This window comes from Chenopodium album, chromosome 2 (genome assembly GCF_948465745.1).
Source record: "Chenopodium album chromosome 2, dcCheAlbu1.1, whole genome shotgun sequence".
Lineage (NCBI taxonomy): Eukaryota > Viridiplantae > Streptophyta > Magnoliopsida > Caryophyllales > Amaranthaceae > Chenopodium > Chenopodium album.
The window spans coordinates 67,835,969-67,908,057 of NC_137835.1; the positions used below are offsets into that span (position 1 = coordinate 67,835,969).

The 72,089-nt window shown below is 37.0% G+C and overlaps 2 long non-coding RNA genes across 3 annotated transcripts; one reads left to right on the top strand and one right to left on the bottom strand.

Annotated features, from left to right (window-relative positions):
- Window positions 1–3,063: 3,063 nt before the first annotated feature.
- Window positions 3,064–50,854, top strand: LOC145586700 (uncharacterized). The gene is made up of 3 exons (XR_014101007.1): window positions 3,064–3,969; window positions 4,110–4,219; window positions 50,741–50,854. It is a non-coding gene; the product is annotated as an uncharacterized LOC145586700 (long non-coding RNA).
- On the bottom strand, window positions 47,287–49,766 carry LOC145586691 (uncharacterized). Of its 2 annotated transcripts, XR_014101004.1 has the most exons (3): window positions 48,570–49,766; window positions 48,390–48,435; window positions 47,287–47,745 (listed from the first exon to the last, which is right to left on the bottom strand). It is a non-coding gene; the product is annotated as an uncharacterized LOC145586691 (long non-coding RNA). The 2 variants fall into 2 exon arrangements; XR_014101003.1 differs by having other exon boundaries at window positions 48,390–49,766.
- Window positions 50,855–72,089: the final 21,235 nt, after the last annotated feature.

Sequence of the window (72,089 nt, forward strand, 5' to 3'; positions counted from 1 at the left end):
CTATAGTACTCAAAATAGAAACAAAGACCAACATCCCTAAACTAGATGAGGCAAATCCAAAGACTCCCATATGCTCATTCATGACTCCACCTGAAAATAGTCAACATTGCTTAACATTACGGTTAACAAGGCGAACCAAAACAAATAGGAACACTAGTAGAATAATGCAATTAGCCAGAACCGGATTACCCCACCGCTTTTAAATCGGTTGCTATTTGAGCGATGGCAGTTCAAGGTTTTTTTTTTTTGCCACTAGTTCAAAACCGGAGGAAAAAGTGCAAAATAGCACCGGTTAACCAGTGGCAATACTAGGTTATTAGCACCGGTTAACCGGTGGCAATATTGTCCCAAATAATAAAAAAACAAATTTCATTTTTTGCACTTAAAAATCAGGATACACTTAAATATTATAATAATATACAGAAATTACCTAATTTACATAAATTAAATCTGCAGAATTACATACATAAATTACATAAATATACAGAATCTGCAAAATTACATACATAAATTACATAAATATACATAATATACATAAATTAAATAAAAAAAACCACCCACAACTCACGACCCACCCACAACCCACGACCCACCACCCCCTACCACCACCACCGTCACCTTACACCAACAGCTTCAACCCCAGCCCTCACCTCACATAACCAAACCCTGACCGAACCCACAACCAAACCAAAACCCTACCCAATGCCACACCCACCACGATAGCAACCACAACAACAACCGAAACCCTACCCACCGCTTGTACCACCACGACAGTGGAAACAAAAAAACAAACAAATTTTTTTAAAAAAAAAAACAAAAAAATACCTTAATAACCGAAATTGGTTTGAATTCCATCTTGAATTTGGTTTAATAAGGCCAAATTCAACCATGAAAAGTCTAGATCTAGAGTTTTCATCGTCAAATTAATCCTTAAAAACCATTCATTTTTTAACACCACCAACCAACGAAATCGCCGATAATAAAGAGAAGAGGAAATGGAACAAACCGCTGGCGATGAAGAGATGAAGGGAAAGAAGAGGAGGGCGACGAGGAGAGAGAGAGAAGGGTGAGACGAGCAGGAGAAAGGGGAGAGAAAGGGTGAGACGAGCTGGAGAGAGAGAGAGATCAAGAGAGAGAGAGAGCAGGAGAGAGGGGAGAGTAGGAGAGAGAAGGAGGAGAGGGGAGAGAGGAGAGAGGCTGTAGATAGGGAAGAGTTAAGGTTAGGGTTTATAAAGAGGGGATGTTTTTTTTTAATAAAGCCACTGGTTCAAAACCGGTGGGATTAATATTTTCCCCACCAGTTTGGTTTGAACCGGTGGCAATACCCTTCCCTCAAAATCCCACCCATTTTCCCCATTTTTTCCCCATCGATTTTTAAAAACTGGTGGCCATTGGTCGGTGCCAATCTCTATTTTTCTACTAGTGGAAATACGGATTAGTAAAATGTGTTTAAGTACGATAGTGCTAGATAATGTAAACTTAATTTATTTGCAAACACGCTTTTAAAACCAATTCCAATAATTAATCCAATAAATTCCAAAACTCGTGATAGATTCAAAACCAATTCTCAAATATAATTCCAATAACTCAATAATTCAATAGTAGTGATTAATAAAATCAAATCTTTTCAAAAACCCAATTTCCTCTCTAAGTGTGCACAACCCCCAAGCTAGTCTCCTACTATTTCAAGGCTAATCTCAAGGAAAGACTAGGTCATACAAAGTTCATATTCAATAAATCCGCATAGTGGAATTAATATAATAATCATGCTTGTAAAGCTTTTATAAATAATTCAATAATTCTCATAAAATTCCTCTTTAAATAAAACCAACCTTTATAATTGAATAACTCAAAAACTCCTTTTGTATTTAATTCAATAAGCTTTTAAAATCAAACCTTTATAAAAACTCTTTAAAACAATCCAACATATTTTTAAAGCCAAATTCCTTTAAATATTATAAATGATTTAAAACCATTCAAAACATGATATTAAAATCAATCCTTTAAAAATAAATTTATTAAAACAAATTTTAAAATCATTTCCTCCGACCATACTTTATTTCATAAATCATAATTCAAATCAATTTAATTCAATCACCAATAAAATCCAAAACCCTTATAAAAGCCAAATTGGGGTGAGGAATTTTTACTTTTAGCAATTCCTTATGAACATTGTGTGGACGATTTTACTCCTCCTCTTTTTTTTTCTGTTCTTAATGAACATTGTCCTTCCCTTTTTGCCCTTCAATCCATATAACCCTTGGGTTGACCAATCTTTGATTTTTAACTTTTCCTTGTGAACAGAGTCGTTCCTCTTTTCCTCATCACTTTTCAATCTCTCTCTCCTCAGTCTTTACCTCAGATTTTGATCAGTTTTGCAATTTGGTTCTTTTGTCTCCTCAAGGTGAGTTCTTTGATTTCCCCTAAACTAACAAATTGTATTTCTTAGTAAAATTTTGATCTGTTTCAATAATTTTCGCTTTTGATTTTCTACTTATGGATTTGTTGTATCTTTCAATTTTCATTTTTGATTTTCGTTTTTGAATGGTAGCTACGTGACTTCTCTAATGGAAGCGGCTTCTGACCTCAGTTCTTCCGCCGTCGATCGTAGTTTTCCAACGAACTCTTACTCTGACCTTAGTAATCGAGCTTAGCTTTCTGTTTCTCCCTCCTGGTTTGTTATCTCGCAGCTCATTTATCTCTCATTTAACATTTATTAATTTGGTAATTATAGTAGTTTTGATTGAACATGATTTGGATATTGTGTGAAATTCAGAGGGTTTTTTTTTTTTATGTTTTTTATTTTGTTGATTTTTTTTTTTTGGTTTGTAGTAAGATGACGAGACTTCTTTAATGGAAGAAAGAGGGTTTTAATTCTCCTCCCTTTTATGAATTGGAATTTTTTTTTGGGTACATAGCTTTAAAATTCTTTTGGTTTTTCTGGTGTAAGTTATCGATGTTGCTCACCTAATGCTCTCTCAACTACCGTATTTTCTCCCATTCAAGAAGTGCAAGTTCTTGATGGTTCGACGCGCCTGTCGACTCGTGAGCTAACACCTAGGGCATAAATTGAAGAAAATGAAGAGAAATGAATCATAATTTTTGACCTCAGAGAAGGTCGGCCACGGCAGTTATCACTAGCTCCTGCGACGCCAGTTGGGATCGGCGACCTCCTAGCACCGGGGAAAGCCCTACTTCTCTATTTCCTTCATTTATCCTCAAAAAAATCATCAATCAAGGTGGTTCTTCTTCTCCAAATTTCTGCTGTAATCTTTGTTCAGTCTCATTACTTATGCCTCCCTTTTTTTGTCATTATGAAATTGTATTTTAATTGACCAAATACCCTTTTTTCCCGGGTTTGCTTTGTTGGTGATCTTATTGTTTGTGGAGTGTTCTTTGATACCGTATTAAGGTTAGATCTACTTGATTTTTTTATAGTTTTTTGTTTGCCAAATCATCAGAGAAGCAGAAAGGTTAAGAATTGTTTTCTTGAATGATTTAGCAAATTATGGCTATGAGGTTTGTAATTTTATTTATTTATTGAATTTTTTTTTGAAGAAATGGGGTTTGTAAACTTTGCAGAATGGTTTATGTGGTTTTCCCTCTTTACAAAAAACAAAACATTTGAGAGTTCGATTTCACATTGTTGTTAAATTGATGTTAGCATAGTCAATTTAGGGTTCTACATTCAACTATTGTTTGATATTGGTACTTTCCCATCCCATTTTTTTATTCCCTACCTTCTTTTTCTGTATAATTACCATTGGATTTCTCATTATGAAGTCTGCCTAGAAAATGATGTTGGGGTGTTGAGGTTTGTACTTAATACTCTGTACAAACTACAAAATATGAAATTGGGTCAATAAAGACACATCCTTCATAGATTTCAATCATTTTATCCCAAATGCCATCTCTCTAGGTCGAAGAAGCTGTCTGTAAGAATATCAAACTATTGAAGCTTGTGAAAAGGTTTGTGACGTTACTCACTCTTCTCTTGGTCCTAATGGTATCCCTCTATTTTTTTACCTGGTTTAAGACGGAGTTGTTGTTTCTTTTTTGAAATTTGATATTTTTGCTGTTTTATTGACTGTTTTTTCGATTATTTTAAGCTTTGTAGATGAACAGATTAACAGGGAAGATGAAGAACTTGAATTGGAACTGAATTGATAAGTAAAGTGACATTTTCCGCTCTTTAGGACCTTTGAAAGAGCAGCATCAAGTGAGTTTCACGCTCCTCCAAGGCCTTTAGTTTCCGGTATCTTACTTGTTTATCTATGTTTAATCCATTTCTCATGTTTACTTGGGTGAATTCAAATTTTGGGTTTTGTTTATTTATGCAATTAGATTGAAATCATGTTTATGGATAGGTATTTTTGGATATGCAGATCGGGTATGTCAATCTGAAGATTTCGGATTATGATTGTTGAATCAATTTTTAGGGTTTTAGCTTTTTGTCCTTATATGTGCTTCTAACAAACATATACTTGACCCAAGGGATGTTGTTTGGGGGATTAAGCTCTTTCATTTTACTTTATGATGTTCTAACTATCATAAAAGTGTGCCCTGACTATAGGGAATATTTCAAGCATTACCCCAAACTTGAACCCCACTGTGATCATACACTAAAGCATGGTGGCGTCCAAAGGGAAGGAAGATAGAGCAAAGGAGTCGCCAACAAGTTTTAGGAACTTGTAAACCGTTCAAAGGGTGAAGGTTACACCCCTTAACGATCCAAAAGATCGTTAACTCCAAAAGGTCTAGAACCAAGACTGGAAGTTCGGGGATGAAGGTACAAATCCAATTTAAAAGAGAAAGAACCTGCCCTAATAATATGCCTCTACTTTATTCTTCTCGTATTCATGTGCGCTTTCTGACTAACATGCAATCAATAGGTTAATCCTAAACCTGTTTAATCTATGTTGGTTGAATATTAATGCACAAATAAAACTTTTAATGGCGATCACTTGAATTATAATCATATTATCCCTAAACAAGATTATTAATTATCTTATTAAGCGTGATTATAAGTATAAATTCCCTTTAAACATGCATAAAAGGCGTGATCAAGCAATAACAATAATAAAAATCAAGCAACATAATAACAACAATAACCATAATAATAATTATTATAATCATGTTCATAAACCACTAGTAGAAAAATACAAAAAGGCACCGCTCAATGGCCACCGGTTTTCGAAAACCGGTGGGGTAAAAAATGGGCGGGATTAGGCATATTTATATTGCCACCGGTTCAAACCAAACCGGTGGCATAAATGTTAAAGGCCACCGGTTTTGAACCACCGGTGGAAATTCTTTTTATAAAAAACCCGGTCATATTTTATTTTTCATATATAAACCCCTTTTATTTCCCAAACCCTAGCCTTTTCTTCTTCTCTCTCCTCTTCCTCTCTTCTCTGATCTCGTCCCCTCCCTCATCTTCTCTCTCTTCTCTCATTCTCTGATCTCTTCTCTCTCTTTTCTCTCTTTTGCGACGAGGTGAGGGGTCTATTTCTTCACCGGCGCCGCATCTTTGCAGTGGTGGTGGATCTCTTCACGAAGGTATGTGCTCTTCGCCTCTTCGATTTGAAATATAGGGTTTCTGATTTTTATTTAACTTTTTTTTTGTGATTTTTATGTTGCGATGAGGTCGATGAACATGGTGAACATGTTGTTCTCGAGTCCGCCAAGGTTATGATGGTTACGGTGGTCGCGATCCATCTCTCTATCTCTTCTCGAGTCCTCTGCTTTAGATCTTGGTTATTGGTTTGTATTTACTTTCCTTTTTTTGATTGTTCATTAGATTTATTTTTTAATTGCTAGGGTTTTTTTTGTCTGTAAATGCTTGTTTAATTTTCTTAGTGATGGATATTTGGTTGCATGAATGTAAGGGTTTGCGTGATTGTATTGTGTATAATGTTGGAGGTGATTACTGCACAAAATTTGGCTGCCCAGATTGATGTTTGTTTGATGGCTACTGTTTATACTAATAAAAACAACATTAATCGGTGTAAAATTAGGGTATTATTTGATTGTGGTTATTTTGGATGTAATAATGATGATGATTTTGCTACTTGATACTCTGATCAAGTTGAAAAAAGATTGTGAGGTAAGGATTGTTTTTACATTTTAAAGATATAGCACTATATGATAAGATCTAGGAAAATTCAAAATGTTTTGGTGTGATTGAACATGAGTTGAGATTAGGGATTTTGAAAAGCTGTAATTAAACTTGACATTTAAATAACAAAAACTGATGCGTGAATGTATATTGAGGGAGTTACCTTTTCTAAGTTTAATTTACGATAGATTGATTTTCAGTGAAATTGGTTTTTATTTGATGAAGCAGAAAAATGTGAAGCTATTTTTAATACTGCTATAGCTTAAATCAGTTCAATTCTGTGCTAGTTGCTGTACCCGAGCTGAAACTCAGGTGTCTTAGAAGCAGGACTCCTGTGATTGTTAATTTCTGATGAAAAAGAAATGCTTGGTGTTGTCTTGTGTTTTCTTTTGAATGTAATGTGTTTAATTTACTAATTTTTTTGAGTTGATTTATATTCATCAACTTTTGTGTTTCATTGCAGTGATATGGATTCAACAATGCTGGCTTGCATTGCGTTCTCCTGCCCCAATCTGGAAACCATGGAGATCTCTATGTCAGAGTCATCAATTAACCGTATATCTGGGTATATAAACCCTTTTCCTGTTTGATTTAGTCCATTTTGGTCTAAAAAATTCTTGTATAGGAAACCATGTTAGTTTAACTTTTCAGTTTGTGGCTCTAGTATCACTTGTTTGTGAAATGAGCTCCCCATTTTGCTCTCTATATCTTTGTGATATTGGATGATTGAACATTAGAAGATGAATTTGAATACTTGACATCTTAATTTAGGAAATTGTGCAAATATGTTTTAAAAGGATAGATGAGTTCAAACTCTTCTAGTAGACAGGAAACTTATGTAATGCAGTGAACTCTTTATGTGGCTGTCTATTTGAAATGACTTTGCAAGGCTGATTATTGTTTGTGGTGGTCTGAGCAACTTAACTGGTAGTTGATAGCTTACTCTCAGGCAGACTAGCTGCTAACTCATTGTTTCAATGTTGAGAGGATTTTATGCATTGGAATCCATTTACTTGTTGGTTTGGCTTTAGTACTTTTTTCTTTCACAAGATAATTCTTGCCAAATTTCCGCATAAATGTATTAAATTGAGCCAAGTTTTACTCCTAGGAATGTCTAACCCTTCTTTGTGGTTTTATTTTCTTGAATTAAAGCTGAACTGAAATTCTGTAATTGATTTCCTGTCTATGATTTTCTTGACTTTTTGTATTAACCCTGTTTCTGGTAGGCAGTCATCTAGAGATGTGTAAATTCGATGTATTCAGCGATGATAGGCACCCAACAGCCTTGCGTTGTTGGTCCAATAAACTTGTTACTATATATGTAAACTTATGCATGATCCTTTGGTAATAAACTAATAATTTACCTGTGTTTTAAATAACCTTTCCTGTAATTTAATCATTACAAATTCTGTGCTTTAGATCTGCATTAGCCATTAGCTGAGAATTGAACTAATGAATTATCTTTGTTTGGGATATAATCTTTCACTGTGACTGGGAGAGAGCCTGAGTAAATTAAATTAGCTATTGATGTAGGAAAATTTCTCAACTCCTAAGGCTAGAGAAATCTTGTTGTTGATGAAATCTGTAACTTGTCTGTGGTATATGCTGAATTCAAATCTCAGCGGCTGTTGCTTGTTGGCAACGTTTCGAGCATTAGAATTTAGATTAGGTGTAATGTAGGTGTAAAGTTACTAGATTTAAGCTTTCTTTTTGCTGCACTTAGTGTGTAAGATTAACTCTGTCGACGCAGTTTTAGTGTTGGTACATTTGTTTTGTGATGATATAGGGTTGCTTGTTAACACACTCCAGTTTGATGGCTCTTCTGATGTGTAATCTGCTTATTGAATTTGCTGCTTTATTTAGTAAAGTACGGACTAGTATCATAAATTTCAATACTTTAAGAGGGGTTAATAAATTTCAATACTTTAAGAGGGGTCAATATCAAATCTCTTTGGTGTTGTCTTCTTGATTTTCTTTGAGACACTTATAGCTTGAGCGAATTTGGTTAACATATTGTGAATATTGGTTTGTTTCTTTTCTTTATGTTAGGATTATTAATTCTATTTTTAAAGAAAGAGGAATTAAGGTTACAAATACCCCTACTGTTTTGATTGATGATGTTGCGGATTTGTCGACTGGGCTTAGCTTGCTGTATTGCTTTGCTTTGGTGTTAATTCTATGATTGTTGGGTTATTAATTCTATGATTGTGTTGAAGTGGGATTGATTTGCTTTGGTGTAATTTGAGTAGAAAGGAACTAATTTCAAAGTGGATTTTGAAATAGGTTTTCGATTATATTATTTGGGGGTGGTAATTTGAGTAGAAAGGGAGCCAATATCACATTGAATTGTTATGCTTGGTGTAATTTGGCTCTCTTGAAATTGAATTAGTATTGCTCTGCTTGTTTTCTTTGATTAATACACACATCGAGATCTCTTATCTTTGTTTGTTGATGCAGGTGGTTGTTGGAAGATGTTATCTATATGCAAGGCTGCTGCTGCCTCCCCAAGGCTCGCTGCTGCAGTTGCTGCCTCGCCACGTGTTACATTGGTGATTTTGTGTGACTTGTATTTAACAGTGACTTGTATTTTTTTTTTTTTTGGACCAAAATTGTAATATTCCAGCCTTATTTTAATGAAAATATGTAAGTTTATATATATGTTAGTGTTTATATATCAATTTAATAGAAAAAAATGCAAAAAAATTTTTTTTTTTTAATTTTTTTTTGCCATTATTGGCACTGGTTTTGAACAGAACCGGTGCCAAAAATCCCTTTAAAAAAAGCGGGAATGGGTTTTTGCCACCGGTTAACCGGTGGCCATAATAAATATTACCACCGGTTAACCGGTGGCAATAATCATTTTTGCCACCGGTTTTGAACCGGTGGCCTTTCTTGAGGTTATTGCCACCCCCCAAATGACCACCGGTTCAAAACCGGTGGCTTAGGGGGGTTTTGAACCGGTGGCTAAGTGGTTTTTTCGCCTAGTGAACATAACCATAATCAAATCAACGCTAAAGCATAATAATAGCAAGATCCTAGGCATGATACTAACAAGATTAATAACAAACCCTAGCATGTCACTAAACAATAAAGATCAAAGCTTTAGCCCTAACATGATACTAAACATGATATTAGGAAAGAAAATAGGAAGCATTCTTTTAATCATACTTGATATTAGAAACTTAATTATTACCCTAAACATGATACTAGGAAGCATCCTAACATGATACTAGGAAAAGCATCCTAACATGACACTAGGAATCAAAATAACAACCTAAGCATGATTTCTGTATCAAAAATATCAATTGAGCAATTAAAGCACTTACTCGGATGCCTCGTATCTCTTTCTAATAACAAAATACACACGTTAGTAACTTCAAGGAAAATAATAAAACAAACAATTAAATTAAATAATTGAAATAGAGATTTGAGAACAAACCCTTAGAAATATCAAACCTTTCACGTCTAGGGTGAAGACAACTTCGAACTTGGCTAGGTGTGTCTAGTGCTAATGTATGAGGAATTTTTAGAGAGGGAAGGTTGAGAAAAAGAATAGAGAGAGAAGGAAAGCTTCTAGCTTTTTAGAGAGAGAAGGAATTAAACAATTCTGGTTAAGAGTTGATTATTGAAAACGGAGGTCCAAGGACCCTATTTATAATAAAATAGTCCGGAATTGATAAAAAAAAAACAGAGTTCGAAAAGGAATAAAACACGCTTCTGTTGCCAGGCGACAGGCTTTGTCTCCAAGCGACAAACCTGTCGTTTGGCGATGTAAGACAGTTTTAGTGGATTTTATTTTTATCACATCTTTTGATCCAGAAGTCCAAATAAGTCATATAATATGTCGTTGGAAATCTCTTGAAGTCTAATTTCCAACCCAATTAGAATCCGATTAAAATCTTTTGTAGATAACAAGATATGGCCGAAATAGTGGAAGGGTGTCAGTTTTGGATAGAGTTTCGTATCTCATTCATATCTTTTTCATTATAGCTCGGAATTAATATTATAATATATCATTGGTAAGATAATTTCAATATCTATCCTATCATATAAGATTTGGATAAATATTATGAGGCACGAAAATAAATTCTGAATCTATTCCATTTCGTACAAAACAAGAATTCTCAAATGAGTAGTTTTATTCAATTTCAAACTCTTTGAAACATAATTATCAATCCTTACTCCATTAGGATTTAAGAGAACCTTATAGAGTATTCTAGATTACTATAATCAATCCTAATATCTTTAGGAATGTGTAGGCGTCATTTGAAGTGCGCCTACGGTAAAGCATGTTATGAATATGCTTGGCACTCTTAGGAAGTGGGAATTGACATAATACGATTAGGGACAAATAAAGTAAGGAGTCGCCAACAAGTTTTTAAGGAACTTGTAAACCGTTCACGGATCATAAAAGGCAACCACGATTAAAGGACAACGATAGGCAACAACGATTAACCCGTGAAGGTTACACCCCATTCATAATCCATGAGATTACTAACTCCATATGGTTCGGAACCATGAAAGGAGGATCGAGGATGATGGTACGAAGTGAGTCATGGAGTCACATTTGCCCGTATTGGCCTCTACTCGATTCTTATAGCGAAAAGCATTCCTGCGATCTCAAAGGCATACAAACAGAAATTCAATTTGCTCCAAACTATTATTAAGCTAAATTGGTTGAATATTAATGCAACATATAATTCTAAAATATTAGTGATCACTTGAATTAATAACAAGATTAAAAAGGATCCTAAACCGGTTGTCCAAATTATCTTATTAGGAGTGATTTTCAATTACATATTTCCTTTAAACATGCAATATGGAGATCAATAAATATAATAAAATAAACATTAATATTGTAAGGAATTTAATAATAAAATCTAACAATGTAAAGTCGTTAGAAAAATAATAGAAATAAAAGGAACATAATTCTTACTTTGATTCTGTTTGCTTGTAACTATAAAATAATGAACGAGTTAGTAACTTTAAGGAAATAAAAATAAAATGATAATTAAATTAAATGAAATTAAATACAATTGATTTGGGGCCAAACCCTCAAACAGTTCTACCTTTCACGCCTTGGCTTAAGGACAGAACCACGAGTAAAGTATGGACTCCTTGGAGAGCTTGAAGAAGGAATTTTGAAAGAAAAAGGGTAGGCTAGTGTTTAGGCTAGAGCATAGAGGAGAGAAGAATAGAGAATTAATTGATGCCCCGTACATCAGAAATGAGGGGGTATTTATAGAAAAATGTGCTGAGGGGACACACGGAACCCTAAAAAGATAAAAACCCTAAAAAAATGCACCGCGACACGGCAGAGGGCACCGTGACACGGTGTCTGGCACCGTCAGACGGGACAAGTTCCCGTGACATGGTGGTTAGCTGTGTGACACAGGTTATATTTAGGGTTTGGGGAATAAAACGCGTGAAGGGTTTACGCGAAAAGGACACGGAACATCCCCGTGTCACAGCAGGGGCACCGTGTCATGGGGAATCCCACCGTCAGACGGGGAATATTCCCGTGACACGGTGGACTTCTCCCGTGACGCGGGAACCTGTAGTCCATTTTTCCGTCTAAATTCATTTTAACCCTAATTTCGTTCAACATTTTTAAGTGCCGATTGATAATTTCGGGCCATTTCTGATTTATTATTATTATTTGGGCTAAAATAAATAATAAAATAAAAAGGTTTGGGCTGAAATTAAAAAAAAAAAAAGAACTATGCTTTGACTAAACATCAAGATTGATCCATGGACTATTCAAAAAATTGAATTTAATTAAATACGATTTTTTAAGCACTCTCGGGATTAAATACTGAACCCGACCAATAGTGGCGGTGAAAGGTTGTTCATTATCGGGTTTGGTTTTGGGGAGACATTTTTAGGTGTCTACAGAAGCCCCCAGTTTGACTGAGTTTGTAGAAACGTCAGTTTCAAAAACGATAGTCAAAGTAGTCGATAGGGATGGAGAATAATTTAAGCCGTTCTCACTCTGCATACGCCGATACCTGCAAAAAAATGTTAGTTTCACAGATAAAAGAGTAAAGGGATAGAATACATATCTGGCACTAGTGTATCGGAGACAAATGAGTTTGGCAGCTTCCTATGCTTGAAGGAATCCACTGGATGACGTTCGTTGAAATGCTTTCCATGCCTGAGGAAAGCCGACTGATGAATTTGGTAGCTTTCTAAGCCTGAAGAAACCTATTGGATGATACTTTCCATGCCCGAGGAAAGTCGACGGATGATTTTGGTGTTTTTCTATGCTTGAAGAATTCCACCGATAATGCTTTCCATGCTTGAGGATAGCCGACTTGGCGGTTTTCTATACTTGAAGATAAATCCACCGATAACGCTTTCCATGCTTGAGGAAAGCCGACTTGGCGGTTTTCTATACTTGAAGAAAAATCCACCGATGATGTTTTCCATGCTTGAGGAAAACCGACAACTGATATAATCGCTGAAATTTGCAAGTGTATGATGGTTTGATTATCCCCGAACGTGGGCCGCAGATGATTTACCTTCGAGTCGACTATCCAACTATATTAGGTGTTTAAAATGTCAAAAATGCAACCCTGATCCTTGTTAGGGCAAATCGGTAATTTTGGTACCCTTTAAATACCAATTAAAATTTTCTGCGCAATTTCGGTGAGAAAATAACTGACCAAAAGTTGCGGAAAATCGTTCCAACTTGGTTAAAGATGCTAAAATATCTGACATAAGGTTGAAAGGAGCGTGCAGGACAAACAAAAAGGCACCGCGTCACGGGGATGAATCCCGCGACACGGTGGATTGCCCCGTCTGACGGTGGAAATCCCCGTGACGCGGGACACCCTTTTTTTATTTATTTATATTTTTGCTGAAATTGTCAACGTGCCACGATAATAACACCGTCCCACGCGCGTGAATGTCGTTACGTGGTAACGGGAATCGTGGCACGGGAACGAGGTACATTTTTTGTCTTTAAATTCGAGCTTCTGCTTCCCATTTTCGCCATTTTTGTTCTCAAATATGTTCTCACCTTTTCTTCTCTTTTTTTTTTTAAATTTCGGCGTCCCCGGCCACCGTGCCACGAAGCCCAGCACCGGCGCACTGTCAGAAACCACCGTGACACGGATCCGGTCACCGTGACACGATTTCTGGGCTCTTTTTTTTTGCCGTTGCTGCTGCTGCCAGAGCTCTACTGCTGCTGCCGGAGCTCCGCCAGCGTTCCATATTCACTGTGACACGGACTTTGGCCACCGTGTCACGGCTGCTGTTCATCGTGCCGCAGCGGTTGCGCTGCTGCCTTCACGGTTTTTCGAGCTTTTGGAGCTCAAATCTTGACCAATTTTTCTCCAATTTTTTGCTACTTTCCTCTTTTTTTATTCTTCACAAGGATCCATGTAAGTTTCCTTTTATTTTTGTCTTAAATCATGTTGTAGATTCCATATTTGGTTGAAACCCTAAAAAATCAAATTGGGGGGTTTTAATTTTGAGCTTCCATGTCAAAATTCTTGCTATGAATTGAATTGTATATGGATGTATGTGTGTTTGTGAGAAATTTGAGACTAAGTTTGTGTATTTTGGTGAGAAATTGAGCAAATCACTAGTTTTGGTACTACTTGTGTGAAATGGTGTTCTTGTTGTTCATGTTGTTCTTTTGCACTTGAAATGATGATATATTGGTAGTAGATTTTGTAAAATATGCCATGATGTGCCAATTTATCGTTCTTGTGCAATTTTGAAACATGTTTTGTTTTGTGTATGTACTACATTGTCATGGAGAACATAGTATCATGCAATTAGGAGAACATAGTATTAGTTCGTCTAGAGAAACTAAATACTAGAAATAATTCCATTATTTTGCTAATTTTTAGCCTTAAGGTAAAAATTTTGCGCATAATAGAAAATGCCATTTGTTAAGTCGCTTTTGAATAAATAACTAAATAACTTAGGAAATGATGCTAAGCATTTAGATTTTTATTTTTGTAATAGCATGCCTAGACAACAGGATTGCGATCTTTCTACTCGTGGCCGGCGTCAGGCTTTTCGGGAGGACGCTCCCATAGTTCCTGAGGGCATGAACGACGATGCCCTGGAGATCGAGCCTCGCCTTTCTTCGAGTAGGGGCAGGTGGGTTCCACCTCTGTGGTCGTCAGATGAGTTGGTTTTCTGCCGTGAGAACCACGTTTCTCACCATCCACTTGCCGGCATAGTTGATGGCACGCTTCGCCATCATGGTTCCGGAGCTGGAGATTTGATTCCTCGCCTTTATGGGATTGTCACAAGGGATCCTATTACGAACGCCTTGTGGGAATCTTCTAGTTTAGTAGATTTTTATTCGGCGGTCGTAGGGTTTCGCAGCCCCCGGGGTTGTGGCCCAACAGTCGTTCGCGCGTTGTTGGAGTATTTTTGGGATACTACCAACACTTTTCACTTTGCTTTGGGGGAGATGACAGTGACCCCTTTGGAAACATGATCAGTGGTCTACGCTTCACCGACCGGGTCGTACAGGAGATATTTGACCTTTCTTAGGGGGCAGCTGAGGTAGCTGTTTTGTTAGGTCCGATCGTTCAGCACATCAGGACTCAGCCGGTGCCTCGAGGTGGTTCTAAGAGCGGGCGATCAGAGTTGGCTTCTGTTCTGGCCCGTGGCTTTGACATGGATGAGACATCACCTGAAAAGCGAGTGCGGATCTTCATTTTGATTCTCATTTCCATGACTCTTTCTCCTTATAGGAGTTCGCGTGCGCTCGTTTGCTACCTTCCTTCTTTGGTCAGCATTAGAGAGATAGGATCCTATAGTTGGGCCAGCCTGGTATATGCCGATCTTCTCTTGTCGCTACGTCATGGCTGTAGGCAGCTGAATGACCAGGCCCCTGTCACTGTCTACGGTTTATGGAGAGTCGTAAAGGTGACGATCTTTCCTCTTCTTGTTTTGTTTTAATCTGTTTGACTCATGTGCTCAGAGATCACTTTTCATTGCAGCTATGGTTCTATGAGTACTTTTCGGGATTGGCCCCTCGACGGCGTTGAGGAGCGGTCCATGACTTCCCTGTCGGAGCTAGCTGGCGTGACCGAGGCGAGTCACGAGTGGAGTCTGTCCCTACGCCACGCGGGCTGCTACGCCGAGGCACCTCTTATGTTGGTGTAAGAATTAATTTTGTAGCCTGTTATTCTCTACTTTGACGTTATTTTCGGCGTTTCATTGCAACTTTTTATGGTTTTCAGGTTGCTATCGATATCTAGTATCGGCCTTGGGCTGGGATGACTAATCTTCGCGAGGCCTTGCAGCTTTCGGCGTACCGCACTGTTTTTTTGGTACTGGACGCTTTGTCTGGTATCTTGGGGAGTGTGTTGTTCGTCAGCACAGTGGTGATCGCTTTGTGGTGCCCTTGTCTCCACCGGAGTCGATGCTGGACTCACGCATGCTTAGGGAGTTGATAAACAGGGGAGAGCGCTACACTTTTCCTTGGCAGGAGCTTGTGCGTATGGAGGGCGATTATGCGCAGGACTTGCTTCCCTCTTTAGCTCCTCCACCCCGTCTATCCGAGGTATGATTTCTTTTGAGAATTTTGTCGCTAGTCTCTGTTTAAATCATCGAATAACCTGATTATTCGATCATATTTTCAGACGATTGTTCATCGTGTGGGGAAGATTGAGGTCCCGCCTCAATCCGTCTGCTACCCGGGGCCGATCGGTATTGCTGAGGATCATATTGCTCAGATGGTTTTAGACAGGCGTAGGAGTCTTTGCCTGAAGTAATTGAACCGGTAAGCTTTTTGACACATTATTCATCTTTTTTAATACCGCTTGTTATTGATTTTTCTTTGCTTTGTTCTCAGCCTACTGACCTGGAGATGATGGAATTCATGAAGATGGTTGACGCTTTGAAGTACTGCATCATCAAGCTTCGGCTTGGTGCGAGTTGTCGGGGCGGTTCTGGCGATGTTCTTGAGGTATGTTCACTTTTTTCATTTTTACCATTTGTTCTATTTTTCACCATTGACATCTTCTGATTTTGTGTTTTTCAGGAGCGACGGAGGTCCCGCTCGCGCTCGAGACATAGAGGCTCGGACAAGGGGGAGCCTAGTTGTGGCAGACGATCTCTTGAGGTTCGTCGGCATTCTCAGTCTCAGCGGGAGCCTCAGCTTTCTCAGCCGTTACAGGAGGCTCAGTGGCAGTAGCCTCAGTCTTCCCAGCCATTCCAGCACTTTCAGGGTCAGTGGCAGCGACATTCATTTTCACAGCCTGAGTTCAGGCTAGTCATCACTCCTGTGGATCAGGGTCTATACTCAGTTCCATCGTCTGGAGCGCTTCCTCCACCGGCGCCTTGCTTGTTTTCAGTTCCAGTGTCTGGAACGATGCCTCCACCGACGTTTCCTACCTCTTGGAGTCAGTCTACGCAGTTTGCCAGTTGGACGGATCCTGCTTTGAGTTTGACTGCTACTGGAGTTACAGGGACTAGTAGGGATACTACTCCTTGTACCCGGATGATGACGGGACTCTTTGGGTCACCGCTCCCGTATTCACAAGCTGAAGATGACACTGATCCTCACTCTTCTAGTTCTACAGATTTTTAACCGAGGGTCTTTATTTTGTACTTTGGTTGATGACACTTGACGGTGCTTATGCATCATGACTCACTTTGTACATTATTCACAGTTTATGCATTTATTAGTGTGTATTAGTGTCTGCTTGAGACTCATTGTGTATGATTGTGTATTTATTAATGACGCGAAAAAAAAAGACGTAAGTGGAGGGTACCGACCTTCCCCAAAAGAAAAAAGAAATAAAAAAGGGCCAAGTTTTACAACTCCTCCAAAATGCTAAAAATAAGCATGGAAATGGGACAAATTTTACAGTTTCCCCAAAAGAAAAAGGAAAATAAAGATAGAAAAATAATTATAATAGAAATAAAAATAAAGTAATAATAAATAATAGAAATAAAATAAAATGATAAATAATAGAAATAAGAATAAAGTAATAATAAAATAAAATAATAAAGATAAATAAAATATAAAAAAAAAGATGGAGAATTTTATTAGGAATGAAACTCTCGAAAAACAGAATTAAAAGATAAACAATGAAGATAAAACAATAAAAATCCGGAAAAGCATAGTTAAAGGATAAAAAATAAAAACGCGTGGGCACCGCGACACAGCATTGTAAACCGTGTCACGGCAAAAGCTGCCGTGTCGCGGCATAAATTCCCGTGTCATGGTGCGCATATTCTGCAACAGTGTGGTTTACGCGTATAGAAAGATAGATTTTTGAGTATTTTCAAGCGTTTTTGCTATAAAATAGGACCGGTATATTCGTGATATGCATAACTACGAAACATAAAATAATTAGAATTTCATATTTCAGTAATAATGTCTCATAATTTTGATAATACATTACGCGACTGGTCTTATTCTTTGACCAATGCTGACAAAAGAGAGTTGGAATTGTTTCATGTCAGAGGCTTGCTAGCCTTGAGACATGTAGCGATTGAACATGATTTTCTTAGGGCAGCTTTAGACTATTGGAGTCCAGAAACACATTGTTTTAAATTTGATTACGATGAAATCTGTCCCCTGCCGGAGGAATTCGGTGCCATCTTTGGGTTTCCTGCCAGAAATCTTATTGCCATGCCTACCCTATGTGAGTATTATTACCAAGACTTTGAACACAATCTGAATCTAACAGATCCAGATTTAAATAGAATTGTGTGTGGTAATGAGGTAGACTTAGAAAAACTTGCAAATTTGTATTTCAATCGCCCTGTCTCTGAGTCTTATCATGTATACCATAGAAGGGCTTATATTTTTTGCATGTTTAGCAAGCTTTTATTTGCAAACGGTAGGGTAGGACATACTTGTCTAACGTCTGTGCTTAAACATGTTGAATCCGGGAGATCTCCTATGCCTACGTGCCTTGGAGAAACATTGCGCGGCCTTAACGAAGCAAAAGCTGACCGGAAAGCCGTCAGGAAGGGGTCTCTAGTACTGCTGCAGGTAAAAAAGCTCTCTGAGTAGCCCTCGTGACACAAAATAGGCACCGTGTCACGGTGAAACCTGCCGTGTCATGGCGGATTTCGGCAAAAAAAAAATTATTTTGCAGATTTGGTTGATGGAGCGTTTAGAACTTTTTGAAGCCCCCGACGATATTGAAAAATATGGTCCCAACGATCTAGTCCGCAGGAAGAAGAGTTACCCTACGAACATGTCATATGAAGATTGGGAGAATTTCTTTGCAAAGAGAGAATTTTCCATTCGGTGGGTGGTGCCTTGGTGGAGGCTTACTAGGATGGTTGACACGAATGATACTCCGTATTGTCACGTTCCTAGTATTTCAAGGCTGAATTTTTATTCTCCTTCTCAATTGATGCGACAATATGGACTTGAACAAGTAGTTCCACGCTATAACAATAGTCCTTGTGAAGTATCGTTGCATGAAAGTAACATTCACAATTACGAGGCTTATTGGATTGGAAGACCTTTGTGGACCGTTTCTGCAAGTAACCAAGCTCCTCCTCCCTTATCTAGTGCATACAAGGCATGGTTGAATCCTAGAAGTAGAAGGGATCGAATTGGATCATGCAACTTTGATGTGAAGGGCCGTCTTGGAATTAAGAAAGCGCCTCCTAAAGATCGTCTAGATCCGAGAACACAAGGAATTGAGTTTAAGACTCCTATAATGCCTTAAAAGAAGAATTATGTGAAAGGAAAGGGTAAGGAGAATATGCTATAGAGAGAAGCAATCAAAGAATTCTAAGAAAGGTGAAAGGGGTTAAAGTTCGACTAGGGGTGTGACGGTTCGGGCTACAAAAGACACATTAATGGAGAAGGCCGACCTAGTTGAAAAAGAGAAGGAGGTTCGTAAAGTGAAGAAGGATTAGATCAGTATTGCTTTGCTCATATGATTTATAATTTTTATTTTTTAAAATAAGGCGCATGATGCCAATAATTGTAGTCACATTTATTTCAACAATAATAGCATATTTATTTTTACCTTAAATAAAAATTACAATGACTGTTTTTATTTTATATATCCGAGTCAAGAAGTCGGACGCAATGGAAGAATAACCAACATCGAACAGAATTCGCAAAGTCTGCGCCACGAAACAATTCGCAAAGTCCACCGTGCCACGGTGGAAACTGCCGTAACACGGTGGAGTTTCCCGTAGCGCGACATTTTTTTTGTTGGACTTCCACCGTGCCACGGTGGAAACTACCGTGACACGGTGGAACTCCCCATGGCGCGGCAATTTTTTTTTTTTTTGCTGCAATTCCACCGTGGGACGGTGGAGCTCCCCGTGCCCTGGTGGACCCTAGATGCTGAACTTGGCAAATATTCTTGATTTTAGCTCCATTTTGTCGTGGCGCAATGCTGAACTGGCGCGTGTACTTGATCGACGGAGGAAGGATTTTATTTTTTTTAAAGTGGTCGTTTTGAGCGCAGGGAAATTATGTCGTTGACTAACCTCCTCACGGCCAAACAAAATTTATTATAATCCTAAACTAACCCCTAAACAAGTCTAGTGGTAAGTTCGGAGTCGAACCACAAGGAACGGTAATGTTGGATTGTTCTCGATCTAATGCTTAAGCTACGCCGAAGTCGGTTTATGGATAGTGGACACTACAACTACACTAACACACATATAAAGATCAAGATATTACAAAGTCTACTAGGGGCAAAGATCCACTTTGAACAATTAACAAGTTAATGGGAATCGATTTGATAATCAATCATGCAAAGAAAGAATTAAAATGGGAATTAATTACCATCAAGAGCAATCTCTCAAATTCCTAGCCTAGATCCCTCATTGACTAGGTGCATAGAAGAAATTTACCCAAAATGCAATCAAATATATAAATTCTAATTCACAATCCCTTGTCAAACTAGAACTAACATGCAATTAAGTTTGCTATCTTGGGAGATCAATCCAATCTAAAACAAACAACATGCCATCATCAATTCAATCAATTTAATCACACAATTATCATCAAATTTATCTCAAATAACTCAATTAACCATAACAAAGCTTCACTCAACACCTAGTAGAAGGAAATCTACTCAAACATGATTAACAAAAATAAAGCATAAAGAGAGAAGAGAGTAAGAAATGCTCATTGATATAAAATGGAGATCTTCAAATCATCCAATTCCTCCTTTGATTATCCAAAATCCATGAAAACCATTGTTTCTGTCACTTTCTCTCTCCAAAATTTGAGAGTTTCTCTCTCTAAAAACCTAAAACTACTGAAAATATGAATTTCTCCCCCTAACATGAGCAAAAAAAATCTATTTATAACCCTTACTAAATTGCCTAGGAAGCTCCGCAAAAAGTCGAGCAGCGCGTAGAGGAGCGGGCGTGCAGGAGGTGGAGCGCCCGCTGCAAGTCCAGGAGCGGGCGTGCAGAAGGTCGGAGCGCCCGCTCCAAATCTGGAAGAAACAATCTGTTTTTTTTATTTTGGATTTCCTGTGAGGAGCGGGCGTGCAGATTTTGGAGCGCCCGCTCCTGGTGGTGGAGCGCCTGCTCCAAGAACCGGAGCGCCCGCTCCTCTCGGACTGGGCAAACTGCTTAGCTTCAAATGAGCATATCTCCCACGTTTTACATCGGAATTGAGAATATGACCTGTCGTTGGAAAGCTCTCGAGATAAGCTTTCATCTCCAATTAGAATCGCCCCAAAATGTTTTGTAGATCAAAAGATATAGGCGTTTGAAGTATGATCTTTGCAAATCAAGTGCACATTTCTTCATTACTTGTTCTTTTATGTTTTATATTTCTTCAATCTTGAGAAATGAACTTATCCAAGTGTTCCTAAACATAAGAGTAAACCAATAAAGTTTAATCTAATGTCATAAGCCACCAAAATATGCAAGAAAAGCCAAAATTGAGCAATAACGACATTTCACACACAAACATGACAAATGTAGTAAAACGCTATTAAAACCAAGTAAAAAGATAGAAAAACTATAAAAAAAAAACTAACTAAAAAACTCCTAAAAATAGCGACAAAAATGTCACTTATCAGTCGGGCCCCCTTGAGGGGTTGCCTACGTATCCTTAAAAAGGAATCAGACCAAACGTAGTTCTATTGGGTCATGAACCCATGCAACTAGGCATAGAATTTCTTGAGTTGATCCAAGTTGGTAAAATTGTGGAAACCGTTACCGTCCATGTCTACAAATTGTGCCGCTCCGCTAGACAAGATGGATTTAACAATGTACGGACCTGACCAATTTGGTCTGAATTTTCCTCTTGGATCCAACACATTTTTGCGAAGTGCCTTAAGCACCAAGTCACCTTCCTTGATGTTCCTAGTCTTGACTTTTTTATTGAAATGTCGCGCCATACACTGTTTGTAGGTTTGGACATGATGCAAAGCTGCCAAGCGTTTTTCGTCAAGTAAGACTAGTTCATCATATCTTGCTCTAATCCAGTCGACTTCATCTAGTTGGATTTCCAACGCGATTCAAAGAGAAGGGATTTCGAACTCTATTGGTTGTACAGCTTCCACTCCATAGACCAAAGAGAAAGGGGTAGCCCCCATTAATGTACGAACAGAGGTTTGATAACCCCAAAGGGCGAAATGTAGCTTACTTGGCCAATCTTTGTAATTTTCCGCCATCTTTTTTATGATAGTTTTCACATTTTTGTTGGCTGATTCGACCGCACCATTTGTTTGTGGTCTGTAGGGTGATGATCTGTGATGCTTGATATGATATTTCTTTAATAGTTCTGCGCACTCGGCTTGGAAATGCGTCCCATTATCACTGATCATCTCATGAGGTACCCCATAGCGGCATATGATATTTTTCTTAATGAATTGAGCTACATGTTTTGCTGTTAACTTAGCGTGTGAGGCAGCTTCAACCCATTTGGTGAAATAGTCGATTGCTACGAGGATGAATTCATGCCCCCCTTGTCCTGGTGGTGTTATCTTTCCAATGATGTCGATACCCCAAGTTGAGAAAGGCCATGGAGAAGTATATGTGTAGAGAAGTGAAGGTGGAACGTGCTATAAATTTGCATAGACTTGACATTTCATACATTTCTTAACGTATTCGTGACAATCTCTCTCCAAAGTAGTCCAATAATAACCTTGTCGTTGAATCTTCTGGACTAACATCTTAGCATTCATATGTGTTCCACATATGCTGGCATGAAGGTTTTCCATGGTTTTGTGTGCTTCTTTCTTGGCTATGCATAAGAGATTTCTCCCTAGCGCAGTCCTCTAGTGGAGTTCTCCTCTGATGAGCATTGCCTGTGAGGCCAGGAGCCTCAAAGCACGGCGTGCCCTTTTATAAATATTAGGAGGGTATTTTCCCTTCGTCACATAATTAAGGATATCTGTATACCATGCTTCTTCATCTTCTTCTTATGTTTCTTGTTCATCATCAAGTGCGTGAACATAAGCCGGCTCATCTTCTTTCTATGGTCAACGACATTCTGATTGTGTCCGTTGGAATTCGCACCATTGATGCTAATTTAGCCAGTGCGTCGGCAAACTGGTTTTCTTCTCCGGGTAAGTACGTATATTCCACTTCATCTAGTTGCTCCGTGAGAGTTTCTAGATGAGCTTGATACATAGCGAGACTTTCACTTCTCACCTTCCATCTCTTGGAGATCTGGTTAATGATTAGTGATGAATCACCGTAGATTCTGAGCTTCTTAATTACCAAGGCCACAACTGTTTCTAATCCCAAAATGCATGCCTTGTACTCTGCGGCATTGTTAGTGACATCAAAGTCGAGCTTCATGGAAATTGGGATATGCTCTTCATTGGGTGATACAAGCAAGACCCCTACACCACAACCTTTTAGGTTTAAGCTCCGTCAAAGTAGAACTCCAGCTATCATCTTTGGTCATGAGTAAATCTTCGTCAAGGAAATCATACTCATCTTCTTCTTTTTCAACTTCTTCTAGCGGGAAATCTGCTAAGAAGTCAGAAACCGCAGAACCTTTGATGGCTTTTTGTGGTACAAATTTCAGGTCTAATTGAGCAAGGTTGACTATCCACCTTGATAATCTTCCATTGAGTGTTGCTTTTTCAAACAAGTACTTGAGAGGATCCATTTTGGACACGACATGCACTGTATGAGTGAGCATGTAATGTCTTAATTTCTGTGCGGTCCACACAAGTGCGAGACATAACTTTTCAAGCAATGTGTATCGTGTCTCATATCCTTGAAGCTTCTTGCTCAAATAGTAAATTGCATTCTCCTTGCTTTTGATCTCTTGTGCTAGCATTGTCCCCATCGTTTTTCTTGGAACCGTAAGGTAGAGTTGAAAAGGAAAGTCAGGCATTGCTGGCGCTAGCACGGGTGGGTTTTCCAGGTACTCTTTGATTTTTTTGAAAGCTTTTTGGCAATCATCATCCCATGTGACTGGGACATTTTTCTTAAGCTTCTTGAATATAGGTTCACATATCGCCGTGAGTTTTGATATGAACCTACTTATATATTGCAGCCTTCCAATGAAGCCTCGAATTTCTTTCTCATTCTTGGGTGGTGGCATGGCCATGATCGCTTTGACTTTTGTGGGATGTATTTCAATCCCTCGAGAACTAATCACTGTAGGCTTCGCTCAAAGTGCGCCTACGTTAAAGCATGTGTGAATATGCTTGGCACTCATAGGATGTGGGAATTGACATAATACGATTAGGGACAAATAAAGTAGGGAGCCGCCAACAAGTTTTTAAGGAACTTGTAAACCGTTCACGGATCATAAAAAGGCATCCACGATAAGGGACAACGATAGGTAACAACGATTGACCTGTGAAGGTTACACCCCATTCATAATCCATGAGATTACTAACTCCATATGGTTCGGAACCACGAAAGGAGGATCGGGGATGATGGTACAAAGTGAGTCATGGAGTCACATTCGCCCGTATTGGCCTCTACTCGATTCTCATAGTGAAAAATTATTCCTGCGATCTCAAAGGCATACAAACAAAATATTCAATTTGCTCCAAACTATTATAAGGCTAAATTGGTGGAATATTAATGCAACATATTATTCTAAAATATTGTGATCACTTGATTAAACAACAAGATTAAAAAGGAACCTAAACCGGTTGTCCAAATTATCTTATTAGGCATTGTTTTTAATTACATATTCCCTTTAAACATGCAATATATGATCAATTAATATAATAGAATAACATCAATATTGGAAGCAATTTAACAATAATTCCAACAATATAAAATCTTTGGAAAAATAATAGAAATAAAAGGAACATAATTCTTACTTTGATTCTGTTTGCTTGCAACTACAAAATATTAAACGAGTTAGTAACTTCAAGGAAATAATAATAAAACAATAATTAAATTAAATTAAATTAAATAGAATTGATTTGCGGCCAAACCCTCAAACAGTTCTATCTTTCACGCCTTGGCTTAAGGATAGAACCACGAGTAAAGTATGGACTCCTTGGAGTGCTTGAAGAAGGAATTTTGAAAGAAGAAGGGTAGGCTAGTGTTTAGGCTAGAGCATAGAAGAGAGAAAATTAGAGAATTAATTATTGCCCCGTACATCAGAAATGAGGGGGTATTTATAGAAAAAATGTGCTAAGGGAACACACGGACCCTAAAATGATAAAAACCCTAAAAAAGTAAACCGAGCCATGACACTGTGTACCGTGACACGGGAATTCCCACCGTCAGACGGGAAAAATTCCCGTGACGCGGTGAACAGTTGCTTGACGCGGGAAATATTTTAGGGTACGGGGAATAAAACACGTGAAGGGTTTACGCGGAACGGACACGGAAACTCCCGTGTCACAGCAGGTTTCCCGTGTCACGGGAAATCCCACCGTCAGACGGGACTGTTTCCCGTGACACGGTGGACTATTGCCATGACGCGGGAATTTTTTGTCCGTTTTCCCGTCTAAATTCATTTTTAACTCTAATTTCGTTTAGCATTTTATGTGCCGATTGATAATTTCGGGCAATTTCTGATTTATTATTATTTGGGCTAAAAAAAGAAAATAAGTAAATAAAATAAATAAAAGGTTTGGGCCAAAATAAATAATATAACAATAAAATAAAAAAGATTTGGGCTGAAATTAAAAAAAATCTATGCTTTGACCAAACATCAAGACTGGTCCATGGACTATTCAAAAAAATGAATTTAATTAAACACAATTTTTTAAGCACTCTCGGGATTAAATACTGAACCCGACCAATAGTGGGGGTGAAAGGTTGTTCATCATCGGGTTTGAATTTGGGGAGACATTTTTAGGTGTCTACAGAAGCCCCCACTTTGATTGAGTTTGTAGAAACGTCAGTGTCGAAAACGATAGTCAATGTAGTCGAAAGGGACGGAGAATGATTTAAGACGTTCTGCGATCCTAAACCACTCTGTATACGCCGATACCTGCAGAAAAATGTTAATTCCACAGATAAATGAGTAAAAGGATAGAATACGTATCTAGCACCAGTGTATTGGTGACAAATGAGTTTGGTAGCTTCCCATGCTTGAAGGAATCCACCGGATGACGTTTGTTGAAACGCTTTCCATGCCTGAGGAAAGCCGATTGATGAATTTGGTAACTTTCTAAGCCTGAAGAAATCTACCAGATGATACTTTCCGTGCTTGAGGAAAGCCGACATATGAATTTGGCGGTTTTCTATGCTTGAAGAAATCCACCGGATAATACTTTCCATGCTTGAGGAAAGTCGACAGATGATGAGATTGCAAGTCTCTATGTATCGAGAACCTTGCGCCGTGAAATGATGGTGGTTCGATTGTCCCCGAACGTGGGCTGTAGTTGGTTCGCTTGTCCCCGAACGTGGGCTGTAGATGGTCCACTTGTCCCTGGACGTGGGCTTTAAATGGTCCGCTTGTCCCCGGACATGGGCTGGTTGTAAATGGTCCGCTTGTCCCTGGACGTGGGCTGTAAATGGTCCGCTTTTCCCCGGACGTGGGCTGTAGATGGTCCGCTTGTCCCCGGACGTGGGCTATAGATGGTTCGCTTGTCCTCGGACGTGGGTTGGTTGTAAATGGTCCGCTTGTCCCCGGACGTGGGCTGTAGATGGTCCGCTTGTCCTCGGACGTGGGCTGTAATTGAGACCTGCAAAATAAAATTTGCCAAGGGACTCGTATAGACTATGATTGACTTGACCAACTGACTTGACCAAGTTTGACTTGACACGACATGACATGACATGAGTATGACTTGTGATTGTGTGTGTATAGTTTGAGTATGTGTGTGCAGACACAAGCAACCGAAAATGCAAAAGCAAAAATTTTCCATCATTTTTTTCATGAGACGAGTGGAGGGTACCGACTTTCTCCCGAAAAAGACAAACATGAAAAATGAAATTTTATTTTCGAACTTCCCTCGATAAAAATTTTGAAAAAGTTTTTGAACTTCCCCAAAATAAAATAATGAAAAAGGGAAGAAGTTTTGAACTTCCTCCTTGAGCACGACGAAATGAATCGTATGGATTGAATTGCTTGTCCCGAAAATAATGTATGCATGATGCATGTTCTTAAGCCAGGAGGCTAAGGACAATTACATCATGTGACACAATAGATGAATGAAATTAAGTCATGGAGCTAAGCATCATATATGGTGTAAAGAAACGATCTTGAACGTCACTTAGGTCTGGAAGCTAAGCACGTTTATAGATGAAGTGATCATGAACGTTGCTTAGGTCAAAGAGCTAAGAACGATATGCTTTGTATTATTACAAATCATTGATATATAAATGTTACTCAGCACATTATGCGATGCATGAAAAAATGAACATTGCTCAGGTCAAGAAGCTAAGCAAGTATACAACGTTTCTTCTGATGACTGTTGTCTTGAAAGATGATGAAGCATGCACGGTAGGGAAACAATATTTCATGATAAAGGGTTCCTAAGGGAAAGATTATATGGATATGTATGTGTGAAAGAAGTGTGTGAAAGTGATACTAAGGTGAGGCTGCAAAGGTTATGGTGATGGAAATATATGCGTGAAGAGTCAAAGATGATGACTCTTTAGGCTGGGTAAGCTAATGTGATGTGGGTTTAAGCCCCCAAGTCTAGATCTAAATGGGTAGGGATATAGAGATAAGCATTGGATATTATTTGACTCGATCATGCATAGATATGAATATGAATGTGGTCGCACCTCAATGTGAGGTTGCCTACGTATCCGTTAGGAATCAGGCCGAACGTAGCTCTAACCAAACTTTGCACAAGTTTATGTACACCTCAAAGAGGTCTTTCAAGGGTTGTACTGTGGTTAAGTTGATGGTTTAAGGAAGAAAGGGGTAAAAGGCTTAAGATCCGAGTGAAGCCCCCAAGATGTGTAATTGTGAATTTGAAAATTTTGAATTTTGCAAGTTTATTTTCAACATTTTTTTTTTGCTTTGATTTTTTTTTTCATTCTTTTGAATCAATGTAGGCAATCTCAGATCATGCGGTCCATCACTCACTTAGAATTCATGTTTCTCAGGCACAGTACCGAGCACTCGATGAGAGACGCAATTTGAGACGTGTTCATATCAAAGACATTGGAACACTTACCTTTAGACATTGTTTTATTGTTGCTTTGCTGCTTTTTTTTTTACTTGCTTTTTGAATGTTATACAATTACACATCTTCCAATCCCAGGGTTAAGTAAATGTGGGTTGAAGAAATGAAGGCCAAACGTTAGACAATGCTCAAAATGGTTGATGAAGAAATGGAATGTAATTGAACGGTTAACAGGGAATGACAGAGTTTCAAAGGTGCCTCAAGTCATTGGTGTACCTTGGGTTTAGTTCGGTAATTGAATTTTTTTTTTAATTTTTGAGAATGAATGAATGAATGAAAAATTCTATGATCGAGATGTAAAGGAAATTTGCTCATTTTATTAATGGAAAAGGTGAATGAAACACATGAAACATATAAAAATTCAAAAAGGAAAACCTATGCTAGACATGAATGGGAGAATGGAGATGAATGATAAAGAAAGAAATCATGAAATCTTGCACGAAGGATCTGTTGTGCGCCTTGTGTTCATTACTTCTTGCCTCCTGGAGGGACAAGAAGTTTGTTTGCATCCACCAAAGTCTTGAATGACGTCCTTCAAATTCAAACATTGCTCCGTAGTGTGGCCCCTTCTTTGATGGTACTTGCGATGGGCATTGGGATTCCATTTGGCGCTCCTTTCTTAAGGTTTTGGCTCTGGAAATGGCCCAATAGGTGTGATCAAGCCTTGACCATAAAGGCGATCAAAGGCCACATCATAAGTCATTCCTAAAGGAGTGTAAGTTCTTTTCTTCTTGGGCAATGGATCATCAAGAGCTAACACTTCATTGATATCAACTTGGCTTATATTGTTGGTAGTATTTTCGTGCTTAGAAGACGAAGAAGAAGGATGGTCGTTCTTCTTGTTTTTCCAAGTGTTATTATTGTTACTACCAGAATTCTTTATTATCTCAACCTCGATATTGATGTCGATGTCATATACAGCTTCGAAAGTGTTCAGTGGAAGAAATTTGAGATGTTCCCTATATTTATGAGTCAGATTTTGAATAAAGAGGCGAATCATCTCTCTTTCTTTGGGAGGATCTACCAAGAGTGAAGCTGTTTCCCTCCACCTGTTTAGGTAAGCGGTGAAGCCTTCATTCTCTTTCTGTTTGAGAATGGAGAGTTCACGTTCAGAAGTTTTAGTTTGAATGTTACACTTGTAACGATTCATGAAACTGTCGGTGACATCTTGCCAAGTCGCAGTATGCTTGGCATCTAAGGAATAAAACCATTGTTGGCAAGCATGTTCTAAGGAAAGTGTTGGGGTTTGGTGAGTCCGACTCACCGCGAAAACAACCCCGACCCAAGGAACCACTCGTAATTAATAAAACCATAAAGCATAAATAAATAAATAAACACAAGAAAAGGAAGAACGAATCATACCCTTGAAGCGAGCTTCGCCCTCTCAAAACGGGATCTTACTTGAAAGCCTTGAGCACCGCAAATGTCGTGCCTCCAACGGTATCCACCCACAAAGGACGAACACGACTTTTTAGGTCCGCTACCTTGGAGTTAGCAAGGTCCGACCAAAACCCAAGTGTTAATGGAGTTTAAGAGTTTTTCCCACAATATGGAATGCTCTTTCTAACTCCCACTCAAGCACTTTACTCCAAATCCCAAGGTTGGTATTTATAGAGGAAAGTATGAGTGGGAATTTCTATCCCATCAATGTGGGATCATGAAATTCCACAAATTAATTTAAAGCTAAATTAAATTAAAATTGCAAACTAATAATAAATCTACAAGTGGCATTACCATGTGAAATGGGTTGGTGAGGACCACATGGAGAGTAGGGGACCATACTTGCTCCCCACTCAATACTCTCCTTGTGCCACATGTCCTTACTTACTTCCTCCCATATTCCTCAAGCTTCCCCATAGTAACCGGCCCTATGGCCCAGCCACGAGCCCAGCCCCGCACCAAGATGCGGGATGTTGCTATGCGCGCAAGCCACGCACTTGGTGCGGGCTTGCTGATGTGCGTGGCTGCTAGTGTGTGCGCTGCTAGCACGCCTAGCTTGCGGCAGTTAGCTGCTGCACGCACCACGTGCACGCGGCTGCTAGCTGCTGCTGTGCGTGGCTGCTAGCACGCACCTAGCCAGCCATGCTAGGCTCGGCTTGGTGCGCTTGCTAGCCACCTATGCTTAGACATTTTTGCCCCTAGCATTCGGATGCTCGGGGCATTCCGATGCTAGGGGTATTTTGGGAATATGGTCGATTTATTATTATTTTGCGCGTCTCGTCTTTTTATTATTTTGACTCGACTTCCGACGATCGGTTTCGACGCTCCAAGCTCGAATTACCGACGTCTAAATATTTAACACTCGAGCGACGAATTAATTTCTTCCAAATTAATTCGTCGAGTCGGTTCGTATATTTTTCTTGGGTGTGACCCGAAGGGTTCAGTCAAGATTAAGCTGTAATATTAATTATATTAATATTACTGATCGGAAGCGGCCTCCACCCAGGCATTCCGATCACTTAACCTTACTAAATAAATCAGCTGTCTAATAATTCTGAACCCGCTATCAGAATAATACACTTGTTCGAAGGACACCATTCCTTTCAATCTCCCACTAGTCCTTCCGGACAAGTGTGCATTTAGTGTATAGCCCCTTTCCTATGTCTCTTCATGTCTCTTCATGAACTACAGAGTAAGGTTACTCGTCATCTCTGTTACGTCCAGAAGTGTTTCTCGAAATCCGAGTTGACTGTCAATAAGCAGATGATTTCTAAAATCCATCTGAGCACGGCCATGCATTTTCACAGTCTCGCTCTTTGAGAGGCCTTGTAAACAACAAGACATATTCCCTATTTTTAGTAGGGGGACATTTCCAGTCTTGTAATGTAGCTTCTCTTACTAAGAGGACCTAGCCGCCCGATATCTGTCGTTATAATCCCCAGTTACAGTAGACGTTTGGCGGATACCAAAGCGGACTAGTACTCAAACAAGAGACCTCCCACTACTTATGGTCAAGGAAAAGAGTTCTGATAGTAATAATGAGAAAAATACTTATGACAATTTTAAATCTCTTAAAGTATTCTCATAGGTCGATCCAGTATGGTTCTAAACCAATACCTGTGCAAATGATTTATATCCTCAAAGCACAAGAAACGGTGCTATAAATCATACTACACACTAATCTCTAATGGTCATTAATCGTCCACAAAAATATGACATTGATTAGGGATAATTTTCGATTAAAATATTCAATGTTCACTTAATAGGTGTTTCTTTATCCAAGCCATTGACTTGATACCCTATTTTGAATATATATTAAAATCGAATGGACTCATTATCTAATTCTAAACCACAATTAAATAGAGACGGAGTGAATTAAATTGCATGAAAAATTTTAATTACTCCAAAAACTGAATGGTTCATCATAGTGCTTTACATTAACATTGTCCAAAATTTAATTAAAACACTATAATATGGAAATCAAAGCCAGTTCGCGACATGCTTGATTCCCATTGCCTCAATGTGTTTGTTGTGCTTCACTTGAGACAAGGGTTTAGTAAGTGGATCGGCTACATTGTCATCCGTTCCCACTTTGCAAATTCTGATTTCACCCTCTATCTTCCATTATCGAATCATGTGAAATCGCCTCTTGACATGTTTGACCTTCTGATGTTCTCGTGGCTCTCTAGCCTGAGCAATAGCTCCATTGTTGTCACAATGGAGGTCTATTGGACCCTTGATGGAGGGTACAACACCAAGTTCATCAATGAACTTGTGAATCCAAACTGCCTCCTTGGCTGCCTCAGACGTTGCCAAGTACTCGGCTTCAGTTGTAGAATCAGCGGTTGTGCTTTGCTTTGCACTCTTCCAACTAAACGCTCCTCCATTGAGACAGAATATGTATCCGGATTGTGACTTGGAGTCGTCTCTGTCTGTCTGGAAGCTTGCGTCGGTATATCCCTCAACAACCAATTCATCTTTACCGCCATAGACCAGGAATTTATCCTTGTTCCTTTTCAGGTACTTCAGAATATTCTTGGCCGCAGTCCAATGCGCCTCTCCTGGGTCTGATTGGTATCGTCTCGTAGCACTCAAGGCATACGATACATCCGGCCTAGTAAATATCATGGCATACATGATCGATCCAATAAGCGAAGCATATGGAATACGACTCATCCTTTCTTGCTCATCAGGTGTCTTTGGACACTGCTTCTTGCTTAAGGTTATGCCATGTGACATGGGTAGGTGCCCTCTCTTGGCTCCTTCCATTTGGAATCGAGCTAGTACCTTATCGATGTAAGTAATTTGAATCATTCCTATCATCCTCTTTGATCTATCCCTATAGATCTTGATGCCTAGTATGTACTGAGCCTCTCCCAAGTCTTTCATTGAAAAACATTTCCCGAGCCAAGCCTTTACAGACTTTAACAACGGAATGCTATTTCCAATGAGCAAAATGTCATCGACATATAAGACTAGGAAGGCGATGTCACTCCCACTAACCTTCTTGTAAACACAAGACTCATCTGGATTCTTGATAAAACCAAACTTACTGATGGCTTCATCAAATCGCAGATTCCAACTTCTGCTTGCTTGCTTTAATCCATAAATGGACTTCTTAAGCTTGCATACCTTCTTAGGATTGTTCTGGTCGACAAAACCTTCAGGCTGTGTCATGTACACAGTTTCTTCCAAAATTCCATTGAGGAAGGCGGTTTTGACGTCCATCTGCCATATTTCATAATTATAATATGCAGCAATCGCTAGAAGAATTCAAACGGACTTAAGCATAGCTACTGGAGAAAAGGTTTCATCATAATCAACGCCGTGAATTTGCCTGTAACCTTTTGCTACCAGCCTTGCTTTGTAAATGAATACATTTCCGTCTTTGTCGGTTTTCATCTTGAAAATCCATTTACATCCGATAGGTGTGTAACCAACGGGTAAATCAACCAAGTCCCATACTTGATTTTCAAACATGGAGTCCATTTCGGATTTCATGGCCTCTTGCCATTTTGCAGAGTCGGGGCTCGTCATAGCTTGCTTGTAGGTTGCCGGCTCATCTCCATCCACTACTAGGATGTCCTGATCTTCGGTTAATACAACACCAAGATATCTATCAGGTTGAGATCTTGGCCGAGTTGACCTACGTAGGGTGATGGACTGAGCATTTGCATTGTCGGTTTGAATTTGCATATTTTGACTTTGACCAATGTCAACAGATGCTTCGTGAGCACTTTGATTGTCAACTTGTCCTTGTTGCTCGTCCTCTCGAACTTCGTCGAGTTCGATTTTCCTCCCACTTGTCATTTTGGAGAGATGTTCCTTCTCCAAAAAGACATCATCACGAGCAACAAACACTTTGTTCTCGGATTTGCTGTAGAAGTAATACCCTTTGGTTTCTTTTGGATAACCCACAAAGTAAACCTTGTCAGATTTCGGATGAAGTTTATCAGAAATGAGTTTCTTGACATATGCTTCGCATCCCCAAATCTTGAGAAAAGACAACCTTGGAGGTTTATTTGTCCATAATTCATATGGAGTCTTTTCCACTGCCTTTGACGGAGCACGATTCAGTGTAAGTGTCGCAGTTAAAAATGCATGTCCCTAGAAAGAGATTGGAAGTTCACTAAGACCCATAGTCGATCGGACCATGTCTAACAGGGTTCGATTCCTCCTTTTAGATACTTCATTCCATTGAGGAGTTCCTGGAGGTGTCAACTCTGAAAGTATTCCATGTTCTTTCAGATGGTCATCGAATTCTTGGCCCAAATATTCGCCACCTCGATCCGATCGAAGCGCTTTGATTTTCTTGCCGAGTTGGTTTTCAACTTCGTTCTGAAATTCCTTGAATTTATCAAACAATTCAGATTTGTGCGACATTAGATAGACATAACCATATCTACTATAGTCGTCCGTGAAGGTTATGAAACACCGATAACCACTCCTTGCGAGTGTACTCATTGGCCCACATACATCGGTGTGTATTAGTCCCAACAAGTCACCGGCCCTTTCTCACAACTTGGAGAATGGTTGCTTTATCACCTTGCCTAATAAACATCCTTCGCAATTCTCAAAGGATTCTAAATCAAATGAGTCAAGAATACCTTCTTGAAGAAGCTTCTTGATGCGTTTGATGTTAATGTGGCTAAGACGACAATGCCACAAGTAAGTTTGACTAGACGGTGTAGTCTTAGCTTTCTTTGCAGGATTATTAACGTTATAAATTTCTTTGTCTAGAGATAACACATAAAGACCATTTTCTGAATGTGTCGTACCATATAAAACATTATCGAGATAAAATGAACATGATTGGTCCTTAAATCGAAATTCAAAACCTTTGGCGTCCAACGCCGAAATTGAAATGATGTTTTTGGTAATGTTGGGAACACAATAAACATTGTCAAGTTCCAAAACTAGCCCCGTGGGCAAAGACAAACTAAGAGATCCTACGGATATAGCACCAATCCTTGCTCCATTTCCTACCCGGAGCTTGATCTCTCCCTTCGCTAGCCTCCTAGTGTTCCTTAGTGCCTGTGAATCGGAACAAAGGTGTGAGCCACATCCGGTATCTAATACCCATGAAGCCGAGCTAGTGAAGTTAAAGTCTATAACGTAAATACCTGATGTAGAAGCAACAGTTCCGTTCTTCTTATCTTCCATGAATTTGAGGCAGTCTCTCTTCCAATGTCTCTTCTTCTAACAATAGAAGCATTCGGAATCAGACTTAGAAGATGCTACCTTTTTCTCCTTGTTGTCTTTGGTAGCTTTCGGCTTAGGCGAAAAGTTCTTCTTTCCTTTCCCCTTGAAGCCCTTCTTCTTTTTGCCCGCCCTTTTGAATGGCTTACCCTTCTTAATCATTAGCATATCATGCCTTCCCTCATCCTTGAGCGTCTGCTCAGCTTGCTTCAACATCCCATGAAGCTCGGTGAGGGTTTTCTCCATGCTATGCATTTTGTAGTTCATCTTGAACTGGTCATAGCATTTGTGAAGGGAATGGAGAATGATGTCAATAGCCATTTCAGTTGAATACCCCGCATCAAGCCTTCCCATGTTCTCAAATAATCCGATCATTTTGAGCACATGTGGGTTGGTTGGCTCTCCTTTCTTGAGCTTAGTCTCAAGGATCTATCTGTGCGTTTCAAACCTTTCAATTTGAGCCTGTTCTTGAAACATATTCTGTAACTCAGAAATAATCTAATAGGCTGATTCCTTCTCGAAGAAGGTTTTCTGAAGTTCAGGAGACATAGTGGCTAGCATTACGCACTTGACATCCCGATCGGCTACTTGCCATCGGTTAAGGGCTGCTTGAGTTACCTCCTCATTGGGAGCCTCGGGCATTTCCTCATCAAGGACATACTCTTTCTGTTCTTGCATAAGAACGATGCGCAAATTCCTTTGCCAATCAAGGAAATTTGTACCACTCAATTTCTAGGGTAAGCATTGCCTTGCTAATGGCTCTAAGCCACTCTTGGTTAGACAATCGTCGCATCTAATGCATCTTTGACGATGTATCTCTTTTTCCACGGTATGTGAGGACTCCTCACTCATACCGATGAGTTAAACCAAAACCAACGTGCACACCCGTTGTGCCTTATGAGCCTTGGAGAAGTGATGGCACCTCGCTTTGGCGTAGCCTACCATCACCCACGTTCGGTTGGTAAGTGTTGTTTTGGAAAGGCAAGTTTGACTCAATATTATTAGGGACCTAGGATTTCTATGTTGGTTGATTTAAGTGAACTTAACTAATCATCGCAAACATAAAGAAAACCTAAACATGCATCTAACGAATAATTCACATGTATATAAGCATAAAATATAAAGCGAAATTATAGATGCATATTGGCAACTAGCATGACCCCTTGAATTCTTCAAATCTTCAAAAGGTCTTCATTTGTAATTCAAGGCTTTGTCTTCCAAGATACGCCGTCTTCAAGACTTAACCAAACTATGCAAATACTAGTGTCTACGACTAGGAATAATATAAATATTAAGGTACAAAAATACTTAACGGTGCGTAGACCGTATTTAGATTTACAAAAATACATAACGGCACGTAGTCAATATTTTCTATCCTAATCGGGTCTCACTAGTTGCCATTTCATAAAACCAGTGAGAGAGCGAGAATATATATTCCATTCATCCATTCACTATTTGTGAATGGCCCATGCAATTTACAATATCAAACAAGTAAAATGCATTTAAACAACGCGCGCACTAGTAATCTAGGTGGTTAATCCGATTAACACGCCTAATTAAAACTAGTCAAAGTTGTTTAACCGATTATGTAATTTGACGTCATTAATTAATTGAAGCTCCCACTAAATTCCGCATTTCCCTTAATTAATCCAATTAATTAAGTTGGTAGCACCCAAACTTGTCAAAATAAAATTTTGCCAATGCTGCTCAAAACCGAGGCCTAGCCTCCCAAAATTTTAATTAAAATAAACAAAATTAATTAAAATAAATAAAACGGCAAAATAAGCAATATTAAGCCAACCGAATATATATTAAGCTTTCACTTTAAGCGTTTTGCCAAGGAAACTCGAATAATCGCGGCTCATGCAAACCAAGCATACTACGGCTATTCACCTCACCGCACCAAGCATATGCACACACAAAAAAGCGGCAACCAGCCATGGGTTGTTGCCACTGCCGCACGGCGCACGCACAGCCATGGCTGCTGGTGCGTGGCTGCTGCGGCCGTGTGCTGCTGCCGCGCGTGTGGCCCCACGCAAGGCGGGGCAGCCACATGCGGGCTGCTATGCAGCCCGGCTAGCCAAGGGTGGTTCTTTGCCTCGTTTTGCGTGCCATGGCCTCGGGATTTGATCCCATTTCGCAAGACATAATTAATTAATTTTAGAACTAACTTAATTAGCAAAAAATAAAAATTTTAAACAAGTCTAACTTAATAAAATTTCAAGGTGCAAATAACCAAAATAATTCCAAGAACCATTCTTAATTAAATTGGTTTAGCTTGGTGCAATAACAAAGTTGAGGCAATTTCTCACTTTTAATTTAATCAATTTAAATTAAACTTGAGAATTTGACAAAGTAAGGGGAAGTTGGAAAAATATGAACTTTAATGTTCAAATGAAAATTCCAACATCTAAATTTTGTGAATCCTTGAAAATTATATCTTCCAACATGAGGATAACCAAATTTCTATCACAAAAATTGAAACTTTATGTTTCCAATCAACTCAAAATGATTAAAACAACAAAGTTTAATACAAAATAACATGGAATTTAGTGGTTTTTAAAGTTTCAATCACTTATCACAAATAAAGATTGAATCTTTAACACTTAGGAAGCCTCAAAACAAACATTTTCACACTAAAAAGCAATTAGTTTGCAATTATGTGAAAATAAATAAACCTTTAAGCATAAAATACTACCAAGTAAGTGTGCTTTAAGGGGACTTAAAAAAGCAGAAAATAATGCAAATAATCAACCACATAATCAACAAGTTATGCCATTAATTTCAAGGTTAGAAAAGACTTAAAATTTTTCGTCAAAAACAAAAAATCCCTCGAAAAAGGCATTTCTTGTCAGAATTTGGCTAAAATCACAGTACCAAAGGGGATAAAACCTTTCCAGAACACCTTTTCCACCCCAAATTCACTATTTTTGGGCGAAAATCTGGGTTCTAGGCCAAATTCGACATTAAAAACGGGATTAAAATAAATAAAACCGAGCTACTAATCTAATTAGCAACTTAAACCAGAAAAATAAGCCAAAATAAACCTTGAAAAACATGATTATAAAAATAAACGAGCGGGGCTCCGATACCGCTGTTGGGGTTTGGTGAGTCCGACTCACCGCGGAAACAACCCCGACCCAAGGAACCACACGTAATTAATAAAACCATAAAGCATAAATAAATAAACGCAAAAAAAAGGAAGAACGAATCATACCCTTGAAGCGAGCTTCGCCCTCTCCAAACGGGCTCTTACTTGAAAGCCTTGAGCACCGCAAATGTCGTGCCTCCAACGGTATCCACCCACAAAGGACGAACACGACTTTTTAGGTCTGCTACCTTGGAGTTAGCAAGGTCCGACCAAAACCCAAGTGTTAATGGAGTTTAAGAGTTTTTCCCAAAATATGGAATGCTCTTTCTAACTCCCACTCAAGCACTTTACTCCAAATCCCAAGGTTGGTATTTATAGAGGAAAGTATGAGTTGGAATTTCTATCCCATCAATGTGGGATCATGAAATTCCACAAATTAATTTAAAGCTAAATTAAATTAAAATTGCAAACTAATAATAAATCTACAAGTGGCATTACCATGTGAAATGGGTTGGTGAGGACCACATGGAGAGTAGGGGACCATACTTGCTCCCCACTCAATACTCTCCTTGTGCCACATGTCCTTACCCACTTCCTCCCATATTCCTCAAGCTTCCCCATAGTGACCGGCCTATGTCCCATCCACGAGCCCAACCCGAGCCCAGCCCCGCACCAAGATGCGGGCTGCTGCTGTGCGCGCAAGCCACGCACTTGGTGCAGGCTTGCTGCTGTGCGTGGCTGCTAGTGCGTGCGCTGCTAGCACGCCTAGCTTGCGATAGTTAGCTGCTGCACGCACCAAGTGCACGCGGCTGCTAGCTGCTGCTGTGCATGGTTGCTAGCACGCACCTAGCCAGCCATGCTAAGCTCGGCTTGGTGCGCTTGCTAGCCACCTATGCTTGGACATTTTTGCCCCTAGCATTCGAATGCTCGGGGAATTCCGATGCTATGGGTATTTTGGGAATATGGTCGATTTATTATTATTTTGCGCTTCTCGTCTTTTTATTATTTTTTACTCGACTTCCGACGCTCCAAGCTCGAATTACTGACGTATAAATATTTAACACTCGGGCGACGAATTAATTTCTTCCGAATCAATTTGTCGAGTCGGTTCGTATATTTTGCTTGGGTGTGACCCGAAGGGTTCAGTCAAGATTAAGCTGTAATATTAATTATATTAATATTACTGATCGGAAGCGGCCTCCACCCAAGCATTCCGATCACTTGACCTTACTGAATATATTAGCTTTCTAATAATTTTGAACCCGCTATCAGAATAATACACTTGTTCGAAGGACACCATTCCTTTCAGAGAGAGGGAACACCGTAGGGAAGAGTGTTACGTCCAATCCTTTAAGAGCCATGGTTGCAGAGAACGCCTTCAAATGGAATATTGGATTGTCAGTAGGCTTGAACTTTGGAATATCAGCAGTGGAGAACTTTTTAGGGAGTTTGTCCTTCACATCCAAAGGAGTGGGAGGTCGTTCCACATAAGTGAAATCCTCAGAAATCTTACTCATTTGTTCCTTCAGTTTGTCAAGGGGGGAAACAGTGACCTTATTTTGTTCCATGGTAGTGACCCTAGTGGTAAGGGTTTGCATCATGGAAGACAGTGCCTTGATGGATTTGTTGTTGATGTTCTCAATATCTTCTTTAGTGGCCATTGAAAGGTGATGAGTAATGGAGATGGCAAAGTTATCTTTGAACGCCTATTAGATCTAAGAGATTGTTGCGGTAATGACACGAACCGTATTAATCTATCCCTGTTCCTTGACCAAGTACTGTGAAATAAAATAATTCACTTAATTATTTGAATCATTGCTCGAGATAGGAAAGGAAGGAAAAATTAGACATTTGAACAGGTGAGAAAACTCCACTCATTTTTTTATTATGACGAAAAAAGGGTGCATGAACCTAATATACGATCATAAACGACCTGGTGCACGACTCAAGTCGGAACATAAAGAAAGTGTGTGGACTATACTTGACTCGTGAGTGACTAAGTGATGTTATAAGACTCGTGGTATGATCGTATGGCTAGACATGTGAACAATAACCAAAATGACTGACGCGAGGACCAAATTAACACGGAAGATTTAAAAAAAAGTTGACTGGACTTATTTCAAGGGCACCGTGACACGGAAAACTGTACCGTGTCACGGGACAAGCTGCCGTGACGCGGTGGGTTTTTTTTTTTTGGAATTCCACCGTGCCACGGTGGAAATTGCCGTGACACGGTGAACTTTCTCGTGACACGGTGGATGCTGACGTGGCACGAGATTTTTTTTTGTGCTGGAAATCCACCGTGCCACGGTGGAAATTGCCGTAACACGGTGAACTTTCCCGTGGCACGGTGGATGCTGACGTGGCACGACAATTTTTTTTTTTTTACTATTTACTAAGTGAGTATGGTCCATTGGCAATCGTTAGTCATAAAATAATCCACCATAGACAAAGAAAGATCGTTAAGGTTAGGATCAAAACGACCAAACATAAAATACGTAGGCACAATGATGCAAAGAATAATTCGCAACCTAAGGTCAAGTTCTATGTTCGACTATGGTCAAGTTTATTTGGTGTCAATAGGGTACCATGGTTAAGAGTTTGGACGCGTTAGCAAGGCAGCCTCCCTTGAGGGTGTATGCCAACGGGCTGCTCCGCGAGTTCGTGATGAAATCGAACTCGACTCCATGGTTTCGGTGGATTTAATAACTCGGATGAACCCTTATTGCCATGAGCGTTTTTGGGTTGATAGAGCTTAAATCCCCCGGGGCTAAGACGCATGTAGAACACACGCGTTTTTTCAGAAAAATCGAATGAAGTTGACTGTGAGAAGAGAAAACAAGCCACCGGACTGATTTTTGGACTGCCGTGACACGGCAGAGAGCACCGTGCCACAGTGCTGCACACCGTCAGACGGTGTACTGCACCGAGACACGGCAAATTCTTCCATGGCACGGCAGTCAGAAAATCTGACTAGTGCCCTGTTTTCCTTCGTACGCAATCAAGTTATTCAATTTTTCCTACGGGACAGACCTAAATGCGACGTTAAAACGTCTATGCTTATGCAACAATGCCAAATTAATCACAGGAATATTTTTCAAGAATCTTCCAAGTCTCATCCACTCATCTTAATTAAATACCGATCACTCAAATCGATAAATAACCAAGAATCCTCCCCAGTGGAGTCGCCAAATTGTAGGTGTCGCTCGAAGTGTGCCTATGTTAAAGCATGTGTGAATATACTTGTCACTCATGGGAAGTGGGAATTGACATAATAAGATTAGGGACAATAAAGTAGGGAGCCGCCAACAAGTTTTTAAGGAACTTGTAAACCGTTCACGGATCATAAAAAGGCAACCACGATAAGGGACAACGATAGGCAACAACGATTGACCCGTGAAGGTTACACCCCATTCATAATCCATGAGATTACTAACTCCATATGGTTCGGAACCACGAAAGGAGGATCGGGGATGATGGTACGAAGTGAGTCATGGAGTCACATTCACCCGTATTGGCCTCTACTCGATTCTCATAGTGAAAAGTTATTCCTGCGATCTCAAAGGCATACAAACAAAATATTCAATTTTCTCCAAACTATTATAAGGCTAAATTGGTTGAATATTAATGCAACATATTATTCTAAAATATTGTGATCACTTGATTAAACAACAAGATTAAAAAAGAACCTAAACCGGTTGTCCAAATTATCTTATTAGGCGTGGTTTTCAATTACATATTCCCTTTAAACATGCAATATAGTGATCAATAAATATAATAGAATAACATCAATATTGGAAGCAATTTAACAATAATTCCAACAATATAAAATCGTTGGAAAAATAATAGAAATAAAAGGAACATAATTCTTACTTTGATTTTGTTTGCTTGCAACTACAAAATAATAAACGAGTTAGTAACTTCAAGGAAATAATAATAAAACAATAATTAAAGTAAATTAAATTAAATAGAATTGATTTGGGGCCAAACCCTCAAACAATTCTACCTTTCACGCCTTGGCTTAAGGACAGAACCACGAGTAAAGTATGGACTCCTTGGAGTGCTTGAAGAAGGAATTTTGAAAGAAGAAGGGTAAGCTAGTGTTTAGGCTAGAGCATAGAAGAGAGAAAAATAGAAAATTAATTCCTGCCCCGTACATCATAAATGAAGGGGTATTTATAGAAAAAATGTGCTGAGGGAACACACAGAACCCTAAAATGATTAAAAACCCTAAAAAAGTAAACTGCGACACGGCACTGTGTACCGTGACACGGGAATTCCCACCGTCAGACGGGAAAAATTCCCGTGACGCGGTGAACAGTTGCGTGACGCGGTAAAAATATTTTAGGGTACGGGGAATAAAATGCGTGAAGGGTTTACGCGGAATGGACACGGAAACTCCCGTGTCACAGCAGGTTTCCCGTGTCACGGGAATTCCCACCGTCAGACGGGACAGTTTCCCGTGACACGGTGGACTACTGCCGTGACGCGGGAATTTTTTGTCCGTTTTCCGTCTAAATTCATTTTTAACCCTAATTTCGTTCAGCATTTTAAGTGTCGATTGATAATTTCGGACCATTTCTGATTTATTATTATTTAGGCTAAAAAAAGAAAATAAGTAAATAAAATAAATAAAAGGTTTGGGCCAAAATAAATAATAAAACAATAAAATAAAAAAGATTTGGGATGAAATTAAAAAAATCTATGCTTTGACCAAACATCAAGACTGATCCATGGACTATTCAAAAAAATGAATTTAATTAAACACAATTTTTTAATCACTCTCGGGATTAAATACTGAACCCGACCAATAGTGGCTTTGAAAGGTTGTTCATCATCGGGTTTGGTTTTGGGGAGACATTTTTAGGTGTCTACAATCACATATCCAAGTAGTTTGCCTGACGTGACTCCAAATGCACACTTTGTTGGATTTAATCTCATGTTGTACTTGCGGAGTCTTTCAAAGAACTTGCGAAGTGAAATGATGTGGCCTGGGTGATCTTTTGACTTGACGATCATATCATCAACATAGAACTCCACCTCTTTGTGCATCATATCATGTAACAATGCTGTGGCTGCTCTTTGGTAGGTGGCACCCGCGTTTTTCAACCCGAATGGCATTACCGTATAGCAATATGTACCCCATTGTGTGATGAATGTGGTTTTCTCCATATCTTCCTCGGCCATTAATACTTGATTATATCCTGCGTAGCCGTTCATGAACGATAGAAGTGCATGGTTTGCTATGTTATCGACCAGAATGTCAATGTAAGGTAGAGGGAACCCATCTTTCGGGCTTGCCTTATTGAGGTCCCTGTAATCAACACACATTCTGACCCTTCCATCCTTTTTTAGTACTGGAACCACATTTGCTATCCATTCTGGATACTTGGATACTTTGATGAAACCTGCAGCCAATTGCTTTCTGATTTCTTCCTTGATTTTGAGAGCCACACCCGGTTTCATACGGTGCAACTTTTGTTTGACAGGCTTCATACCTGGAATGAGTGGTATCATATGCTGAGCTATATAACTGTCAATTCCTGACATATCTTGGTATGACCAAGCAAATACATCAACAAATTCACTAAGCAACTTAATTAGCTCTTTGCGTTCGTCTTGACTTAGTGTTAATCCAATTTTTACTTCTTTGATAGTCGTATCATTGGAAATATTAAATGTTTCTGTATCTTCAATAATTGTTGTTTTATTTTCGTGTTCTTCCATTGCTTTTATTATTTCTTTGTCATTTTTATCATTATCAAAGCAATATTGATCAGGGTTAGGGGAATGACACACATCGTAAGCAAAGGTACTCATTTCATTGAATTCATTGGTCATTACATCAAGGAGGGCAAGGTCAGCTGCGACCTCGCCGGAATTATTTGGGATAGAAAGAGGAGACTCATCAAGAGACTCAAGACTTGACTCTATAGCAGAAAGAGGGTCGACCTTAGATTCTAAAGACTCGTCTACAGACTTAGACTCAGACTCGGACTCGGACCTTGACGACTCAGATTCATCAAACATAGGACCTTCGCCAGCGGTTACTTCAAACTTATCTCCACTTGGTGTAGTGATCTTCACCATCTTGCGCCATCCCTTTGAAACATTATCAGCCTAGACGATTAACTCAGAGGGGTCAAAATCCTTGCTTGATATAACAGCTTGAATGAGCTCAGAATCATTATTGCAGATAGGCTTGGATTCATTATTTTCTAGTCCCAAAAGAAGGTTAATGTTCAGATCATCAGAGCTTGGACTAGCTGGTTTCTCAGTTGTGAAGAGTTCATCGCCTTCATCGATGAAGTCACAATTAAGGAACATCTCAAACCCTGGATCACGCTTCCCATAGTGGATGAAAGGCTCAGGGAATTCATAGCATGGGGAGTCTTCCCCTTCTTTGATATACTGGCCATTGAGAGTGAATGGATATGGGTCCATGGCCATTTCTGTCTTCATGATTCGAGCATTATTGTGAGCCTTCTTTTTCAGGAGAGCTTGTTTCACATCTTCCTTTGTTGGCTTGAATCCCAAGCCACAGGTATCTTTCTTAAGTGCACCAGGATGGCCCCAAAGTTCAGCCATTTTCTTTTTGAGTCCGAGGGTCATTCCAGGGAAATGCCCTTGCTTCTTCATAATAGCATTAACATTGGTATTTGAATAAGGATAAAAGTCGAGGTGACACTTCTCCTCTTCTTCGATCATGAGAACATCATCCAGCAAAAACCCCCAGAGATCTTCATCTTCTTCGTCATGTTCAACATAGACGATGGGAGTATCGATGACTTGAATGCGCATGGTGGAGGCATCAATGGTAATTAGAACCCCTCCAACTATGGCTTTCACTTTTTGGTGCAACGACGATGGGATCGCCTTTAGCTCATGAAGCCAAGGACGACCTAACAGCAGATTGAAAGAAGCCATAATGTCCACCACCTAAAACTTGGTGCGACGTTCAATGGCCCCAGTAGTTATGTTTAGCATGATAGTACCCACGGCTTGACGGCGAGTATTATCGTAAGCACGAATCTCTTTAGTAGAGGGAGTCAATTCTTCATTTTTTATGCCCAACTTCTTTGCAGTTCGGAGTGGGCATACATTGATTGCAGAGCCATTATCAACCAGGCTCATAGGAATATTCATCTGCCTACACACCATAGTAAGGTGTAAGGCCTTGTTATGTTGGTCCCCTTTTGGGGGCAGATCCTTGTCAGAGAAGGAAATCAGATTGCTAGTACATGGCAATTCAGTAGTGAGAAAGTTGACCAGTCCTTAAGGAGTCATATCATCGTCAACTCCTATTTTCACCAGAGCATTCATCACAGCCTTTCGATGCTCATGAGAGGTGGCCAAAATCTTCCATACATTCATTTCCACCTTGGTCTTTTGTAATTGTTTGACCACATCGCTGTTCACAGGGTCGATGGGATCAACAATTGGTTGTGATTGCGGTGGAGGTGGAGGTGGACTAGGTTGTTGCAACCGTCAACTTCTGGTGAGAACCTTGACCTCAAGGTCTCCCCAAATATCTTCACTTGTGCCAAGAGATGAAAAGGCTATATATTTGAGATAGACATCTTCATCGTCACTATCCCAAATTCCATTTACTTCTTCATAGTTCGATATGAATACAACTTCCGGCAGAGGTTCATTCACAGGTTGAATGAGTATTGAAATATAAAAGGAGACTTTATCTCCCATGATAGCCAAAGCATCAGAAAGAGGACTTGTTTGAATGTTAAGCTTCTTGCCCCCTGGAGGGACAGGAAGTTGATTAGCATCAATCAGGTCTTGGATCGCATCCTTCAACCTCCAACACTTCTCAGTAGCATGACCCTTGCCTTGATGAAACTTGCAATGAGAATTGGGGTCATAGCTAGCAGTTTTGTTCTCTTGTCGAGGTTCTGGAAAAGGTCCAATTGGCATAATCAGTCCTTGACTATGCAAGCGATCAAAAGCAACATCATAAGTCATTTCCAAAGGCGTGTAAACCCTCCTTTTCCTTTGGAATCTTTGAGGGGGAGCATTAAGAGCCAGGACATCATTGATATTGATATTGTTGGGTGCATTATTGGGCTTGGAAGACGAAGAAGAAGGAGTGTTGTTCTTCTTGTTTGAAGTGCGCCTACGTTAAAGCATGTTGTGAATATGCTTGGCACTCTTAGGAAGTGGAAATTGACATAATATGATTAAGGACAAATAAAGTAGGGAGCCGCCAACAAGTTTTTAAGGAACTTGTAAACCGTTCACGGATCACAAAAGGCAACCACGATTAAGGGACAACGATAGGCAACAACGATTAACCCGTGAAGGTTACACCCCATTCATAATCCATGAGATTACTAACTCCATATGGTTCGGAACCACGAAAGAAGGATCAGGGATGATGGTACGAAGTGAGTCATGGAGCCACATTCGCCCGTATTGGCCTCTACTCGATTCTTATAGCGAAAAGCATTCCTGCGATCTCAAAGGCATACAAACAGAAATTCAATTTACTCCAAACTATTATTAAGCTAAATTGGTTAGATATTAATGCAACATATAATTCTAAAATATTAGTGATCACTTGAATTAATAACAAGATTAAAAAGGATCCTAAACCGGTTGTCCAAATTATCTTATTAGGCGTGATTTTCAATTACATATTCCCTTTAAACATGCAATATGGTGATCAATAAATATAATAAAATAAACATTAATATTGGAAGCAATTTAATAATAAAATCCAACAATGTAAAATCGTTAGAAAAATAATAGAAATAAAAGGAACGTAATTCTTACTTAGATTCTATTTGCTTGCAACTATAAAATAATAAACGTGCTAGTAACTTCAAGGAAATAATAATAAAACGATAATTAAATTAAATTAAATTAAATAGAATTGATTTGGGGTCAAACCCTCAAACAGTTCTACCTTTCACGCATTGGCTTAAGGACAGAACCACGAGTAAAAAATGGACTCCTTGGAGTGCTTGAAGAAGGAATTTTAAAAGAAGAAGGGTAGGCTAGTGTTTAGGCTAGAGCATAGAGGAAAGAAGAATAGAGAATTAGTTGATAACCCGTACATCAGAAATGAGGGGGTAATTATAGAAAAATGTGCTGAGGGAACACACGGAACCCTAAAAAGATAAAAACACTAAAAAAAATGCACCGTGACACGGTAGAGGTCCTCAAGATCTTCTCGTCGACAATTATGCATCTCCATTCAGCACTTGAATTCTGATGAATTACGCTATTGTGCTCTGCTAAATTACAAATCTTCGCTTGACACTAATGCATAATTAACCTTAAGTAACACCCAAAAAGTGATACATAAAGTGGTAAAAGTGTTATTGTAGACAATAGGTAACACTTTTGTGGGTGATACATCCGCCCATGTTACCTAAGGTCTTATGTAACACTTTGGGTAATGTATGGTAACATTTTTGAAAGTATTACTATAAACTCTCTTATGTAACATTTTTTTTATAGATTTAGTATCATTTTTAAAATGTTACATTTTATTTCTTAGGTAACACTTACTTACCTTTAGTAACATTTATAATCATATAGTAACACTTTATCCAACATTTTGTATCACTTTTTCAAGCTAATGTACCACCGTCTTGATAATTTGGTAATATTTTTCAATCATCTTTTGACATATAGTAATAATTTATCCGACATTATGTATCACTTTTTGCAAACTAATTTAATAATAATAATAATAATAATAATAATAATAATAATAATAATAATTATTATTATTATTATTATTATTATTATTATTATTATTATTATTATTATTATTATTATTATTTAAAATATGCAACATTTTATTATTCTAAATACAAAAATAATATTAACATGTACAACAACCACGAATTTGAAATTAACATATACAATTGACAATAATTTGAATTGATATAATTTTATAGCATCTTAAAAAATGCCATAAACACCAATTTTTTTTATTGACTTAACAATCCAATGAACAAAACAAAAATAAAGTCAACTTCGGTCTCTAGATTAGACCAACAAATTCCTAAAGAGAAAAAAGCGAAATTAATGGCCAATAGGAGCAGCTAGCAGTAATAACCGATTGCAGCAGCTAGCAGTAACAGCAGCCAGCGGTAGCAACATTAGGTAGCAGCAACTTGGAGTAACAATAGTCAGCACTCAGTAGTACCAGGCCAGCAGACTACAGTAGCAGCCGATAGCAGTGAGCCAGTGACATTAACAGGCATCAGCAACAACAGTAGACATCTGTAACAGCAGAAACAGTAATAGTGACATTGGTTGCTACATGCTATGCAAGCATGTTTCTTGTGGCCTGTACCATAACAGAAGTTTTTGTTCCCATCGTCTCTTAACTTCCAATGTTTTATCTCATGGTTCTCACTCCCCTACTCATAAATGGAAGAGCATCCGTAAATAAAATGAGAATTGAAAAAAGTAGTAAACTGATAGTCTAAGAGTAAAATAATGCTTCATATATCTGCCTTATTACAAAATTTTTTTGAAACACTCTACTCTCTTACATAGCATAAAGTAAATTGTAGACATTCTGGGGAAAATATGCTTAATAGCCCGTTTCTAATATATTAGCCAATTAAAATAGAATATATAATACATCTGAATTAAATAAAGCAACCTTGTCATCAAACTATAGTAGCAGCAACTTTTGTAAGAAATTGAAAATTAAATCTATGTACCAATAATAAAAGGAAAGGGAAAGCAAAACTACCAATAATTCCTACAACTATCTAATTATTAGCCATTTATCACAATTTTGGCCTCACCCAAAGATAAATTAGCATATAATTCACAATTTTAGCCTCACCCAAAACCTTACTGCCCAATTTCGCTCATAGAATCCAATTTTGCAGCTACTTGAAGAAAAGGGATTAATTGCACTTAAACAACACCAATAAAACTCATCAGAATCCCAATTTCTAAAACAATGCTCAATAATTTAAATAGCAAGCAGAAAAATTCAAGAAACATAAAATAGCTAGTAAAAAAGCATTGAAGGTTAGATTAAGCTTACATTTTATGAGGATCAGCACTAGTGTAATCAGAGTAGGTATCAAAACCTATACAACATTCAAATCAGCAGAGTCAAATATTCATCACCCAACTTGTTCAAAGCAAGAATTAGAATGATCAATCAAACAAATTTAAAAATCAGGAAGAAAAAGTATACATAAGGGGAGGGCCATGAAATTACCTCTCGATTAACAACATAAAATGGAGAAATTACGACAAACTATATCATGCCAAACATCCCTCGAACTACAAGCAATAATCAATCAAGAAAGTAAGTAATAAGAAAGAAGAAGACGAGACGGAAGACAAACTATTTTACATACAAATATAATTTATTTAATGTGTATATAAAACAAGATACACAAATTAGTTTCTGATCAGTACATTTTTAACCCACCACAATGGCAATATAATCTAGATATACACACTAATCCAAGTTGCAACTTCAGGATCGGAAAAACAACAAATAAAAAAAATCAATTTGGAATAACACTTAAGATGTTCTAAATTAAAACCATCAGCTAAATTGATTGGGCTACACTACTTTTTTTAATCAAAGAAAGAGCTTATATTACATAAGGATGATAAAATAAAAAAAAATAAAAAATCCTATAACCTAAAGTTTTGAGGCAAAAACAGCCAGGCTGAATACCATGAAGCATAAATGAAAAATTTGTTGTCATGGCACCCAAGAGTGGATTAGCCCACATCAAAAGCTGAAAATAAAACCGAAAGTAAAGATAAAACATAAAGCTTAAGGTGCATAACTTGATTGCAATAAGAGCAAAGCAGGCAACAGCCAAATTAAAAGACAAGGAGTCAATAGTAGAATCAAGAGGTTCAAGGCAAGTTCCGCAGTTCATCACACTAACCAATAAATGCAGCGTAATTTCTGAGCTGCCAGCCTGCCATCACTCTAAATCGAGTTTACACTTCACAAACAAAATTTATAAAATACATAATTTATTGTACAGCGATCATCAAATCGAACATTGTAGTGAAAAAACCCTAATTTATGAAATTGAAGAAAAAAAATAAGCAGAAATTGGGGGAAATACCTGCAAAAATGGGCGGACTGTGTCGTCACTCTATCTAACAGCGATCTCGAGGAATTTGGAGACCATGACCTGCTTATCGGAAGGAGAGATAATGTCCTCTATTGATTTCGAGCTTCGTTGTCAATGGCGAATGAAAATCAATGAAAAGATTGATTGGGTTAATTACTGAGAAGCAAGTGAGAGGGTGGTAGTGGTGGAAGTCGAGGTAAGGAGGTACAACATAAAGAGATGGTGAAAACTTAATTGAGGGATCCATGGAGAAATACAAGGGGGAAGAAATTTGTGAGGACGTGAGGTTGTGACACTGTGACTCTGTGAGGGTCGATTTTGATTAAAAAAAAATAGAGCATATCAAATTAAGTGGTTTTTTTAAATAAATAAAAAAATAATTTTTAAATGTTGCAACCAAGTGTTACCTAATATCAGAGTGTTACAATAAAGTGTTACCTAATATTAAAGTGATACAAAAAATGTTACCTAATACTATATTGTTACAAAAGTGTTACGTAAAAATCAAACAATCATGAAATTTTTAAAGTGTTACCAATGGGTGTTACTTAAGCTCAGTTTTGTAGTAGTGTGAATTCTGATGATTGTTCATATTTTTTCAAAGGGAAGGAAGGAGGTAAGGAATGGAAGAGATGCAAGAAGAGAGAGAGAAAGGCAGGAAGAGTAGAGTAAGAGAGAGAGGGGTAGGAAGAGAAGAGAGGCGTTTGAGAGTGAAAACCTAACTAGGGTGTTCTGAATGTCTAAAGTATAAATGGGCTGGGCTTATTTGAGGGAGGGTTTTTTTTTTATTTAAGATATCGGGTAATCGGATACCCGCGAATTTAAAAATGCGGCCCATGTCCCGACCCGGATAACAAGCAATTTTCCCGGGTCGGGTACCCGTCCCGGAAAATCCCCCAAATTTTCCATCGGGTATTTACCGGGTCATCGGGAAATCGGGTCGGGACAATCTGGTCGGGTTTTTTTGAACACCCCTATTTGTTTGGGTAAAACACCAAAAAAACAAAAATAATTTATTTTATTCCTTTAATTGAATTACTTTTCTTGATTGATGTTACTAGCGGTCTTTGATGTGACTAATATAGCGGCAGGTATAAAAATATCTAGATGTGAAGCTTTTCATTAGTATTGTAGAAGCTTATTAACAAATTCTCATAATAGAGAGGCCTTGAGAGTTTGCAACTCTGTAATTGTTGATAATTATGAAAAATTATTGTATGACACTTATGTTTGGTAATGTAAGATTATATGGGATTTACATCATTTGGTTCTCCACCTTTTTTAGATCGGCGGGGTGGCAGCGCTGGGGGGTATTTTGAGAATTAGGTAGAGTACAAAAATGGTTTTGCAAAGAGCCAGAGACGCACCACAAGGGTTGGTCCTTGACTTTCAGATAATTTGCAAAAAAGGTAAGTACTACCTTCTTGGTCCAAACAATTAATATTAGTTGATACTTTTGCTACGATAAAAAGGTTGTTATACTAACTTGGCATTATGCCTGTTATTTCGTAATTAGGTATGTGTATTGCAAAGGATTTTTTTGTTTCATTAAACGGTTGTATCATGTGCTTTCAAATGAGGAGCTTGCTTGTACTATTTCTAAATATTTCACTATGCTCTTCCCTCTCTCACAAAGTTAGTTCTGTGTTTTTGGGTTTATGTGTTTTCCCCCTTATCAAATTTGATTCAGTCTTCGCCTTATAACATTGCTTGATTTATCACTATTTTCTGTTGCTTGCAGATTCATCTTTTGATGGAGTTCACAATGCTCGACCATGTTTTCTAAAATTGTGCGAGTAATTTTTTATGGATAATTGGACATTGATTGTCCTATTTGCTCCAAGGTAAAGCATTAATAACGGCCATAATTATTAATGATTAATTTTCTCTTGACTTGAATTAGAGGAATAAGTAAACTGGTGTCATATTCTGATGTGAAAAGTTGAAAACTGACAAATGTGATTGTAAGTGAGTGGTGATTCCCTAACTAGTGTACTTTAACATGATTATTTACAAAGACTAGAGCTAGGTACTAAAATATTAAGTGTGACTAAAAAAGGTCGGTTGTTACTGTCATTTGGGTACATATTCCAGTTCTTGCTGAGCAATCTGTTGCATTTATAATCTATAACTAGCCTTCTGGCCCGTGCAATGCACGGGTTAGGAAATATCAGTAAGTCATTATAGGATATAATATGTAATCGGAAAAATTTTATTAAGAGATAAGTGAGGAAATATCAGCAAGTCATTATAGGATATAATATGTAATCGGAAACATGATTAAAGAAATTAAAATTTTGGAACTTTAATAGAAAAAAGAGGCTTAAATAGAAGGTGGAGGGGCTAAAATTAACGACAGAATAGGAAAAGGTTGAATTAAAGGGGAGAGATGAAGTGTGTATGAAAGATGAAGTATAAGTTTAATGAAATAATTAAAAAAAAGTGTAATAAAAAAAATTAATAGTGTAAGATGACATGTGGCACTATGGTTAGAGAAGTGTAATAGAATGGATGGGGACATGTGTCTTTCTTAGTTTCTTGGTTATACTTTTTAAATACTAAGTATAGATTTATGTCAACTTTGTTGATAATTCTGTTAGCGTTATCTTATGCTTATTTTTTTGTTCTGCAAGAGAAAACTAGACAATTGACTAGGAAATGTGACTGAGAGTAGCTTTAAATGTTGCTGAAGCCTTACATTACTGCAGTTTTGAAGGTCGAATGTATTACCATGATATGAATATATGGTTAAGGATCTACTCAATGACAGAGGGGAGTGGAGGGTCAGGGAGATCTGGAATCTGTTTAACTTCAATGATGCACAGAAGATCTTAAGTGTAGAACCGAGAGTTGGGAGGAAGGATGAAATTTTATGGGGAGAGACGGAAAAGGGGGAGTACACGGTCAAGTCGGGGTACAATTGGTTGAGGAGGGGACCAAGTGCAAATAGAGGGTGTAGATTTTGGAAAGAATATTGGAAGATAGACATTAAACCCTCCTGGTTGATGCTCGGTTGGAGAATTATGAATGGTGCATGCAGTAGTAAGGCTGAGCTTCTGAGGCGGGGAATGAATGTGAACCCGTTATGTGTTCTTTGTATGAAAGACCTGGAGACTACAGGACACCTTTTTAGGGACTGCCAGATATCCAGAAGAATTTGGTCGAGTTGCCAATTAGGAATTAGAATACAAGAGGATCGTCAGGATATCAGGGTTTGGTTGCGTAACTTCTTATGGTACACCATGAAGATGAAGCCTGTGAATCCTACCCTTGCAGGCTCATTTCTAGCAGTAATATGGAACTTATGGATACACAGAAATGAAGTTATCTTCAGGGGGGGAGTTTGCTCTCCTAGCCAGATAATGAAATCCTGTAGTATGAGTCTTACTGCAGTTTGCAAGGACCGGGAAAAGAAAAAGGAAGGTGAGCACATGCAGCCTAACAAGGTTCTTGGGTCCGAGGACTTAAACTACTGGCACAGAGGAACGCATGAATCCAGTCAAGTAATCATTGTGGTTGTGGATGGGGCGTGGAAGAAAACGCTGGGGAAGCAGGTTGAAGCAGCAATTGGATGGGTAATGGAGAAGGACGGATGGGTTCTCGGCAAAGGGAGCAAGCAAGTTTTGGGTTCATCCGCATTACACTGCGAGTTATTAGCAATAAAAGAAGGGATTGTTGAAGCAAGTGCAAGGTTCAACCAGATCGAGGTCAGAACTGATAGCAAGCTGGCGGTTATGATAACCAGAAACCCAAAGTCAAGCCCAAAAGAATTGAGGACTCTAGTGGAGGATATCCTTTCGCTGATTGAGAATTTTTCATATTTTTGTTGTTGCTATGTTTCGAGGAGTGGTGTCTCTAAAGCCCATGACCTGGCTACTAGGGCCAGGAGGAGGGTGTAGGAGGCCAGTCTTCTCTCTTTTGTTATTCAGCTGTAAAAAAAAAAAAAAAAATTAATTGGGGGTATGGACTTTTGTACATCCACACTTGTCGAGTTGTTGTGTGGCTGCTTTGGATGCCTCTCTCTTCGGTGAATAGAGTTTGTAAATGCATCTATATATATTGAATCTTTTTTGAAGTTATGAAGAGGGGAACATTTTTAGGTGAATAAAGTTTCAATTCATTACTTATTATTACATCCTATATAACATTAGCCTACTAGCTCAATTGGTAGAGCGTTGTGCAAATGCACAAATGATATGGGTTCGAATCCCATGTAGATTTTATTTATCAGCTTTGATGAGAAAATAAATGGTGTGATTATCAAACTACTTTTATGATTTGGATATGGGAAGAATTGAAGAATTGTATCAAAGTTGTTAGTCTGTTACTCTGTTTCAGTTTGGAAATTGCATTCATATTATCATATGTGTTTCAATCTTACATATAATCTTGAGAGATGTATTTATTTACTTATGGTTTTACCGTATAAGGCATATCCTATTATTATTTGAACATAACAACCAGGTCATATCCTATAACTATAGATGATAAGTGAAGAGATTAGAGAGAAAATTTATGTAACCATTAAAAAAGAAAGAAGGGAGCAAGGAGAAGTGGGGGAGAGAGATTGAGACAGAGAAAGAGAGAAAAAGTTTGGGGAAATAGAGGAGGAGGGAGAATACTTTATTGAGATTTGGTAGATGATAATATTGTTTTAAACCCTTCCTTTCTAAAATGCTCAAAAATTAAAATTCCATAAAATAAGAGCGGGAGAAAGAGAAAGCTAAAAGAAATGATATGAGCAAGAGAAAGCTAAAAGAAATGATATAAGAAATGATAATGTATTACTCGGTAGGGGTTACTAGATCAGGGGTTACTTGAGGGGTTCGGACAGGGGTTATTAGATCAGGGCCACTAAGCTAGAAGCTAGAGGGGTTCGGACAGGGGTTACTCGAGGTGTTCACTTGGTCAAGGGTTACTGATCAATCTATTATATATATATATATATTATTCCCCGTTCCACGGTCATATTTGTGCTTATTTGAGCTCTACGGAGCTATTTTTATTACTAATATACGTTTTCTAGTGTTCTTGTAGAGTTGGTATTATTTTTGTAGGAATTTGCAGATTAATGTCAATTCCCGAGCTTATTGAGCCACTACAAAGTCATTGGAATTTGATCGTATTTTATGACCATATATTTTAAGCACAAGGCCGAGTTAGAGAAATTTAATCTGGTGATTAAGGGCTCAATACAAGAAAAGGTCCAAGATTTTACAAGTTATTATATCACGGACCAAACAAGTGAATAAACTTGAACTAATAAACTCTAAAAGACCAAGTCGAAGAACAATAGAGAAATGGAGCATTAAAGCCCAGCTCGTTGCTCAACTGACCAGGCCTGGCCATATGGCCCAATTGCCAGTCAAGCTAGTATGCTGCATGTTGTTTTTGTTAAGTTACAAATTTTTCCCTAGACTCTAGTGTATGCAGCTTCCCCTACACCCCCCCCCCCCCTTATATTACGTCATTTCATCATCTAGTGACATCTTTTGCTGGTTTTTTTTCCTCTTTCTTTACTTTCTAATCAAGCAAGTATGTAAATATTTTTACATAACCAAATTGCTTCATTTTCTCTCTCCTCATTTCACCAATTTCATTTTCTCTCTCCTTGTTTTCACTGATTTCATCTTCTTTCTCCATTGTTTTTTTCCCCTCTCTCTTCTTCCATGGAGATTTCGAGCTTAATTCCATGGAGTCAATTTTATAGATTTATTTTCTCCATTTTCTTATAGTTGTATTTTTATTTTGAATTTTTTTATCTAGTTTAAATTTATGGTTTGATTGCAATTTCTTCTATTCAATTGATTTATGTATTTGTGTTTTTTTTATTTGATTGCAATTATTTCGATTTTATTGATTTGAATTTAGTTAGTTGTATGTTTCCTATTCAATTACATTTGTTATCGTTATTGTTATTGGCAATGTAGGTTGTTACTTTTGTATTATTTGTTGTTTTTGTTTTTTTAAATGATTGTTAGTAGGTTCAATTTGGTAAAATTGAGTATTATTGATTTTTGCAGCAGTCCTGTATTCGTGATTTACGAAAATTGAATAGGAAAAATTATTGGAAAACTTTTATACACCGTAATTGAACATGTACTAGTTTATAAATGAACAATATTTTTTAATGATTGTAAATAAACATTTAATTATTTATAATTGAACATCTAATCATGGAGTATTAAAATTCACCTATTATGGTTAACGTATCATTTACAAATTTATTAGTGATCAATAAAAACAATCAACCTTCAAGTATTACAAATTTATTATGAACAAATAACTCTATATCTAAAAATTAATAACATACAAGTATTAAGATATGTTATAGACTATTCATTAATATGCAAATGAACATATATCAACATGAATATGTACTATTTTAATGTTCATTTATATATGCGTAAACGTTTACTATTACATTCTAGAATACGAAGTATATTTTATATTAAAAAAATAAAATTAACATGTTCATGACATAATAGGTGTTTTAGTATCAAAATGAACATTTAAGTATATGTATATTTTTATTTAAAATAAATACATTTAATTGTTAAAAATAAAATGATAATGAATCATAATGAAGATGTGCATTTATCAATATAAAAATGAACAATTTTTACATAATAAATTTTTGTTTGAACAACTAGTAGCTTTATAATTACATGCATCTGTTCCTTAAAAAAAAATAAATAAAAAATTACATGCATCTGATGCATGTTTTATAGGATAGACACTATTTTATTGGTATTGCTGAGTAATTTAATTGACTGTCTTTTAGTCTTCTTTATAATAATAATAACACGTGTATTGAATTGAAAATGAACATATATACATTAATATGTGAATAACCATGCTTATAAATATTGTACTTTGTAATAAATATATATCTAAATGAAAATAGATGTTTATAAATATGAACATATAATTATTTAAAAGTGAACATATGTGTCTTACAAAATGAATAACTTTATGTATGACAATGAATAAATATTAAAAATTAATTGTACATTTTTCTATATATAATAAAATATATTAAAACTTAAACAAACATCTAATAAATTAACATCTTATATCATTATTATTGCAATGTAAATATATCTATTAAAATGAAATGATTAGAATGAAAATGGATATCTATTAATATGAAAATAAATATTATAATATAAAATACAACTCCACACATATTATCCAACACAATAAACGTTTCGATCCGAATTTGAAAAATCCAAGCCCATGTTATTGGTTCATGTTGCTTGACGAATCCATGCCTTATTGATCTCCTTATTTTTGCTGTAATGTCTTCCCTTTTTCCTTGCTATTGTGTGATCTAACGTAACTCACTATATCTACGATTCTTTGTTTAACTAATAGGAAAAAAAAATTAATGTATTAGATTTGAGCAATATCAGAATAAGTGTTAAATTGAACCAATATTTATATGAATATGAAAATGAGTGAATATAACAATTGACATGATTGATATGGAAATGAAAATCTATTAGTATATAAATGAATATATATTAGTATGGAAATGACCATTTATCGATATAAAAATGAACAACTATTAACACATAAATGAACATATTTACGTATTCAATATGAAAATGAACAACTATTTCTTTATAAATGAGCATATATTAGTTTGAAAATGATCATGCATGAAAGATAACAATTGATGAACATGAAATATATACGCGAATGAACTCTTGAAGCTATATATCAATATGTGATTGACCATATATTCATATGAGAAAATGTATATATTGAAATATTCAAAATTGAAATGTTCATGAAACATTTGAAGTAGATAACAAAATAATATGAACATTTATCAAATTTCTAATAATTGTATGTTAATATATGAAATTGTGAATGACCAAATACTATTGTGTGATTGAACATTTACCAAAATAAAAAATGAACATTCGTCAAATAATTTTCCACTTCAGACTATGAAAAAAATGAACATTATTACACGAATGATTATGAATTATTAAATAAATGAGCATTTATATTAATTATCTATTAATATGTAAGTGATAGTTTTTTTTTTTTTAAAAAAAAAAACAGAAAAAACATATGAATAATAGTATACAAATGTATAGATGAGCATTTATCAAAATAAAAATGAACATTTATCAAAAGTAAAAATTCACAACGAATTAATTTTATTAATACTTAAATTTTTCCAGAACATATGTTTTCCTTCTTTGGAACTGTTTTCTTCACTGTACAAAAAAAAAATCAACTGACTAGTTTTTGAACAAAAATTCCTAAAAATATAGCAAATACTTACGTTGATGCATTTTCCATTGTTGATGTTTCGATTTTTGTTTTGAAATACAATAACAACAAAAATTTAGTAAAACCTAGGGTTCATACTTGTTTTTGAACCAAATATGAACAAAATATCTTATTTTTTTCGAATTTCGACCTTGTTTTGTTGAATTTTGTAATGATTGAACAATTTTTATTGATAATTTGTCACTAATTCGTAGAAATTTTCTATTAGAAAAAGTATATCAATGGGTTTGGAGAGACAAAATACAAAATGGGTGTAGAGAGAGAAAATGGAGAAAAATGGGTAAGGAGAGAGAAAATGAAATGATTTTTTTTTCTTTAAAAAAAATTAATGAGGGGGTAAAAAGTGTGGTTATTGTGTAGTTACTACACAATTGCATAAAGTGGGGTTATTGGGATTGTTTAGGTGTTGTTTAGTAAGGGGGTGTAGGAATAGATAGCTACACTAGATTCTAGGGGTATTTAATTATTGTTAAGTCGGTTTGTTGTTTACTTGGGCCTAATATAGTACTCCGCATCTGATTGGGGCAGCGACACTTGCGAGAAAGGGCTCTGATTAATTTTTCTAATTGGAGATTTGTTGGGAATAGGAAACTAAAAAGTTGGGGTTGGACTTCCTTATAAAAGGAGTAGTAGTACGTAGGTTAAGGGGGAGCTTTTACATTAATTAGTTTTAGTTTTCTTTTTTTCTTTAGTTTAGTTTTAGTTTTTTCCTTTCTCTCTCCTCTTAATTAATCTCTTAGTATTTCTTTCTCTTTTGTTTCTCTTTCTACAACTCTTGATTTAATTCCATCTTTTACTTAATCTTTTTCCTTGATCATGTCTTGTTTAATTTAGATTTAGTTATGTGTGAGTAGTTTTCAATCTAGGGTTTGTGGGGATCCATAAATATTATGAAGGGGTAATTTATTGTTGTTAATTGTCAATGCTAGATTAATTTCCTATTGATTTATTTAATGCTCTGCAACTAGATTTGCGCAGATCTTTTATGCATGAGTTTGACAATATTGATTCGAGATTCGACATATGAGAATTAATATTTAGGTCTAGTTTCAATAGGCAGGTTAATTTATAAATGGTTAAGTCCAGATTCGAGAGATGAGATTTAATGCCGGTAAATTAATTGTGTGATTGTAATACGTAGCGAAAGCCCTTTATGATCTGATTAATGTATGCATTGATGATTGATTATTATGTTTTACCCTGGAATATTATTTATTGGTGAACCTATACCCTAGGCCTTTTATTCATTGTTTCTCCTCCTACTTTTATTCTTTCCCACTTTTACTCTTAGTAGTTTAGTTTCCTTCGATTATTATATTTTGGTTACTTTATAATCTAGATTATATTAATTAATTAGGAATAAAAAGACTCGTTTCTCTGTGGATTCGACCCTACTTCCCTATCTACATTAGTTAGAGGATTTAGGAATTACTTTTGATTAGGGGATACGACTTTACCCTGTCAAAATTTGGCGTCGTTGCCGGGGAGACGGTTTTATTTTTATTTCTAATTATTATTAGAGTCTAGATTATTTTTAATTTATTATTTTTTCATTATTTTTTTTAATTTTTAATTTTTAATTTTTTTTTATGAGTTGAAAATATCCATGCTTATGTCACTACAAGAATTATATAATTTTTATGCAGCACCTAACTACTGTAGTTGTCAACGTCTTTGTCATGAAAATCCTGAATGCCCTTATAGTGAGTTTTTTGTCCGTGCTCCGGATGATTTTAGAGTCTTTCCATATACATATGATCATATTCGGAAACGATTAGTTGCTAATGAAAGTTATTATTAGAAGGCTCTTGATGAAAAAGTTTACAGACACTATAATAATACAAATGTTATTGAGGATGAAGAGCCCGTTATAGAATTTGTGGTTGAAAAATCATTGGTTGATGAATTGGTGATTGAAAAATCATTAGTTGTAGAAACGGTGGTTGATAATTCCTTTGTTGATGATGAGGTTATTTGTGAGGGTAAAATTTTAAAGTCATTATTGGATGATAAAGACAATGACTACCTCCATGTTCGTTCTATTAATTCTAAATTTTTAGCGGAGGAAGTAGAAGGTTGTGGTGTATTTTCATCTCCCTCTTTTGATTTTTCTTTCTACCTTGAGTTCTCTTTATGTGCTCCTAACTTTTTCTTTGTAGGGATAAATGTGCTTGCTATTAAGCCCTATATAGTGGTTAATGAAATGTTTGCAGGAGCGTTTGATAAGTTACTCAAGACATTGAATTCTTCCGATTGAGAGAAGGAGTATGGTCGAGCGGGACCTTGATAAACTAGCGCTTTGCGGGAGGCAACCCGTATTTTGTTGCTTTTTATTTAGTTTATTTATTTATTTATTTGTGTGTTTTCTTTTTGTTTTGTTTTAGAGAGGTAGAGGAGAGTATATCTTATATTTGTGGGAGTGTAATTTTGTGCAGAGATACTAGAAAAGTCGAGAAAAGATCGAAGGGCTAAAGGAATCCCGGGGCAATTAGCAGCAGCAAGCTGCCCCCGTCAAATCAGTAGCACGGGCCCGATCGGGCGCGCGTACACGTCAGCAAACTTTGTCAACTTCGACAGGCCATAACTTCTGCGTTTCTTATCCGATTTTTGCGTGTGACCTGTCGTTGGAAAGCTCTTCAAGTATAGTTTTCAATGCAATTATAATAACTGTATTATCATTTATATATCAAAAGTTATGATCAGAATAGTGCAACTGACTCAAATTTGAATTTTTTCCCACTAACACTTTGTTTCTTTCTTGCCCAATTTTGTTCCAAAGAGATGCATTGCAATCCTCGAGGCTTTGGTGACATTGATGTGGTGATGATGAAGAGTAGTCACCTTGACTACTAGCTTCCCTTTAAGACAATGAGGACATTGTCTGATTTAGCTTGGGGGGAGGTTCTCGTGTTCGTATGGTACATCTTTCACTCTCTCTCTTATCTTTTTACTTTTTTTTTCTTAGTATAGATTTTATTGCTCTCTTAGGTTAGTTTTATTCCAATGAATTATAAATCATGCTTCCCTGTGCCCCTTGATGAAAATTTTTCGAAATTATTTTGATTCTTGGTTATTGATGATAAATATTGTGGATTAGTTGATCATGATTTGATATTTGATTGCCTTGAAACCTTAACATGCGTCAATTTTGCCCAACTACTTGTGAATATAGTGCTTGACTAGTTGATTTGGTTAGGAAATGTGTGATAGTTCCATAATTCCTAGTATGTCAATGAATTTGAGTATTGATTTGCAACTATGAGTAGTGTTTCATGACTTATTATTATGCACATGAGGAGGACGAAGGCGTTCATTATTTTAGGTAGCCTTCATAGTATTAGATACATTTGTTCCCTTCTTGTTACCCATGTTGTTGCTTGTGCCATTTTATTGTTTATTTAGCCACATTACAAGCCTATATGAGCCCCATTGGTTACTAGTCCCAAGCTTGACTTGGGGGAGCTATTAGTTGGTGAGGTGAGGGAGTTGTGGTGTGCATATTTTTGGCACAATGTGGGAATAAAAGAAGAGTGATTGTTCTTTGATTTTTGATTGAAAAATATTGATGTTGTGTTTCAAAATTGAATTTTCCAATATGAGTTAAAAAGAAAAAAAAGAGCAAAAGAAAAAAAATTAATGCTCAAGTGTTCTATTTGAAGGTTGTTCAAGAAAAAAAAAATTCAAGTTTGAAAAAGAGAAAAAAAGAATGAGTTCAAAGTTTGTATTTCACTCGAGTTCTACATTATCATATTTTTATGAGTGAATTTTGTAAGTGTTGGAATTGTTTATGATGATTGGAGTTGTATTTGGTGGATTTTTGTTAGAGTTGGTTATGTAGGAGATGATGTTGATCATTATTTATTTTGATCATGGGTTTTACTAGGATTTTCTCCCTTAAGCATAGCTTTTCTCTCACTTATTCCCAAATTATTCCTACCCTTCACCCTAGCCTTACATTACAAGCTTTAAAGACCTTCCGACCTTTGTGCATAGAGTTGTATGAATGTGAAAGTGTTGTTTATCAATGCAAGTTATGACTTGACATATTTCGAGTCGACTAGTAGGTTGAGCGTTCATTGTTTTTATACACACGAGTGTATGAGTTGGGAGGGCATTGTTCACATAAAGGGGTTGGTTGGAGAGCGATCGAGTACATCTTTTACTCGCCACATAAATAAGAGTTGAGTGTGTAAGCACTAGTCTTGAATTCTATATGCTCTTGTGGTTTGCTCTATATGACAATTGTTAGGGAAGATTGGTAGTTAGATGGATTTGATTGGTTGACTTTAATACATGTTTGTCAGATTTACCTTGAATCGTATTTATTGATTTAAATTATTTTGGGGGTGAAATATTGATTTATTTATTCATTGCTTTACTTAGGGACAAGCAAAGGTTTGGCTTGGGGGAGTTTGATCAGTCTATTATATATATATATATATTATTCCCCGTTCCACGGTCATATTTGTGCTTATTTGAGCTCTACGGAGCTATTTTTATTACTAATATACGTTTTCTAGTGTTTTTGTAGAGTTGGTATTATTTTTGTAGGAATTTGCAGATTAATGTCAATTCCCGAGCTTATTGAGCCACTACAAAGTCATTGGAGTTTGATCGTATTTTATGACCATATATTTTAAGCACAAGGCCGAGTTAGAGAAATTTAATCTGGTGATTAAGGGCTCAATACAAGAAAAGGTCCAAGATTTTACAAGTTATTATCACGGACCAAACAAGTGAATAAACTTGAACTAATAAACTCTAAAAGACCAAGTCCAAGAACAATAGAGAAATGGAGCATTAAAGCCCAGCTCGTTGCTCAACTGACCAGGCCTGGCCAGATGGCCCAATTGCCAGTCAAGCTAGTATGCTGCATGTTGTTTTTGTTAAGTCGGTTTGTTGTTTACTTGGGCCTAATATAGTACTCCGCATCTGATTGGGGCAGCGACACTTGCGAGAAAGGGCTCTGATTAATTTTTCTAATTGGAGATTTGTTAGGAATAGGAAACTAAAAAGCTAAGTTGGGGTTGGACTTCCTTATAAAAGGAGTAGTAGTACGTAGGTTAAGGGGGAGCTTTTAGATTAATTAATTTTAGTTTTCTTTTTTTCTTTAGTTTAGTTTAAGTTTTTTCTTTCTCTCTCCTCTTAATTAATCTCTTAGTATTTCTTTCTCTTTTGTTTCTCTCTCTACAACTCTTGGTTTAATTCCATCTTTTATTTAATCTTTTTCCTTGATCATGTCTTGTTTAATTGCTTTGTTTAATTTAGATTTAGTTATGTGTGAATAGTTTTCTTTCTAGGGTTTGTGGGTATCCATAAATATTATGAAGGGGTAATTTATTGTTGTTAATTGTCAATGCTAGATTAGTTTCCTATTGATTTATTTAATGCTCTGCGACTAGATTTGCGCAGATCTTTTATGCATGAGTTTGACAATATTGATTTGAGATTCGACAGATGAGAATTAATATTTAGGTCTAGTTTCAATAGGCAGGTTAATTTATAAATGGTTAAGTCGAGATTTGAGAGATGAGATTTAATACCGGTAAATTAATTGTGTGATTGTAATACGTAGCGAAAGCCCTTTATGATCTAATTAATGTATGCGTTGATGATAGATTATTATGTTTTACCCTGGAATATTATTTATTGGTGAACCTATACCCTAGGCCTTTTATTCATTGTTTCTTCTCTTACTTTTATTCTTTCCCACTTTTACTCTTAGTAGTTTAGTTTCGTTCGATTATTATATTTTGGTTACTTTATAATCTAGATTATATTAATTAATTAGGAATAAAAAGACTTGTTTATCTGTGGATTGGACCCTACTTCCCTATCTACATTAGTTAAAGGATTTAGGAATTACTTTTGATTAGGGGATACGACTTTACCCTGTCAGTTACTTGAGGGGTTACTAGATCAGGGGTTACGTGAGGAGTTCAGACAGGGGTTACTCGAGGGGTTCACTTGGTCAAGGGTTATTTGAGGGGTTACTCGACCATGGGTTACTCGAGCTATTCGGTTAGTGGTTACTCGGGTTATTCGAACATGGATTACTTGAGGGTTCAGTTAGGGGTTACTTGAAGGGTTACACAATTAGAGGCTACTTGAGGAGGAGGTGTTACTCGATTAGGAGGGTTACTCAAGGAGTTCAGTCATGGATTACTCGAGGAGTTACTCGGTAAGGGGTTACTTGATAACTTGAGTAACTCCAGCAACTCGAGTAACCCCTGACCGAGTTACTTCATCAACCCAACAACTCCAAGTTTAGTGGAGTTCATGTGTGACCGACCCACTAAAACATGACTTTTTTTTTTTCCCGGTAAACTACGGGGAGGGGGCCCCATCCTATCACAGGAATGGGGCTGTGAGGAGTCGAACCCCCATCATATGGGGGGGAGATGGAGGGACCAACCATCCCTCCATCCCCTCACTCCTCAAAAACATGACCTTAAATATGTAGGTGAAAGTCAATTTTTTTAGAAGTTTTTTGTGGGAAGGTAAATAACCTTGCATTGGTGGTTAAATTTAAACTCAAAACTGGCATTTCTAATACAAAGGTCAGGTTGACATAGTGTTGCATATTATATTACAGAATGTATATAAGTGATAGCTAAATGAAACATAATATGATACTACTATTTGGGAGTTGTATTTTCCTTTATATGATGATTTCAGCATTTCACCTTGTGATTTTTTTTTATTGTCAGAGTAATCAAATGTCATTAATTATGATAATATATCAAATGACTCACATTGTTATTAGTATTGATATCCCACATAATTTATTTCCTTTTAGGTTGCTTTGGATTTCTAACATAGACTAATTCTCAACAAAGGAGGAGGTGCTGGGCCTGCTTCTAATGGCATCGATGCGGCTGTTAGACTTGTTTTCTTTACTGTAATCTATTCACTAAACTTGTTATATACAAGTACTAACTATAGTAAGCAGGCAATGCTTTGCAATTGTTTCATTTTTTAACATAAGTGATAAGACAGTCGCAATTAGTTTAGTTTTTAAAGTATTAACAATCATTGTCATTAGATACTTTAAAGTGTAATCAACTTACAATTTTGCAAAGTACAAGTATAATATTTTTTTTCCTAAGGAACAAAATACTTTTCCTTTAAAAATTATTGTGGTTTTTTTTATGAAAGGATAGACTATTATTCAAAAGTCATTACGGAGTAATTTTTTTTTCCTTTCATAAGAACATAACCTATTATCCAAATGTTATGAGTTTTGAATAAGGAATAACCTATTAACCACCAATGCAAATTTATTTAGAGGTGACACAATTGTGTATGATATTTATGGATGAGTAAACTATTACTCCTTCTGTTTTGTATTAATCGTAATACTGGGTGTTGCACAAAATTAAAGAAAAAAAATAGGATGGGGACCAAAAAGTGAATTTTATAACATCAACTATTTGGTGCAGCAGGCCACACCATGTGTCAGGGGTTACATCAGTTATTTTGTTATGGTTACCTGAGTTATTCAGTCATGGGTAACTCGAGTTACTCGTTCAAGGGTTATTTCAGGGGTTGGGACAAGGGTTACTTAATAAGGGGTTCACACGAGCAAGGGTTACTTGAGGAACTACTCGAGTCACTCGGCAAGGGTTACTAGAGGGGTTACTCGGTCAAAGGTTACTCGAGGGGTTACTCGATCATAGGTTACTCGAGCTACTCAGCCAGTGGTTACTCGAGTTACTCGGTTAGGGGTTGTTTAATGAGTTCGATTCGGGGTTACTCGAGTAATTTGGTTAGGGGTTAATTAAGAAGTTCGGTAAGGGGTTACTTGAGGGTTCAACCAAGGGTTACTTGAGGGGTTACTCACTTGAGGGGGGGTTACTTGAGGGGTTACTTGAGGGGGAGGGGTTATTAAGGTAGGGGTTACTCGGGGGGTTCGATCATACTCAAGGGCTACTCGATCAGGGGTTACTTGAGTAACCCCAACAACTCGAGTAACCCCTAACCGAGAAACTCAAGTAACCCCGACAACTCGAGTAATACTATACCGAGAAACTCAAGTAAACCTTGTTGCACGATACAACAAGTTGCATACAAAAATTTGTGATTTTATATAATGTAAATTATAGGTAGTTGGATATATTTATTTGTTCGTAGGAGAGAGAAATAGTAATAAAAAGTGTAAATTAGGTTGGTCAGAGAGAAATAATAAAATAGTCTTGGACTCTTACCAAAGAAAGTAGTGTTACAATTATTATGAAACGGATTGTGGCAGGGTTACCTGAGTTATTTTGTGAGGGTTATTCGAATTCTTTAGTCAGGTGTTACTCGAGTTACTAGGTTAGGGATTACTTGAGAGGTTGGGAAAAGACATTATGCAGTAAATAGATGATACCCCTTTCATCACAAATGTTCTACATTAAATATGATAAAATCTTTTTCTTAGAGACCTATCATTTATATATGATATCAATAAGTAATAACACTAATATATTTCAATACAACTTAATTATACTTTACATAATAATGCAATAATTTATAACGTATACATGTATATATCATGTACAAATTTACAAAAACTAAGCTAATTAACTTACTTATATGTCTTGCTAATAATTTTCTTAATAAGGTTTACAAACTGGTGTGCGCGCAATGCGCGCGGCGCACTCGAACTAGTCATATAAAACATGTTATTCAAACCAATCACTTTTGAAGGTATGTAGCCACCTAAACATACCTTGATTCCTAATATCAATCAATATTTCGCAATTTCAAAGTTCTATCACGAATACATCTTGTAATTAACATAACCATAAGGTTATTACAACATCTTTAGACATAAACCCAAATCTAATTTGCATGGACTATAAAAATCTTTTAAAAATAATACTTTAATATAAAATTATAACTTTGAAATAGATTTTATATTTTAGAAAACTAACCATGAAGAAAATAAAAGAATAGGATTAAAGAGAATTGAATTTGTGTTGAAAAGAATAGGTAAAAATTGTAGAGGCTATAAATCCTTCAATATAACTCCAAATTGGGTAATTCTTAAGCCTAACCTCAAGGATTTTTTGAGAGGAACAATCTTATGTGAAACATCAAAACCCCAAAAACTGAACAAAAGTGCCCAAAAATAGGATTCAAAGATATACGAGCTGATTATGTATGAAAAGAGTAGTAGAAAGAAAAGTATAAAAAGGTTTAGGAAAAAGAAGAATAAGAGAGAAGAAGAGAATTGGGTTTTGGTGTGAATTATATGAGAGGTATGAGTGGGTATTTATAAGCTTGTTCATGCAAAAATTATGGTAGGTGAATGTTTAAAGAATTATGGTAAATTGGTTTAAGGAAATTACTTGGAGAAGAGAGTTTAAAAATTAAGGAAGGTTTAATATTATGGTGACTAAGAAATAAATAATTATGAAAATTGTGTTGTCATGAAAAATAATATGGAATATGGCTTTACTTCGGGAATAATCAAGAATGATTTAAGGTAGGGAAATAAGATGATCAAATATTTAGGAGATAGAAAATAAGAATTAAGGAAAATAATGGAACCGAGGAAGATAATTAAAATACAAAAATTACCAAAATAATTTTGCTTAAAATACAATATGAATTTGAGCTTTCCTTAGCTCATATTTTCAGACCTCCCTTTAAATATTTAGGCAAATATTTTGCTGGTTTTTAAGGAATAAAAATGATTGTGTAAATAATATATTTTGTATAAAATAATTACTCCCTCCATTAAATACTTGTTCCACTTTCCTTTCTTCGGCCGTTTTTAAATACTTGCTCCATTTTCTTATTTGGAAAACTTATACAATCTATAAATATAACTAAAGTAATAACCGCTGACATCATCCCCTATTTAAATTGTACATATGTTAAGTTGTGGTAAAAAAAATTCCCGCCTAAATCAATTGTTGATATCATATTCTTATTTTTATTTTTACTTATTTTTTGAAACCTTCTTATTTTTTACTTAAATCATTAAATTATATGTACGAAGTATATTTTTTTTTGAAGATAATTATTATAATATGTTATTTCTATTTATATATTTTTTATATTATTATGGATTTATAAAAAACTATTTGGATTCCAAATAGAACTACTCTCGGTTTAAGAGTACTCCGTATTGTATATTTTGGTTAATTTTTTACTATCTTTAAAATTATTTAGATCTAAATACCATTGAAATTAATGGTTATGTTTCTATATTCTTTTCTCATATGAGGTACATATATAAAATATATTTATTAAAGAAATTTATTATGTCGTGCATCGCACGGGGCTAATTTAGTTTATAACTATAGATCACCGTGCATGGCACGAGATCTAACCTAGTATTTAATTAATTACTCTCACTTAGTGGACCCACCATGAAACATATTTAATTAATTTCATATTCTATCTCCTCCAATTCTCTCCACTACTTTTGCTTGTTACAATTTTTTATTCTTCTACCTACCCCACTATCTCTATATTTTATTACTTTCTCCAATTTCTCCTAAAACTCCGCGCATGGAGAAATCCGGATTGGGCCAAGAAAGTGGCTCAATCGAAGATCCATGAATGCCCGAGAGCTCGCTCGACTGGGGAGTGCCCTCGCCCTGAGGCGCGCCCAAGCGAAGAAGGAATAAGAAAAGGCTCTCCGCCCGAAGGCGCGCCCGACCAAGCGCGAGCGAAGATTATCCCAACAAAAAGGAGGGCCTAGTCGGGCGAGAGTCTGCCCGACCGGGCGCGTGTTTTTGGAAGTCTGATTAGTGTCGTTTAATTTGTTCTAACTTAGGATTTTCTAGCTTAAGTATAAATAGGATTTTCGAAGCATGATAGAATTACGTCTTTCATTTAGTTAAAATTCTTATATTTTAGTTTTAAGCTTTTGGTTAATACTCTTGTTCTCTCAACGCTTTTGGTTTTATGCAATTCATTAATTCCGTTTATTTCGGTAATGATTTCTTCCCCTTTTATTTTTCAGTTTTTTTAATTGCTTTGATTAATTATGCCTTGTTTATTTGCTTTGCTTAGTTTAGATTTTAATACGTGTGAGTAGTTTTATTTCTAGGGTTGTGGGATCCACAAATAGTATGAAAGGGTAATTTATTATTGTTGATTGTCAATGCTTGATTAATTTCTTATTGATTGATTTAATACTATGCAATTAGATTAGGCTTGGTTTAATTATATGAGTTATATATGCTATATTGATTCTAGGGATGTCAGTGAGGCGGGTCAAGTAGGAGATCCATCTCATCCTTGCCCCAGTTGGGTGGGGATGGGTCTTGGTTTGGCGGGTGGTGGGGCGGGGATGGGGATAAAAATCATACCCGCCATGGGGGTGGATTTTACATTGTACCCGCCCCATCCCCGCCCCGCCCAACCTGCCCACTTCATATATACCCACCTCATCCCCACCTCATCCCCACCTTACACCCACATCTTTATATTTTTAAAAACAAAATTATATATTTTTAATACTATTTTATACGGAATTTTCACCATGTACCACTGAGTTTAAGCTTAATTCACTGTATACCACCAAAAACTTTCTAATACACCAAATACCACTCAATTATTGTATATTAACATGAAATGCCTTTTTAGCTAACTGTCGTTAGTGAGCCGTTTGGGGTAATTTACCATTTCACCATGTACCATTTTATGTAAAAGTTTTTTCACCATATACCATGTTTTAAAAGTTATTTCACCATTTACCCATTTTTTTGGAAATGGTAATATTTTCAAAAAACTAGTCGTTGAACACTAATAACGGCTAGTTTGTTTGTTATATAAATGAAGTGTTTGAGGGATTCACGTAGTACTTCACACTTCCAAAAGCATTTCTAAAAGATTTCCACACACTCGAGATCATCATCTTCCTCTTTCGTATGTAAAAGTGCTCTTTTACCAAAATATAGCTAAGAATTCTAATGCATATTACTTTTAGCAATGATACTTTAATTACAATAATCATTTTAACGCTACAAATACAATAACTAAAAACATAAATACTCCTATTTTAATTGATTGCTATGTCTACTATCTTTTGTTGTCTTGCTACTCTTCTCTTGAGGTCCTTCAATTCTTGCTTCAACAAGCTCTCACCTCCATACAATTGCGTGTCTATCCCTCCCCTATTTTGATTATCGTAACCCGATACTACATTTTGTTCCACATAACCCTTGCACCATCTGAATGTCTCATATACATCACACTTATAGTACAACCGTTGTGGATTTCTTGCCGAATCTGAGCTCCTTATTGCAAACTTCCTACCACAACAACAAGCTTTGTTAGGCACTTTTACATACGAAAAATCGAAAGAGGAAGATGATGATCTCGAGTGTGTGGACATATTTTAGAAATGCTTTTGGAAGTATGAAGTACTACGTGAATCCTTCAAACACTCCATTTAAATAACAAACAAACTAGTCGTTATTAGTGTTCAACGACTAGTTTTTTGAAAATATTACCGTTTCCAAAACATGGGTAAATGGTGAAATAACTTTTAAAACATGGTATATGATGAAAAAACTTTTACATAAAATGGTACATGGTGAAATGGTAAATTACCCCAAACGGCTCACTAACGACAGTTAGCCAAAAAGGCATTTCATGTTAATGTAGAATAATTGAGTGGTATTTGGTGTATTAGAAAATTTTTGGTGGTATACGGTGAATTAAGCTTAAACTCAGTGGTATATGGTGAAATTTCCGTATTTTATATAAAAAATTATGTAAAATAAAATAGTAGATATAATATTGTAATACACTAATTTTATAACTAAAAGAGTGTGTAATATTAACAACAATTTTTTTCTTGTAATCTACTTCCTCCGTTAACCATTATCTGCAACTTTGGAGGCCTTCACGGACTCCTAGGCAAAAGTTGCTAATATTGTTTAAGAAATGTTAGGGAAACTAATTAAAACTAAGAAGAGAGAGAAAGTGGGACCTGCCCACATGTTTCTTTTGGGTGGAAATCTGTTTTTGGAGGGGAATGTTTTTCCTTCCTTACTTTTTGGCCAAAATTTTAAATTAGAGCAAAATTTTTTCCCTCCAACAGAAACTTGACCTTTTCAATTCACATTCAAGTGGCTTATAAATACTAGCCATCACATTTAATGTTCATCACCATATTCATACTTCACCATTAATACAGACCATATTGTAAACATGTTTCCCAAAAAATTAGCTTAGCACTAATTACACATCATCAACCCATATTTACCCAAAAAACTACCCCTAATCTAAATTAGTGCACTAATGTAATCATCTTCATCTTCATTCTGCTCTCAAAATCGTGGCAGCTTCACCAGCACCAAAAAACGACTTCAGCTACCACCTTTTCTCCTTCCTTCCACTCTGAAAAAAAAAGCAGTCAGTGTTCCTCAAAAAAAAAAAAAAAAAACAGAATACAATGGATGATCATTATGGATATGATGATCAATTCTATGGAATTGATCTAATGCTGATGGATGAAGAAGATACAGAAGATGCTTATGAGTTTTCAGACCTTGAATCTGAAAATGATGAAGATAACAACCAGCAACAACACTCACTGAACAATCAGGAAGCAGATGCATTTCAATAGGTAGAACCAACATCTAGAAAACAACTTAATTTGGAAAAAAAAAGAGAAATCATTGATGCAATGTTATTGGAAATGTAAGATGGTCAGTTAAGAAGGGGACTCAAGACTCAACTGGCATTAAGATTTCAAGTCCATAAGTCAACAATTACAAGAGTATTTGATGATCTAAAAAAGTAGATGTTAGAGGGAAATGTGATTGATGTCAGAAACAAGAAGTTTGGGTCATGTGGACGCAAACCAGTGGAATATTCAGATGAATTTCTCCAATCAGTGCCTCTGTACAAGAGAACAATAGAGAGAAGTTATGCAGCAGCTCTAAAGATATCACATGTCACCATTCACAATTTGAAGAAAAGAGGCAGACTTAGAACTCACACAAGCACAAACAAACCAGCACTTACTTCTAATCATAAGGTTGTAAGGTTAAAGTGGGCTTTAGCTCATGTTAACCCTATTCCTGCAGTTGGGGACCCAACATTTGTGAACATGCAACAGTCAATTCATATTGATGAAAAGTGGTTCTGGTTGAACCCAGAAACAAGGAGGTTTTACTTGCTGCCAAAATAGGAAAATTCATACAGGTGCCAACAGTCCAGAAGGTTCAAAATCAAAGCCATGTACGTTTATGGCAGTGGTTGTTAAACCTCTGTATGATGCTAACAAAAACTTGCTACATGATGGCAAATATGGTATGTTCCCTTTTGTATTAAAAAAGAGAGCATTAAAGTCAAGTAAGAATAGAGTG